The sequence below is a fragment of the Lissotriton vulgaris genome, chromosome 2_1, assembly GCF_964263255.1.
Source record: "Lissotriton vulgaris chromosome 2_1, aLisVul1.2, whole genome shotgun sequence".
In the NCBI taxonomy this organism is placed as follows: Eukaryota; Metazoa; Chordata; class Amphibia; order Caudata; family Salamandridae; genus Lissotriton; species Lissotriton vulgaris.
This window is the reverse complement of record NC_141687.1, coordinates 1,170,578,730-1,170,650,818: the sequence shown is the minus strand read 5'-3', so window position 1 is coordinate 1,170,650,818 and position 72,089 is coordinate 1,170,578,730.

The following is a 72,089-nucleotide window of genomic DNA, read 5'->3' as shown; positions in this document are numbered from 1 at the left end:
CCGCCCACCCGCCCGCCTCCAAATAAACCCTTCTGTTCTGCTTTCTCGCAGTGCGCGAAGCAGAAACATAAAATGGTATTAACCGCCATTTTATGTTTCTGCTTCTCGCACTACGAGAAAGCAGTGGAGCGACACTCCTCTGCCCTCCTGGAGGAGCCGCCCCTGCCCTCATCACCAGCAAATCGGACTATGGGAACACCTTCTACTATGTTTATGTCTTTGTTCTACCCTAGTGTTGAAAATCTCTTGCCCGATCTTCTGTGAAATCTTGACCATGCTCGGTCACCAGCTGGACCACCATCAGAAGACACAACCCATACCACCCAAAGTCGATGGAGTAGGGCCTGCCTCAGGTTCCTGACGAAGCTCTGAGATTCTGAGAATACCACAATCTGGCCATATTCTATACAAATACAACATTCCTTTCTAATACAAGGACAAAGTAGGTCGGACTTGCAATCAGGCCTAAAGCAGTCCAGGTGACCAGACTTGGCACAGCGTTTAGCGCTGAGTGGCTTCATGGCACCTGCAAACACTGCTACAGAGACAGTCTAGATGCAACCATTCCTGGAGGTGTATCACAACCAGGCGTGGTCCGGTCTATCAGTAAAACATCTCTTGTGCTGTGGCTTGTGAGTCATCCCCAGTGAATCCAGTTCTGATGCCTTTCCTGAAGTACTGTGTCTGAGTTCTTGGACCTCATTTTGAAGATTGTCTGCAGTTCAGAGGGCTAAACCTGGAGTGTGGTGCCCAGTTTTAAATTAAAGGCCACATCTAGTGTGGTATATCTGGTCATAGACAGGGGCATAGCTTCAGGGTGGGTTATATATGATAAATAGATGGTACAGGTGCCTTCAGTCGGGTATGGTGACGTGTCTGTCGTATTTCACCAGGAATGTTTTTACACACACAGACAAATACATCCATACACACTCTCCCTAGCTTTGTTTTAAAAGACTTTAAAAATATTGCTTATTTCACAAATTAACGTGCTTTCTCTCACTTAATACACCCCCCAATCCACATTCCTCTCCCTTTCCGCTGCCTCTTAAGCCCCTCTTGTCGCATAATGTATTTCAACATTATGTGCCAGCGTGCTTGTTGGGAAATCTTAAGCTCACACCCCCCAATCTTACTGACCAAGCTACGCTCTTGGTCAAAGAGCCCACATGCAGAGTCTTGTTCTAGTTCAAGAGGCCGAACTACGAGCACAGTAACCAACTCCTTATGGTGTATTTGTGGGTTTATGCCCAGTGTCAAAGTCGTAACTTGGAACATGATGCGCTATCCTCGAGGTAACATCGGAAGCGTGGCGACAATTTCCAATATCCACATCAACTATATTGTGTCCTGCTCGAGAGACCCCATATACACATTGTGTCCAAATCTGGAAGCCTGGTTTGGGTTATTCTGTCTTCAAAGCCTCAAGTGGAGCAGCGCCTTGAGACCCTCCCGGGTGAGTAGCGTGCTTTATAAATGCCGTGATTGATTGATTGATTGAGCACTGTGTGACTCCGAGACCTCATCTGAAGTATTCTGGATTCTTGTTTTAGGCCTAGAGGCCGCAGCAGAAGTACCATATTCAACTTTGGATGGTGCAGCTGCAGCAATGTGCACCACCAGCAATCTGAAGATGGAATTTGGAGTATTCTTACCTTTCACGGACGCCACATCTGAAGAACTGTCTCCATTTTAGGGGGCCAAATCTGCAGTACTGTGTCCAGTCTGAGAGGCTACAACTTGGGGTTCTGTGCCCGGTTTTGGAGACTTTTTGTGCACAGTGTTCAAGGCCACATGTGAAGCTTTGTGTCTAGTTATGAATGCCACCATCTGGAACACCATGTACGGTTTTCAAGGTCACCAGTTGGGCTACTCTATTCATTTTCGAGGCCACATTTACATTATTTTTTATTTTTTTTATCTTACAGAGTTTTATAAAGCACAAACTTGACCCGAATCGGGTATCAGAGCACCAGTCGCATTAAATGAGGACACATTCATTTTTTGCTAGGCATGGGGAGATGAAGTGATTGGCCCAGAATCACAGGATGTTCAGCGTCATTGCCGAGACTCGAACCCAGTTCCCCAGTTTCCAGGTCGACCGCCCTAGCCGTTAGGCCAACTCCTCTCCTTATTGTGTCCAGTCTTGGTGGCAACATCTCTAGAAACATGAAAGCAGACTGTAGAATGACAAGTCGAAGATCCAACCAGAAGTCTCAAAAAATTTAAAGTGTGTACTTCATAGGAAAGGAGGGATGAGCCAGTATCACATGCAGTTGCACTGTGAGGCGGGATGGAAGCTGCTTTAGGAGTACAAGCTTCTGGCTCATGAACCATGAAAGGAGGTCAAATGGGGTATTTTTTACACAAAGGTCTGGGAATAGCCAATAGTAGAGGGAGATACAAGAAAGTGAATGTTAAGTCAGACTCTTTTGTAAGGTGCACATTTCCTAATTAAGATGGCCTCCGCTATCACCAGTCTGGCACATTCCAACCCTGTGTTTGGGGACCTGTTTGCAGACAGCAGTGAGATTCTTGGCTGATCTCAGTAAGCAAGTCTTAATCATTGAAATGTCAGTGTGCTGCTGGAATTATGTGACTGTGTGAGTGCAGTGTTTTCAGCAGAATTATGGATTTAGCACACTTGCCACATAATTCCCCATCTGCCCTATCATTTGCAGATTTCCATAAACTGGTCACCAGTCGCTTGCTGTATTCAGATGTGAAACGTGCAGTCATGAGGTGAATATTTTGTCCAGGTAATATTGATGTGCCTTAAAATGGCAAAACAAAAAAAAATAATTAGACCACAGAACACACTGCATTTTTTTGCATAATTGGCTTTTTTGTGCAGCATGTAGGAGTCAACCGTTCTTCAAAATCTGGTCCTTCAATGCCGTAAAATTCCAGTGGTCCCAATTAGTGTTTGATGCCTCTGGCTCAAGGTTTTAATAAATCAGTTGGGTCCTGTCTGAATTGTTTGTCAAGCAAATAGTGTAACATGTAGCATATGAGTGAAGTAATTGGAGGTAGTGGGTGCTCTGGGTTAATTGTGGTACTTGCTTACCACGAGTATTTGGGATGGGTGTTAGTAATCATGTCCAATGCATTCGGTTGTAGATTTGTGCGGCCTGTTGAGCATGTGACTCGAGTGCTGTTTTGTCTCATGCTTTCAGTCTGAAGCAAGGTGGTTAATTGCGAGGTTTCTGCTTGGCAGTCTTTGCACATTGCATTGCTTACCTGGGTATACTGAGCGCTGAGCACTGAGGGCCTTATTTATGAAAAGTGACGCATCGCTGCGAGAACAGAGCAATGGGTCACTTTTAATTGCGCCCTCTTTGTGACACCAATGATGTGTCATATTTACAGTATGACGCATCACGTCACAAGGAGTTACAGATAGGTCAGTATTTCTGACGTATCTGCAGGCGCAAAAATTACACACAGCTGGAGTGTGTCACTGAAGCTCTAGCAATGGGTCATTACACATGGGCGAGTCCCATGTGAAATGTGCCGGCGTTTGTCTTACGCCTGCCATGAGGCAAGCATAAGATATTGATGCATTTGAGTCCTAGAAGTGGCACAGTGAAATCTCATAGATTTCACTGAATCTCTTCTATGACCCTTTCTTGCGTCGGAACGCCCCCCCCCCTGCATACATTATACATGGTGCAGGTATAATATGGCGCAGGGGTTTACAAAGTGACATATCTACCTAGATGCGCCACTTTGTAAATATGGTGCAACAAGGCACATTATTTACGCCGCTGGTGCGTCGCAAAAAGTGACTCACCGGCGGCGCAAAAGTGACGCAAGCAAAGGCTCATAAATAAGCCCCTAAATGTTTAAGTACATCAGCGGTAATTGCAAGCAGGAGGTCATTTGTTGATGAATTCAATTATGCATCTGATTAGTTAGTGTTACAAGAATTTAAATTCGTGTTTTGCAGATGCCATAATTGTATTGTATTGTATTGTAATTGCAGTTATATAGCGCTTACTACCGCTGACAAGGCGTGGAATCGCTTTTTCAGTGGGTAGCACGCTACTCCGGGACCCATAGAGGATTAGTGATGAATTAGTATAGTGAAACATGCAAGTACTTTTTAAGTGGTGGATATGTTAGTCAGTTATTTGGATTTAGAATGATAGCAGAAGGATAGAGGAGGACAAAGGTTTGCATTTATTTTTCACTTGTTGACGCATTCAGGAAGCCTATAAAGGATTAGTGGTGAATTAATATGGTGAAATATGAGGTAATTTCAGTGGTGGACATTAGTCTGTTACTTGGAGTGGAGAAGGATAGCGGAGGGATAAAAGGGGAAGAAAGATTTGCATTCATATAGCACTTGTTACCCCTGATGGGTGTTGAAGAGCTTTTCTGGCGAGTAGCACGCCACTCCGGAACCCATAGAGGATTAGGGTTGAAAATTAGTACAGTATAAATATGAAGTAATTTGAGTAGTAGATATGTTATTCAGTTATTTGGGCAGTATATTATTATAGTTGAATATGGAATTTGAGAAGTGAACATGTTAGTCTGTCAATTTTGATTGAAAAGGATAGTGAAGGAATAAAAAAGTGAAGGATATTTTTTATTTTATTTTCTTAGGTCTTAGCAGTAGGAAGAGGCTTTTGGATGAGTAAAAAGGAGTTTTGGACGGGAGGAGTCAGAGGGGAGAGTTTAGAAAGGTTTGTTTTAGGGGATCAGTGTAGTAAAAGGGTGTTAGATGATGCAAGGAGGGGTAGAGCAGGAGAGAGTCTAGAAAGGGTTATTTTGGCAATCATAGTAGTGGTATGGGGTTTGGGATAAACGAGAGAGTGCATGTAGAGGATATATTGATAAATGTGTAGGATGAGAGATAGGGTAGTACATTGGAAGGAGTAGTAGAAAGAGGTTTGAGATGAGTCAGAAGGTTGGGCTAGAAGATATATTGAGCGAAGTGTAGGCTGAGAAATAGGCTAGTGCATTGGAAATGCTAAATTAGAAGATCGTGATAAATATGTAGATCCATAAGTACATTGAAAGTATATAGATACATAAAGGAAGAAAGTATATTTAGATTAAATATATTGATAGAGGCACAGGATAAGAAATAGGGTTTGTGAACACAAAAATGGTGGCTGGGGTGCACTGTTTTAACGGATGTATGACGGTACAACGCGTACCGTCACAACGCATCCCTTTACACTGCATCCCTTACAACGCAAGTCATTACCACGACTTGCGTTGGGGGCACGGATTTCGAATAGTATAATTTACTATTCTAACACCAGTCCCCGTGGACCCTAGGGAAGGTGTTGGGATAGTAAATTTACTATTTTCAATCCTTTAGCGCCCTCCAGCGCAAGTCGTGGTAACGACTTGCGTTGTAACGGCCGCGTGGTAAAGGTACCGCGTGGTAAAAACTTTGTGGTAAAGGATGTTTACCGTTTTAATATACAAATCTTAGACCAGAGCAAAGGAGAAATTTGGAGGGAAAACAGATTTGTCACCAAGGAATGAGAGGGACAAACTACAGAGGTTGGACTGCAAATCCCACAATTCAACACGTTAAATGCAAGCAATCATGGGCAGGGAAACCACAAGTTTAAAACACAAAACAGGTGATAGCATATGCAATCACAGGCAGGTCAAAACTGCAATTTTAAACTGTAACAACCACATACAAAGACAATAATCACAGAAAGGGAAAATCGTTTTTTAAACAACTTTTGTTTTGGGAAGAGACATCACTAGTCTGTCTCCTTACCACTTCATGGACTCTGCTCACTGCAATCTGGGGCACAGGTAGGCTGCAATTCACAAGATGGAGGGGAATGATTTGGGGTGCACCCAGCAAGGCCTTAAGAGGCCTGGGCAGGTGTCAGAGGAGGGCTCAGACTTGCCTGGTAGCTGAATCGCCAATGGTCTGCAGGCCTCGGGGCTGGGCAGCTGCTTCTCCTGTTCAGAATCTCCTAGGAGACAGACAGGCTCAATCCACACTTTGGACTTCTGCAGGTAAAGGCTTCACTAACTCGAAATCTAACAATACTGGTTGAATAGAACTTTACTCCCCCTGCTGGCCAACAAACGAAGTACACAGGCCCCAGTAAATACAGTTTAAACCGCTCACAGAAGCACTCTCTGATGTAGAATATCCCTGCTGCTGGGATGGGGGGGGGGAGGTAGGAGGGCCGGCCTCACTGGCTTGTGAACACAAAATGGTGGCGGGGGGGCACTGTTTTAACACACAGGTCTTAGCACATAGTAAAGGAGAAATTTGGAGTGAAAACAGATTTGTCACCAAGGAATGAGAGGGACAAACTACAGAGAATGGACTGCAAATCCCACACTTCAAAACATTAATGCAAGCAATCATGGGCAGGGAAAACCACAAGTTTAAAACACAAAACGGGTGATAACATATGCAATCACAGGCAGGTCAAAACTGCCTGTGCCATTTTGAATCCGAGCCATGTGTTTATTGACTCTGTGCAGTGCTTAGCTTGAGAAAAAAAAGTGCTGGGGCCCTGGTCAGGCGGCCACTTCAGCTTGCACCACCCATTACCCCTGTCAGCACTGTCAATGACAGTACCAACACAACTACTAGCCACTACACTCCTAGTAGTGTGACAGTCCAGACTATTACAGTCGCCCAAAGCTAGAAGAATAACTTGGGCGACAGGTATTAGTCCTTTTTAATGTATATTGAATTAGTAACCAACTGTTGTTGTGCTCATGTCTGAATCAGACAAACAGCGCCACCATGTGACAGACTGTCATAAGTGCTGGTGTTGACAATCAAGTGCCGGAACCGAGCACCAGAAACTACCAGGTCAAATTAAGCCCCAACTCTGTCCCCAGTTGTTTGTGCTTTGAGTGTAAAAACATCAATGCAAGAGGAGGCATGGACCGCAGACCCCCGCAGCCACATGGTGGTTCTGGAGTAAAATAGCTCAACATGTGACCTGAGAAAGCAGGAGTAAAATGAAGGGAATTTACTTTTTACAGAAAGACCGGTGGATGCAGTGAACTGCCTCCAACCGGCGTGGACGCAAAAAGTGAAAAAAGAATTACAAGCATTTCAGCTCTGGCTTGCATTCTCAGTTCTGACCAAAGCATTGTTAACCTTTTTTCGCAATAAGAAGAGAAAACAAAAAAAGAATTACTTTCAGTATACAACGCATCTAGGAGATAAAGAATTTAAAGATTGATGATTGCAAGTACTTCTCTGCTGTAATTTAGTCCATCTTGTATTACCTCCTCATCCTTCTTCCTTGCCCCAGTTATTACCATTGAGCTTATCCCTACAAAGCTAAAACACACTCCACATACCAGTCTTCCCATCTCTCCACGATGGACCACTTCCTCTTCCTTTCATAGATTATAACCAGGGCCACTGGAATTATGTGATTGTGCAGCGGCATCGATTTTCACGTAATTGTAGATTTTCCGCATTTGCCACATAATCCATTGTCTGATGCCCGATCTGCAGATTTGAACAAAAATGTTTTTTTGTTTCTAGTTCAAGCAGTTCAAAACTTAGTAAAAACATAGCGAGGTCTGTTGCAGAGCAGTGAAAGGCCCTTTGCAAAGGTTGACTGGTCACCATTAATGTAGCTGATTGCTATATTTGGGTGTTAAACTGGTACTAATACCCAGACACTGTTAAGATTAAAAATGACAAAATAACAAAGAAGTACCATCACAAAATCTGCAGCATAATGCAGCACAATTTGCCTTTTCTTGCTGCATAATTTGACTCTCCCCTGCTGCATAATTCCAGTGGCCCTGATTATAAAAGTTGGCCCCTCTTATATCCTGTTTTTTTCCTTTCTGTCGAGCAGTGTCTCCAAGCAGTCAGGTAAGTTTGGTTTTCTTTATTTCTTCATTTATTTATTTATAAATTTTTATATAGCGCAAACAAGATCCCAAAGTATATCAGAGCGCTTTACAAAAATGATGGAAGGAAGGACATTAAACTGAAATTACATTATTTATATAAAGAGGGGATATTAATAAATACTCTTTTTCCCAAAAACTTTATTGTTGGGATTTTCCTTAGATATAAAAACACTTTAAACATCAAGGCATAGTGAGTTTAAGAAATGATGGTACTACATTGAAATCATACTTCCTATGAAGTATACAAAGTTACTGAATCAGGGAAGCATTCTTTAACCTTGCGGTTGTATGAAACAGGCGGATTGAGCTAAAGGGGTAAAGGGAAATAAGAGGGGATGGACCTGGTACATTCTGTATTATGTGGGGCAGAATGATTAGGGATTCAAGAGCATTTCGTATTTGCAACGTATTTGCTTACTGGGTAGCAATGGTCTTACAAATCTGGGAGGACGCATCCTGTCGTGAGAACTTTAATGGTGGTGAGGTAATGCCATTAGGAAAATGAATACAAATTATTAAATGCTCCTTACATAGGAATTTAATTGAATGCTACTCAGCTGGCCAGGGCAATTTCATCCTTGGAGTGGTGGACGAGGAAGCAGGAACGTGTGCCAAACAAACAGTGAAGTGATGCTACTACCTTTTGGGGGTATGGATAGGGAAACAGAGTTTTGCACCGCATTATTTCATTTACGTTCTATAATATTGTCTCCAAACAATGGGAGCGAATGTGGCCTAACGGGCTAGGTTGTTCGATCTCAAATGTGCAGAATTGGGTTTGAGTCTCAGCAATGACGCTCAACATCCTGTGATTCTGGGCAAATCACTTAATCTCCTCGTGCCTAACACAGATGAATGTGTCCTTGTGTAACGTAACTCGTGCTCATGTAAAAAGCTCTGATACCCGATACCTTTGGTTCAGATTCGCGCTATATAAAACTCTGAGAAAAAAATACCATTACACCTCGCTCCATGATATACAGATGACACGCTATGTGTAGCAGAATGTCAAAGAAAAGAGAATGGCATGTACCTCAAATCGAATGTCCCCGTTGTGGAGACGAAAGCTGTCACTTACAGCCAAGGTCCTACTCGGCCGGAGTATGGAGGTCCCCACGAGCGAACTTGAGGGGCTCCATGCTAATATCCTGCACCAGCGGATCACTATATGTGTAAACCCCATGCCCCTGCAGGCTCATATGATTATTGTGAAGTCCTGCGAAGCGACTCTGTCGGTGGCTGTTGGTGGCCGCGTAGCCGGCTTTCCAGTGGTGGCTCCCCTGCTAAGGCGGAGGAGCGTCGCCACACTGCTCTTGGAGCAGTGTTAAAGCAAAAATAAAATTTATTTCTGTTATTATCATTTTATTTTTTAGTATCAGCCAGGTTGGGCGGGGCGAGGCTGGGCTCCCGTGATGTCCGGGAGGAGGAGTGGTTGCTGCACTCCAAAGTGCATATGACTGCTTGGCCGGCACTCTCTGGCTGGCCATACAGTCCTGCACACTTTGCATGTTCCCCAAGAGGCTGCGTTACACAGCCTGGTGGGGAACATGCCCAGCCTTCCATTCCCCGTCTGAGCGCTGAGCCATAGCGCTCAGACCAATCACAACGCTGTATTGCAGCATTGTGATTGGCTTAGGGGAAGGAGCCTGTGTGCTTCCTGGTTCCGGCCACAGAGAGACGATGAGGGTCGACGTAGGAGAGATGACTGAGGACCCGAGATACAGCGAGGAGGTAAGTGATTTTTGAAAATGTTGTATCCCTGCCACCTCCTACCCCCACCCCTACACTCTGGTTCCCTTCCAGTTGCTACTGCAGCTTTCTCCATTCTCTCGGGACGTGCAAGGCTCGAGTCTGAGAGGTCAGCATTTCCGTTTGTTGCTGGGGGAGGAACGCATGCTGACATCAAGACACGTTTCCCAGCAACGACAAGAAGTGGGAAGTGGGGTTTCTCTGTTACCAGTTCAATGTTCCACAGAGTTTGTTGCTGCAATGGTACAGGGTGGAAAGTGCAAGGAGAAAGCACACAATCAGGAGAGCTCAGAGGAGAATACTTCAGTTCCATGTATACATGCCATTCAGAAGATGATTCAGATGGCAGTGTCATCAGCATATAAAGAGAAAGAGAGTGAGATAAGAAGAGGAAAACAAGCATTGGAAATGCAATAGGTCTCGCATTAGGAAAGTTTGAGCTATTGGTCTTATAAATGACATTTTTTAAATGTATTTGTTGTTTGTTAAAATAGCTAAATTAATATCTTTGTCATTTACAATGCCAATAGTTATAACTTTCGCAAATCTGACATCTATAGCATTTGTAATGCAACATGTTTTGTATTTACGTGACTTAGATGTATTGATATTACAAATAACAATGGCTTTTATTATTTTTTTTTATAATTGTTAAATCATTTATTTCATTTGTAATGGCAATAGCTTAAACTTTTGTAAATAACTTTTGTGAAGATTATAATCAGTGTTTTTTATTGTGACGAAAATCCAAGAACAGAAGTGAAATATTACCATCTTTTTGTGATTTGTAATAAAGCTTGAAAGCTTGAAAACAGCTTGCAACATTGAAAGAACATATTTGAACCAGTGATGCTGTGGTGGTGCTGAGTGATGCTGTTGTTGCGCTGAGTGATGCTGTGGTTGCGCTGAGTGATGCTGTGGTTTCGCTGAGTGATGCTGTGGTGGTGCTGAGTGATGCTGGGGTGGCACTGAGTGATGCTGGGGTGGCGCTGAGTGATAATGTGGTGGTGCTGAGTAATAATGTGGTGGTGCTGAGTGATGCTGGGGTAGCGCTGAGTGATGATGTGGTGATGCTGAGTGGTGCTGTGGTGGTGCTGAGTGATGATGTGGTGATGGTGAGTGGTGCTGAGTGATGCTGGGGTGGTGCTAAGTGATGCTGTGGTGTTGCTGAGTGATGCTGTGGTGGTGCTGAGTGGTGCTGTGGTGGTGCTGTGGTGGTTCTGTGGTGGCGCTGAGTGGTGCTGTGGTGGTGCTGAGTGGTGCTGTGTTGGTGCTGAGTTATACTGTGGTGGTGCTGAGTGGTGCTGTGGTGGTGCTGTGGTGGTTCTGTGGTGGCGCTGAGTGGTGCTGTGGTGGTGCTGAGTGGTGCTGTGGTAGTGCTGAGTGATGCTGTGGTGGTGCTGAGTGGTGCTGTGGTGGTGCTGAGTGATGCTGTGGTGGTGCTGAGTGATGCTGTGGTGGTGCTGAGTGGTGATGTGGTGGCGCTAAGTGATGCTGGAGTGGCGCTGAGTGATGCTGTGGTTGCGCTGAGTGATGCTGTGGTTGCGCTGAGTGATGCTGTGGTTGCGCTGAGTGATGCTGTGGTTGCACTGAGTGATGCTATGGTTGCGCTGAGTAATGCTGGGGTGGCACTGAGTGATGCTGGGGTGGTGCTGAGTGATAATGTGGTGGTGCTGAGTGATGCTGGGGTAGCGCTGAGTGATGATGTGTTGGTGCTGAGTGGTGCTGTGGTGGTGCTGAGTGATGCTGGGGTGATGCTGAGTGATGATGTGGTGATGGTGAGTGGTGCTGATTGATGCTGGGTGGTGCTGAGTGATGCTGTGGTGTTGCTGAGTGATGCTGTGGTGGTGCTGAGTGGTGCTGTGGTGGTGCTGAGTGGTGCTGTTGCGGTTTTATGGTGGCGCTGAGTGGTGCTGTGGTGTTGCTGAGTGGTGCTGTGGTGGTGCTGAGTGATGCTGTGGTGGTGCTGAGTGATGCTGTGGTGGTGCTGAGTGATGCTGTGGTGGTGCTGAGTGGTGCTGTGGTGGTGCTGAGTGTGAGATGGGGAGAGGGAGAAAAAGGAGAGGAGGGAGAGGGTAAAGAGAGGGAGAGAGGAGAGAGAGGGGGAGAGAGGAGAAAGAGAGGGGGAGAGAGGAGAGAGAGACGAGACGGGGAGAGAGGGGGAGGGAAGTGAGGGAAAGGGAGAGAGGGAAAGGGAGAGAGGGTAGAGGGAGAGAGGGAGGGTAAGAAGAGAGGGGGAGGACGAGATCAAAGGACGGAGGGGAGAGAGAGGAGAGCAGGCAGAGGGGGAGATGGGGAGAGGGAGAAAAAGGAAAGAAGGGGGGAAGGTAAAGAGAGGGAGAGAGGAGAGAGAGGGGGAGAGAGTAGAGAGGAGAGAGAGAGGGAGAGGGTGAGAGAAGAGAGAGGAGAAGAGAGGAGAGAGAGGCGGAGACGGGGAGAGAGGAGAGGGAAGAGAGGGAAAGGGAGAGGGGGAGAGGGAAGTGAGGGGGAGGCAACCGTGCGGTGCAGGTGAGTGTGACCTATTCCTAGGACACCAGCTGTAGCGTGTGCTCCCCGCCTGCCTCGCTGTTCTCCCCATTGTTGACCCCTGTGCCCTCCCGCCCCGCTCCCCGCGTCCTGCCTCCGTGAGGTTGGACATGCCCCCTTTTCTTTCTGTGCCCTCCCCGCTCCCGCCTCCCAGCTGCTCCTCCCTCCCTCGCACGTGGCCATAAATGGCGACTGTGCGGCGCAGGTGAGTGTGACCTATTCCTAGGCCACCAGCTGTAGCGTGTGCTCCCCGCCTGCCTCGCTGATCCTGCCTACTGCCGGCTGACCACACCCCCTGCCGTCGCTCGGCGTGGTCTCCTGCGGTCTGTGTGTACATAGCTATCTGTTGCCTGTTGCCTTTCTTAGGCATTTTTGCCCCTTTATTTCGCTATCTGTGTGCCCCCCTGTGCTGTAAACATTAGATTTCGCCTGCCTCCCTGTGCTGTTCTCCCCATTGTTGACCCCTGTGCCCTCCCTCCCCGCTCCCCGCTTCCCGCCTCCGTGAGGTTGGACACGCCCCCTTTTCTTTCTGTGCCCTCCCCGCTCCCGCCTCCCAGCTGCTACTCCCTACCTCCCTCGCACTTGGCCATAAATGGCGACCGTGCGGCGCAGGTGGGTGTGACCTATTCCTAGGCCACCAGCTGTAGCGTGTGCTCCCCGCCTGCCTCGCTGATCCTGCCTACTGCCGGCTGACCACGCCCCTGCCGTCGCTCGGCGTGGTCTCCTGCGGTCTGTGTGTACGTAGCTATCTGTTGCCTGTTGCCTTTCTTAGGCATTTTTGCCCCTTTATTTCGCTATCTGTGTGCCCCCCTGTGCTGTAAACATTAGATTTCGCCTGCCTCCCTGTGCTGTTCTCCCCATTGTTGACCCCTGTGCCCTCCCGCCCCGCTCCCCGCTTCCCGCCTCCGTGAGGTTGGACACGCCCCTCTTCTTTCTGTGCCCTCCCCGCTCCCGCCTCCCAGCTGCTCCGCCCTCCCTCACACTTCGCCATAAATGGCGACCGTGCGAACGCGCAGCATTTACGCGCAGCGGGCGCGCCGATTGTGCGCCGAAGGCGCGCCAAAGGTAAGCCCGTCCGCGCCTGGACCGCGCCCAGCACCCGGACCCCTGGCCCCCGCAGACCCCAGCCCACACGCCGGACCTACGACGCCACCGACCTCAACGCACTCAACACCGGCCGAAGTCCAGGATGCTGCCGAGCCACCCCGAGACGCACCCACGGACCCAGCTGCCACTCCTGCAAATTCTCCTGCATCCGGACCTGCACGGCACCCACACCCACCAAGTCGAGCACCAGCAGCAACCACCTGAAGTGCATCCTGCTCAACACCCGCTCCGTCCACAGACACGCCATCGAACTCTGGAACCTCCTCGACACCACATCTCCAGACGTCGCCTTCCTCACGGAAACCTGGATGAATGCCTCCTCAGCGCCCGACATCGCCATCCCGGACGGATACAAGATCACCCGGAGGGACCGCAGCAACCAGACGGGAGGAGGCATCGCCATCATCCACAGGAACACCATCCGCATCACTACCAACACCGACGACACCCTCAAAACCGCCGAACACCTGCACTTCCAGATCCACACCGACCCCAAGACCACCCCCAGAGGCACCCTCATCTACAGACCCCCGGGACCACGCACCCAATTCAGCGAAGACATCGCCGACTTCATCAGTCCGCACGCCCTCCCCTCCGCTGACTACATCCTCCTCGGGGACCTGAACTTCCACCTGGAGAAAAACAACGACCGCAACACCACCACCCTGCTGGACAACCTCGCCAACCTCGGTCTCAAGCAACTGGTGACCACCCCCACCCACTACGCCGGACACACACTCGACCCCGTCTTCTCATCCAACAAGGACATCGCCTTCAGCCACGCCACCGGACTCCACTGGACGGACCACAGCTGCGTACACTTCAGCTTCAGAAGGACCACGATCCACCATCACCAGCAACAGGTTGCACGCAGAAGCTGGAACAAGATCACAGCCGACCAGCTCGCCGCCTCCCTGAGCCAGAACCCTCCCACCATCGCAGCGAACCCCAGCCAGGCCGCCAACAACCTCACAAAGTGGATCAGCAACTGCGCAGACGACCTCGTCCCTCTGAGGACCCCGCCCAGTAGACCCGGCAGCAAGAAAGCCCCATGGTTCACCGACGAACTCAAGAGCTCCAAGAAGAACTGCCGAGCCCTCGAGAAAGCCTGGTGCAGAGACCCAACACCAGACAACATGACCACCCTCAAGCTCGCCACCCGAAAACACCAACTGATCCACGCCACCAAGAAAACTGCATTCAAGGATCGACTGGACAACAACGCACACAACAGCAAGGAACTCTTCAACATCGTTAAAGAGCTCTCCAACCCCAACGCCGGAAACAACGACATCACCCCATCACAAGACCTCTGCAACTCCCTCGCCTCCTACTTCCACAACAAGATCGCAGACATACACAACAGCTTCAGCGCACAACCGACGCACCCCACGACCGCACCTACGCCCCCCACCACCACCCTCCTCGCCTGGACCCCGATCAGCACCGAAGACACCATCCGCACAATGAACTCCATCCACTCCGGATCTCCAACCGACCCCTGCCCTCACCACGTCTTCAACAAGGCCGACTCTGTCATCGTACCCCATCTGCGGGATATCATCAACACCTCCTTCGACACCGCAACCTTCCCGGAGAGCTGGAAGCACGCCGAACTCAGCGCTCTATCAAAGAAACCTTCAGCGGACCCCACCGAACTCAAAAACTACCGCCCCATCTCGCTCCTCCCGTTTCCGGCCAAAGTCATCGAGAAGACCGTCAACAAGCAGCTGGCCGCCTTCCTCGAGACGAACGGATCCCTCGACCTCTCGCAGTCTGGCTTCCGGGCCAACCACAGCACCGAGACCGCCCTCATCGCAGCCACCGATGACATCCGAGCCATGCTCGACAACGGAGAAACAGCGGCCCTCATCCTCCTGGACCTCTCCGCGGCTTTCGACACTGTCTGCCACCGCACCCTAGTACAGCGCCTCTGCAACGTCAGAATCCAGGAGAAGGTACTGGAATGGATCATCTCCTTCCTCGCTGGAAGGACACAGAGAGTCCGCCTCCCCCCGTTCAGATCAGAAGCCACCGAGGTCATCTGCGGCGTTCCTCAAGGCTCCTCGCTCAGCCCCACCCTCTTCAATGTCTACATGAGCCCCCCCGCGGCCATCGCACGCCAACACAACCTCAACATCATCTCCTACGCCGTCGACACCCAGCCGATCCTCTCCCTCACCAACGACCCCGCCACCGCCAGAGCCAACCTGCACGAAGGGATGAAAGACGTAGCCGAGTGGATGATGAACAGCCGCCTGAAACTGAACTCAGACAAGACGGAAGTCCTCATCCTGGGCTCCTCACCCTCCGCCTGGGACGACTCCTGGTGGCCCCCCTCCCTGGGCAGCGCACCCAAACCAACAGACCATGCACGCAACCTGGGCTTCATCCTGGACTCCTCCCTCTCCATGACCAGACAAGTCAACGCCGTCTCCTCGTCATGCTTCAACATCCTGCGCATGCTACGTAAGATCTTCCGGTGGATCCCCACCGAGACCAGGAAGACGGTCACCCAGGCCCTCGTCACCAGCCGACTGGACTACGGCAACTCCCTCTACGCCGGAACCACTGCCAAACTCCAGAAGAGACTCCAGCGGATCCAGAATGCCTCAGCAAGACTCATCCTCGACATCCCCGACACAGCCACATCTCCGGACACCTGAGAGACCTGCACTGGCTCCCGGTCAACAAGAGAATCACCTTCCGGCTCCTCACCCACGCACACAAAGCCTTACACAACCAAGGCCCAGGATACCTCAACAGCCGCCTCAACTTCTACAAACCCACACGCCAGCTTTGATCGACCGGCCACGCCCTCGCGGCCGTCCCCTGCATCCGAAGAGCCACCACAGGAGGAAGGTCCTTCTCCTACCTGGCCGCCAAGACTTGGAACTCCCTCCCGACCCACCTCCGCCTGACCCAAGACCACCTCGCCTTCAGGAAACAGCTCAAGACCTGGCTGTTCGAGCAGTAGCGGACCCCCCTCCCCAAGCGCCTTGAGACCCTCCGGGTGAGTAGTGCGCTATATAAATGCATTGATTGATTGATTGATTGATTGAGGGAAAGGGAGAGAGGGAAAGGGAGAGAGGGTAGAGGGAGAGAGGGAGGGGAAGAAGAGAGGGGGAGGACGAGAGCGAAGAACGGAGGAGAGAGAGAGGGGAGGGGGAGAGAGAGGAGAGCAGGCAGAGGTCGATATGGACCTGGAGGAAACCGTACCACTTTATTTAGAAATCAAAAGGGAATCTGCCATTAGTGTGTGTAAACTATTTTTCTATTCACCCACAATTAAAACAACCAAGAGGAGGAACTCCTGAGAGTATCTGAGGACAATCTTAGTTTTGGGCACAGAAGCTGCCATCTTTTTCTTTGCAGACAACACCATCATCGTTTGAAGGATGATGATCAGACAGGAATACTTAAGGACTAACTAATAATGCTCTAAAATCCAAGATTTTCCCAATTAGCCCTAGAAACATTAAGGACATCAGATTTGTTGGAACCATTCACAAATGGGTTAGTTTATTGTCTGATTTGGTGGTTACCTGTAATGCAAACTTGAACTGACGGTATTATCGGTCCAAATAGCTACCAATCTGGCCATAGTGAATGGTGGTATACTGAAACCTTGCCAGAATGTAGGGTGCGGAATATGTACCTAAGCTCAAAATATTTGTTGCAAAGACAACTGCTGTAACATTAGATGTGGTGGGACACTCCCAAAACAGATAAAAGGTTTTTGCTCCGAATGTTGGGATCGCCTCAATCGAGCTCAAATTGTGTTGTCTAGCAGGAGGCTGGGGTCCACTTCCTGGACGACAGGATCAAATGTGCACCCCAAAGATTATGATTTTCAGTTTGGTATAAATCACAGTCCAAACTTACCACAACGGCCTTGGTGAAATGCCAAACACGGAAACTGCTTGTGGCATTCCTTGGATAAAATACGTATTGTAATTTGTAAAGATGGGGCTTGACGTAGTATGTAGCCATCTAAAAAAATATCTTCTTACACAAGAAGTAATTTGAAGACATGCTTTACTCCCTTGCCTAATAGGAACAGGCACTTAATCAGCTACAAAAACCAAGACAGCGGACATTACCGTTAAAAGCTGGATAAGAAGGCAGCCGTATTTGCACCGGGTCTTTAGAAAAAAAGGTTTATTGCTCCGATTTAGAGTGTACCTAGTAATTGAAAAGCTACGTTTTCCCAAGGACAGTGCTGAAGTGAAAAGCGGACTTCTGTGCCCATGTAATGTGGCCTCTGTACAGACATGCATGCATGTTTTTTCTGTGCTTTCTTGAAAGGACCTTGGAGCATGTTTATTAATTAGGCCAGATTACGAACAGTGGGTCACTTAATTTATGCGAGCCTTTATATTAAACCTACTGGTGCAGAAAAAAATAAAATGTAAACGCTCGGCAGGAAAGGCTTGCGGCCGCAAAATTAAAGTAAAAAAAAACGCGGTCGCGGGATCGGCTTCGGTTTGCATTTAGTTTTTCTGGTGGGGTAACAGAAGTAAAACAAGCAACAGGATGGGATGTGGTAAGCAGCAATGTAGAGCGAGATGGGGGCGATGGCCAGCAAACACATGCAATCTTATGTTGTGCTACAACTAAGTGAACAAGTCAGATGGGGTGGGGAGCGGGGGAGAAGGAGAGTGAGCAGCCTTTGATGAGCGAGTGGGGAGGGGGGAGGGGGGAGGAGAAACGAGAGACACAGCATGGGGGCCGTGAAAGTGAAAGCTCCGAAAGCCTTTGATTCAGCAGTGGGCGGTGAAGCTGCTGGCGAGGGGAGGTGCTGGCGGCTGGGGAGGGGGAGGAGAAATGCGAGTAAGGCTGTGTGCGGAGAGAGAGAGGCGAGCTACGTTTTCCCAAGGACAGTGCTGAAGTGAAAAGCGGACTTCTGTGCCCATGTAATGTGGCCTCTGTACAGACATGCATGCATGTTTTTTCTGTGCTTTCTTGAAAGGACCTTGGAGCACGTTTATTAATTAGGCCAGATTACGAACAGTGGGTCACTTAATTTATGCGAGCCTTTATAATAAACCTACTGGTGCAGAAAAAAATAAAATGTAAACGCTCGGCAGGAAAGGCTTGCGGCCGCGACATGAAAGTAAAAAAAATGCGGTCGCTGGATCGGCTTCGGTTTGCATTTAGTTTTTCTGGTGGGGTAACAGAAGTAAAACAAGCAACTGGATGGGATGTGGTAAGCAGATATGTTGAGCGAGATGGGGGCGATGGCCAGCAAACACATGCAATCTTATGTTGTGCTGCAACTAAGTGAACAAGTCGGATGGGGTGGAGGGCGGGGGAGAAGGAGAGTGAGCAGCCTTTGATGAGCGAGTGGGGAGAGGGGTAGGGGGAGGAGAAACGAGAGACACGGCCTGGCGGCCGTGAAAGTGAAAACTCCGAAAGCCTTTGATGCAGCAGTGGGCGGTGAAGCTGCTTGCGAGGGGAAGTGCTGGCGGCTGGGGAGGGGGAGGAGAAATGCGAGTAAGGCTGTGTGCGGGGAGAGAGAGGGGAGGTGCTGGCTGCACCAAGCTCGGGAACAGATGGCGATGGCTGCAGATTTGATGCTGTGCAAGCACATTTTAACTCATTGCGCTTGCGCATTGAGCTAAAAGCGCACATGCACTGCAACAAATCGCCAGTCTGGTTAAACTCTGGGAAAGCCCCTATACTCTCGCCAGCTCGAATGCGCAAGCGCATCGGCAGGCGAGACCTAAAAAAGCACTTGTGGAGGTAGTTGCCAATCACGATTGGGGGATAGAGGAGGAAGCTATAAGGGAGAGAAGTGTGCAAGGTTCAAAACTGAAGGAAGTCATGCACCAAATTAAGCAAAATATGTCCTTCACAAGAAAATGAAGACTTTTTTTACCAGTATCAGAAGAAGGAACAAGAGAATCTTCCTCTGCGTTCTTCTATATGTAGAGTAATGGAGACAGAGTCGGAAGAGATTAACAACATTTTACTTCCCAAGGTTCTCGTCACAGAGGTACCTAGTGAAAAATTTGGAGAGGAATTCGAGACTTCTGTAAAAGTCGATTCCTTAATGGCGGAAATGGCCTTCTTAGGTATTAATGTTTCTGAGGACGCTATGCCGTCAGATCCACTGGATAGGAGGGTCAATGTAGTGGCGAAACACACCTATGCAGTTGCTTATTTTACAATTAGGATAGCAACTTATTTGTCCTAAACTATCCAGTGAATTATACAGGACTTTCTGTCTTCGGCAGACCAAATGGAGCCGGGTTGTCCGATATATCCTAAACCCTAAATCCTAATACCCTTTGTTGCGTTCAGTCTTAGCAACAAGACACCAGTTGATATGGAACAGAAAGTGCTATTGTTGAAGATTTCCAGAATCAAAGATATTTGGTTCCCAATTGGAGGATATGAGAGCTTTTGGGCCGGCCTTTCAGGGGAAAGCAGGTCAGCCCTTTAAAGGGAGGGGACATGGCAGGGGAGTACCTCCCTCAGATAAACCCTGGTACCAGTGGCCTGGTTCAACAGTCCAATCTCTAGCAAAGTCCTGACTATAAGAAAAGGGGCTCCTTACCAGCTGGAGGGCAGACTGCTTACTTTCTGTATATCTGGAGGAGATCGGTCTTGGATCAGTGAGTCCTGGAGATAGTGGAGAAGCGGTTTCAGATTGTCAGCTCCTCCTACCAGCCCACTTTCTTTTGTGTGCCACTTTACCCTTCAAATCCAGAGAAAAGGCAAGCTCTGCAGGAAGGAATCCAGGAATGGCTCCTGAAAAGGGCAATTGTACAGGTTCCGGTACTTCAAAGAGGAACGGTAGTCTATGCCATTTTCATTTTGGTAAGAAGTCGTGAACGGATACATACTGCAAATGTAGTTCAAAGTGACAACACTGCAGTCAATTTTGATGTTCATCCATGAGGAGATTTTCTGGCACCACTGGATCCGTTCAATGCCTATTTCCATGTTTAGGTGCACCGCAGGTCACAAGAATTCCTGTGCTTTTGTCACAACAATCAGCACTACCATTTCCAGGTACTTCCGTTTGGCCTTTCATCCTCCCCAAGTGTATTTACTAAAGTGTTGAATCCTTTGGTGGGAGTTCTCCTTAGATGGGGCATCCACATTTTTCCCTACTTGGAGGACTAGCTGATCTCTTGTTCTGTTTTCTTAGGATCCTGTCTCAAGTTCATTTTCTGATCACACCTTGACCCACGATGAAACACAAATCCTGTCACGTGGACTCAGTTTTGTTCCCACAGAACGAACCAACTTCCTGGAACTGCAATCTAGTTTACTGGGGTTCTTCCGCCAAATAGGACTCAAACAATTCTTCATTGTTAGACTGACCACCTTGGCGTGGGCTCCCGAACCCTCTTCTCCCCTAAACACCCCCTGCAGGTCCCGTTCTGGAGCTAGAAGCCCCCAACTCCAACCTAGATTTCCCCGACCCCGGGGAAGCCACCACGACGCCCGAGTAGAGCCCTTCCCCCAGGACCCTGAGACCTTACCCCTATCAAGGACCCACAGCGCCCCCCAGCGTAGGATACACCCTGTCCCTGTCTGAGAAGCTCCCTGACTCCCTTCCCCCCAACACTGAGACCACCGGCCGATAGATCTCCCCGCCGGGCGATGGGCGACAAATGCCAAAGGAAGGGGGCGGAGGAGTGGAGTGAAACCTCCTGGCGCCCAGAGGCCGGCTCCAGCCCCCGCTGGTCGTCTGCTGTCCCTCACATCCAGGAGAGAAAAAGAAGGTGCCAGCTGGCCGGAAGAGGGAAACACCGGGGAGGAACCCCAAAGGCCTGACTGGCGAGTTGAAAGGACTTCAAAGGACTGGAAGCACTATAACTGGGGTTTTGGGTAACTAAGTGGGGTTCGTGTGGAATCAGGAGAAGCCTGCAGACGTGGTCGTGGCTCTGCCCCTTGGACCTGGTGAGCCCTGCGGACTCTGTCGCAGCTCTGCCCCTTTGACCTGGTGAGCCCTGCGGACCCTGTCATGGCTCGGAGCGTACCCCCAAGAGCCAGAGTGAAGAGCATACACCGGAGCGTACCATTAAGAGCCCGAGTGAGAAGCGTACCCCGGAGCATGCCCTCAAGAGCCAGAGTGAGGAGCGTACGCCGGAGCGTACCATCAAGAGCCTGAGTGAGAAGCGCACCTCAGAGCGAACCCTTAAGAGCCAGAGTGAAGAGCGTATGCCGGAGCGAACCATCAAGAGCCCGAGTGAGAAGCGTACCTCGGAGCGTACCCTCAAGAGCCAGAGTGAGAAGCGTACGCCTGAGCGTACCATCAAAAGCCAGAGTGAGAAGCGTACCTCCGAGCATACCCTCAAGAGCCAGAGTGAGGAGCGTACGCCGGAGCGTACCATCAAGAGCCCGATTGAGAAGCGTACGCCGGAGCGTACCCTCAAGAGCCAGAGTGAGGAGCGTACGCCGGAGCGTACCATCAAGAGCCCGAGTGAGAAGCGTACCTCGGAGCGTACCATCAAGAGCTCGAGTGAGAAGCGTACGCCGGAGCGTACCCTCAAGAGCCAGAGTGAGGAGAGTACGCCAGGGCGTACCATCAAGAGCCCGAGAGAGAAGCGTACCTCGGAGTGTACCATCAAGAGCCAGAGTGAGAAGTGTATGCCAGAGCTACCATCAAGAGCCAGAGTGAGGAGCGTACGCCGGAGCGTACCAGCAGGCGCAACCCGCATGAAGCGTACGCCGGAGCGTACCCAAAGGCGCATCGAATACGAGGCGTACCCCGTGTCGTACCATCGGGAGCGGAGAGTACAAAGTGCACTCCGAAGCACACCCGCCGGATCAGGGGGGTACGCCAGTACTGCCAGGACACAAGCGGACTCGAGGATTGAGAGTCCCACGGAGCAGCGGCCGCCCTAAAGCACAGACGCAAGCGGACTGGAGGACTGAGAGTCCCACGAAGCTGCGGCCGCCCTAAAGCACAGACACAAGAGGACTCGAGGATTGTGAGTCCCGCCTCGGATACACCATCTCATCCTTGCAGGGGCAATAAGATTCACAGCCTACAGACTTCCAGGACCCCCAACCCTACCCTCGAAGAAGATCGTGAGTAATTGAAGTGGTCACTAGAACTCCCTGTCCGAACTCTGCTCATACCCCCTCCGCCACCGGAGCGGTTTTGACTTCCCTATCCCGATACATGTGATTTCCCTGACCTATTGAATATTTTGAGAAATATATAAAGAACTTCTTAACCCCTAACTACCCGTGTGGTGTCCGTTTGTGGTATTGGGAGACCTCTTGTGTGTACAACTACAAATGCCTGAACCCCACATCTGAGGGTCCGACCCCGAACGCTAGGCACGTTCCTGGGAGAGGAGGTGTTGGAAGGGGGCGACCTCAGGGGTCAAGATTGCTCTCCTAACCACCCAAGACCCTCCTCTCCCACAATTCCTGCCGAGTCTTATCGAGGGAGGGTCCCCACCGGGGGGGACTGATCGTACACACTGTCGGCACACCACACTTACGAACGGACACCACACCGTGGATCTTTATCAAATATGAACTTTATCAAAGGAAAAAAGGTAGCAATATACAGCGATCTAGGGATCGTGAAAGTCTCGTAACACAAGGGAACGGGGAAGCGGGACAGTCTCAAGGGCCGTCCAGTACGTAGCGTACCCTGCGCACAGTTCTCAATCCTCGAACTGGTGGGTACGGAGGCTGGCGATAGTACTTGCTGTCCTACTCTCTTCGGTTCGAGGTAGTTGTGATGGTAGCGTCGATGGTCCAGCCGGACCAGAGGGCTCCTCAAGCCGCGACGAGGTCAGCAGGGCTCGATCCGGAGTGCACCGCAGTGCTCGTAGTTCAGGAGGAGCCGCGACAGCGTTAGCAGGGCTCAGGATGGTAGCAAGAGTCTCTTGTTCTCAAGAGTGGGCCGCGACGAGGTCAGCAGGACTCCGATGGTTCAAGTCTTTCTCTTCGAGAGGGAGCCGCGACAGCGTCAGCAGTGCTCAGTGGTTTCAGTCTTTCTCTTCAAGAGGGAGCTGCGACAGCATCAGCAGGGCTCGTGGTCCAGTTCCGTAGCTTCGAGGACGAGCCGCGACAACGTCAGCAGGGCTCAGTGGGTCAGAGTCTGTTCTCCTCAAGGTCAGCCGCGATCAGATCAGCAGGGCTTTCTTGTCCAGGATACAACTGCCGGCTGGATGTGAGGCAGGTTGTCTTATAGTTCAGGGGCCCTTTGATGCCTGGACCCTTATGAGCAGGGGGCCGGTGGTCCGAGGGCCAGTCGGCCGATTGTCTGGGCGGCTGGTTCTTTGATGCTTTGGGCCGTGCGTCCAGGGATTCCCAGACGCCCATCAAGGTTTGGAGCCAGCTCGCTAGGAGGCCAAAGGTGTGATCTAAACCAGCCCCCAGGGATAGTTCAGAGGTGTGAGGGGAACCAGTTTCTCGGGAGGAGGCCGGAGGTGTGATTGAAATCTTGGTTTCGGGTACTTGGCGGGTCCTTCACCCCCCGGGCGGGTCCGGGCGCGCCGGACGCGCACGCCTGTCTGCAGCCAGGGTCGGCCAAGAGCTGCCGAAAGGGAAGAAGGCGGCCGGCCGGCCGGTGTGGCCAAACATGGAGTCTGATGGTCACGTGCACGGGTGCAGGCACGCGGTCTGGAGATCGGCTCAGGTCCGGTATAGAGGGGTCGTGTACAGTTCTGGGCGGGCTGGGGTCAGGTCCACCAGTAGTTCTTGGGTTGCAGGGATCAGAGAGGACCACGCCATGAGGCCGGGTCCAACATGCGTCCCCTCCAGCTGAAAGACGAGGAGAACTACCCATCCTCTTGGGTGTTCTCTTCGCTGAGGCAGAAGAAGCGGGACAGGCCGTCGGCGTTGGCGTGGTCGGCACCAGGCCTGTGTTCAACAGTAAAATCCATCCCCTGGAGGGAGATAGACCAGCGTAGCAGTTTGGGGTTCTCTCCTCTCATCTGCATGAGCCACCGGAGAGGACGGTGGTCGGTCTGGACCAGGAAGTGGGTACCGAACAGGTAGGGCCTCAGCTTCTTCAAGGCCCAAACCACTGCGAAGGCCTCGCGCTCGATGGTGCTCCATCTTTGCTCTCGGGGTAGTAGCCTCCGGCTGATACAGGCTACTGGGCGATCAATCCCCTTGTCGTCCAACTGGGAGAGCTCGGCTCCAATGCCATGTTCGGAGGCGTCTGTCTGGACCACGAACTCTGGGGAATAATCGGGGGCCTGCAGTACTTGGGCGGTGCACATGGCATTTTTCAGTTCTTCAAACGCCTTCTGACAGGCGGGGGTCCAACTAACCTTCTTGGAGTTTGCCTTGGCTGTCAACTCTGTGAGGGGGCCTACAATACTCCCGTAGCCCTTGATGAATCTACGATAGTACCCTGTGAGTCCTAGGAAAGCCCGCACCTCGGTTTGGGTCGTGGGGGTTTCCCAGGCATTGATAGCGTCTTTTTTGGGTTGGAGGGGTGCTACGAGGCCGCTTCCGACCTGGTGCCCGAGGTATACCACGGAGCTCTGTCCTATCTGGCATTTGCTAGCTTTAATGGTGAGGCCTGCGCGGCGCAGGGCTTCCAATACCTCCCAGAGGTGTTGCAGGTGCTCGGGCCATTGGGCACTGAACACGGCAATGTTGTCGAGGTATGCCGCGCTGAAACTTTCCAACCCTGCCAGGACCTGGTTGACCAGTCTCTGGAAGGTGGCGGGGCGTTTTTCATGCCGAAGGGCATTACTCTGAAGTGGAAGTGGCCATCCGGAGTGGAGAAAGCGGATCTTTCTTGGGCCCTCTCCGTGAGGCCGATCTGCCAGTAGCCACTGGTGAGATCGAAGGTACTGAGGTATTGAGCCGACCCTAGGCGGTCAATGAGTTCGTCGGCTCGGGGGATGGGGTGTGCGTCGGTTCGGGTGACTGCATTGAGTCCGCGGTAGTCTACGCAGAACCGCAGCTCAGGAACAGTGCCGGGGGCGGCGGCCTTCGGAACCAGGACCACGGGGCTAGCCCATGGGCTGTCGGAGGCTTCTACCACTCCTAGGGCCAACATCTTGTCAACTTCGGCCTTGATGCAGGCACGAACTCGGTCAGGGACCCGGTAGGCTCTGTGCCATACCGGAGAGCTGTCCCCGGTGCCCACGTCGTGGATGCACCAATTGGTGATGCCGGGGGTGAGGGAGAAGAGGTCCGAGAACTGTCCCAACAACCGACGACAGTCTTCACGCTGCACAGGGGTGAGGGAGGAGAGACTCACTCCCTCTACGGAGCCATCTTGGTCCTTCGCACCAGGAGATCCGGTAGAGGGTCCGTTTCCTCTTCCTCTCCATCGTCAATGGCAAGGAGTAATCCCAACTTGGTACGCACAAAGTGGGGTTTGAGACGGTTCACGTGGAGAACCTTCAAGGCATTCCTGGCCGATTGCGTATCGACGAGGTATGTGACCTGGCTCTTGCGCTCTATAACTTTAAAGGGTCCGGTCCACTTGTCCCGAAGGGCACAAGGTTCCACCGGGGACATGACCCAAACCTGTTGGCCGGGCTGAAACTCAACCAGAGTGACATTCTGGTCGTACCAGCGTTTCATCTCTTCTTGGCTGGCCTTCAGGTTGGCCTCGACCAGCTCGCGAAACCGTAGCGTCTGGTTCCGGAGGGCCAGGACGTAGGAGAACACATCGGGGGTGTGCTTGGGGGGGCTGTCTCCCAGCCTTCCTTGACCAGGCTGAGGGGACCCCGGACGGGGTGCCCGTAGAGCAGCTTGAAGGGGCTGAACCCCAAGGACTTCTGGGGAACTTCTCGGTATGCAAACAGGAGGCAGGGCAGGAGAATGTCCCACTTGTGTCGCAGGGGCTCCTCGAGACCCATGATCATTCCTTTCAGGGTGCGGTTGAACCGCTCAACCAGGCCGTTACCCTGAGGGTGGTATGGGGTGGTGAACTTGTACGTCACCCCACACTGTTGCCAAAGGGACTTCATGTACCGGGAAATAAAGTTTGTGCCTCGGTCGCTCACCACTTCCCGCGGGAATCCCACCCGGGAGAAGATCCCCATGAGGGCCCGGCCCACGACAGGGGCCGTCACCGTCCGGAGGGGAATGGCTTCGGGGTATCGGGTGGCGTGATCTACCAAGACAAGAATGAACCGGTGACCTAAGGAGGTCCGGGGGTCCAGGGGTCCGACAATGTCGATTCCCACCCTCTCAAAGGGGATACTGACAACTGGGAAGGGTTGGAGGGGAGCCTTGCGCTTTCCTCCGCTTTTGCCGCTAGCCTGGCACGTGGGGCAGGACTTATAGTGGGTTTCCACATCGGCACGCATACAAGGCCAGTAGAAATGGGTCACTAGTGTCCCGCCAGGGGCACATCATGGGCCAGGTTGAGGAGGAGGCCGCGGAAACGTAGGGGTACCACCAGCACTCGTGCTGACCCTAGTTCGGCGATCTTCTGTTCACTGTAGAGTAGGCCGTTTTCCCAGTAAAGGTAGTGGGAGCCGGACTGGTCTCCGGCGGCCTGGGCCGCGGCCTGTTGCCGGGGCCCCTCAAGGGCAGGGCAGGAGGTCTGCTCCTGGCAGTACTCTTCTCGGGATGGTCCTCCCTCCTGGCGCCACTGGGCCAGCTCGGGGAGATTGGTCAGGGTTGAGATCGGGTCGACGGAGGGTCCGTGGGGACCGCCGTCGGACTCGCTTTCTTCGCTGGAGGGCCGGTTGGGGACCGTGGGTCGCTCGCCTTCCTCCGGGGCATCAGGGGCTGTACTGGGGACCTCGGACTCTTCGTCCCCGGGGTTGGTCATTCTGGCTGTCATGGCTCGGTGCTCACACAGGCCCAGTGGGGCAGACCCAACATCTCTAGATGGGTTCTCCTTTCTACATCTTTCCACTTTGAGCTCTCTAGGTCATTCCCCAGGAGGCAGTCCACGGGCATGTCCGTGCGGACCGCTACCCGTAGGTCGCCCGAGACTCCCTCCCACTCAAACGGAACCTGGGCTATTTTGCATGTGTGGACGGAGTTGTCGGCTGCTATCACTCTGCAGGAGGCGTGAGGGATGATCAGGGACTCAGGGACTAGCGTGTATCTGACTGACGTGATGCTGGCTACTGTGTCTCTAAGGGCTCCTATGCTGCGCCAGTTAACCTTAACTGTCTGGCGATACTTTTCTGTGTTGTCGGGCAGGTAGTCTCCCGGAACCATCTCGCTATTACCCAGGGAGACTAAGATCATGGCTGCGGGCTCCCACTCCCCCTGCTCTTCTACCTCTTCCTCTTCTAGGGCTACCGAGGATATCTGCCTGGTGGAGGAGCCAGTGGGAGTGGATTTCTGGAACATGGGGAACCGGGGATCACTGGCATAGTGCCCTGGCTGCTGACACTTAAAACACGCTGTGCTGGGGCGGGGCCCCGGTGTACCCACGATCGGGCCGTTCTCGTCAAGGGAGGAGAACGGGGTGTCTGGTTTCTGGGGGGGCTACGCTGGGGCCCTGACTGAGATCCTTGCTGTTTACCTCGACCTCCCCCACCCCTCTAGCAGGAAGATCCTTGGTCGTTCCGTGGGTAGTCTCCCCAGGGCCCCTTCTGGACTCGGGTGGCCACCTAGCGATCGGCTTCGACAGCCAGTTTACGTGGATTGGCGAGCTTGCTGTCCAGGAGATGCTGCCTCAGCTCCACAAAGCAATTCGTGGACAGGTGCTCGTAAGCGATGAGGTCAACCAGGCCTTCGAAGGTGGTCACATTGCTGCCCTTGATCCACCCATCTAAGGCCCGGGTGTAGTAGTTTACATAGTCCACCCATGTGGTGCCAGGGATCTTTTTGCACTCCCTAAACCGCTGGCGATACATCTCGGGCGTGAGCCCGTAGCGGAATAGGAGGGCGTCTTTCATGTGGGTGTAGGCGTTCATGTGCTCGGTCGGCAGGTCCAGCAGGGTGTCTCTTCCCTCGCTGAGGAAGCGGCTCCACAGGCCGGCCCCCCAGTCCTTCTCGGGGACTCGGTGGGTGGACATGGCGACATTGTAGGCCTTGAACCACTGCTGGATGTCGTCTCCTTTGTAAAATTCCTTCACGACGTCTTTGGGGATGTGGACCTTCGTTTCCTGAGGGATCACCGGTTCCCCGAGTCCCGGTGGTCTGGTTGCATCTGTTCTGGCTTTTAACTCTAGTTCTTTGAGGCCGCGCTCGTGCTCGAGCTGGAGTTTCCGGCCCTCATGCTCCCTCTGCAGCTTCTTCTCTTCCAGCTCCCCTTGGAGCTGTAACTGCTCGACTGCCAACTTCTTCTCGGCAAGTTTGAGTTCTCCCTCCATCTTGAGGCGTGTTAGCTCTAGTTCATGGCTTCGGTCACGTTCTCGGTCGGCCATCTCTTCCGACGACCGATCCCTCCCAGTTGCTGGGCTCCGGGTTTGTTGCTGGTTTCTCTCACCGGTCGGTGTACTGGGTTCGGTCTGTGGTCTCCCTTCCCTATTGTCTCCGGGCGGGGGAAGGGATGACCCGGACTCCACCCAAGCCGTTAGCGCTTTTTGGAAATCCTCCTTGGTATTTAGTCCGGTACTAGCGATACTCAGTTCTTTGCAGAACTGCTTGAGCTCTCTATGGGTGTAGCCTCCCAACAGGTCTTTATCGAATGGCGTCTTCTCACTGGATTCTGCGGACAACATTGTTGCTCTTTCTTTCTAATTCGCCGCTGCGTGTGGGTTCAGGTAGTGTGTCAGTGGTACGATCTTCAGACGTAGGTTCGTATCGCGTCGCTGCCCCCAATGTTGGAAGGGGGCGACCTCAGGGGTCAAGATTGCTCTCCTAACCACCCGAGACCCTCCTCTCCCACAATTCCTGCCGAGTCTTATCGAGGGAGGGTCCCCACCGGGGGGGACTGATCGTACACACTGTCGGTGCACCACACTTACGAACGGACACCACACCGTGGATCTTTATCAAATATGAACTTTATCAAAGGTAAAAAGGTAGCAATATACAGCGATCGAGGGATCGTGAAAGTCTCGTAACACAAGGGAACGGGGAAGCGGGTCCTTCACCCCCCGGGCGGGTCCGGGCGCGCCGGACGCGCACGCCTGTCTGCAGCCAGTGTCGGCCAAGAGCTGCCGAAAGGGAAGAAGGCGGCCGGCTGGCCGGTGTGGCCAAACATGGAGTCTGATGGTCACGTGCACGGGTGCAGGCACGCGGTCTGGAGATCGGCTCAGGTCCGGTGTAGAGGGGTCGTGTACAGTTCTGGGCGGGCTGGGGTCAGGTCCACCAGTAGTTCTTGGGTTGCGGGGATCAGAGAGGACCACGCCACAAGGCCGGGTCCAACAGGGGGTCCCTGTGTAGACAGTACGATTGAACGCTGCCACTCAGGGGCCGGCCCCCTTCCAACATTCATCAATGAACCAGAACCTATTGAGCCTGTTACACAACGGTTCCAACCAGCTTCCACTTTTAACCCTCCCTCTGCTACCATGCCCCCAGACATCCTGGCCTTCGAACGTTTGGTGATGCAGGACATTGCAGATCTCAAAACACAATTGCAATATATACCTTACAATATCCCTCGTTTAGAGAAACAAGCCTTGTTAACTCTAAAAAAACAATCCCAACATCATAATAAAACCCGGTGACAAGGGGGGAGGCATAGTGGTCATGGGAATTGACAAGTATGATCAGGAGATCAAACGCCAGCTTAACAACGCTAACCATTACCGCCCCCTGACTAAAGACCCTCTGCTTGATATTAGGAATAAGATTCAATATGTCACTGAACAAGCCAAAGCCATCAACATCATATCACAAAAGGAATATCTCTTTCTCAACAATTCACACCCTCGGACACCAGTATTGTATATACTCCCGAAGATCCATAGGGACAACATCAACCCGTCAGGCCGCCCCATCGTTTCCGGTTGCGGGTCCATTTTGGAATCGCTCTGCAAATATATTGATGCCATCATCAAGGAGTTTGTCCCCATTACAGACACATTCATCCGGGATACCACAGATCTGATCAACACCATTGAGGACAGACCCTTTAACACAGAGAAAGACCTGAAGGTTGGACGGAACATAGAATCATTATACACTAACATTCCAGACCACGAAGGCCTTGAAGTGATCAAATCCCTTCTTCTAACCAGACCCAGACCCACCTTGATCCCCACCGATTTCATCATGGACCTTCTACGGATCCCCCTTGAGAATAACTACTTTCTGTACCAGGAGACATTTTACCTACAAGTCAAAGGGGTCTCCATGGGCGCTTATTTTGCCCCGAATTTTGCCATTCTTTCTGTACATCACGTGGAGAAAACACACATCCTCCACACCAACAACCCCTTCTGGAACAACATCTATCTCTGGCGTCGCTATATAGACGACATCCTTCTTCTCTGGTACGGAACAAGAGTTACTCTGAATCCTTTCATTGATTGGCTTAACTAATCCCAAAACCATCTGAAATTCACCAGTGACTGCAAAGACAACAATCTACCTTTCCTGGATGTAATCATACACGCAGAAGATGGGAAATTAGGCACATGCTTATTTCGCAAACCTACAGAGAGAAACACCCTCCTACAATACTCGAGCTACCACCCACGAGGATTGAGAGATGGCCTACCCTACGGCCAATTCTTACGGATCAGAAGAAATTGTAAGTGGCGCAAAGATTACTTTCGAGAATTCGATATTCTCATCAACAAACTTATCACTAGAGGATATCCGAAACGCCTTGTCTCAAGAGCTCGCAAAAGAGCATGGTACTGCCACAGAGAACATCTCCTGACTCCCCAACCTAAAAAACCTATGAAAAGAATCCCGTTTGTATCCAAGTTCAGCCCATGCAGTAATCAAGTCTCTAAGATCATAAAGAAAAACTGGACAATACTACGCCCTTTCAAGCCTTTCAAAGAACAACCACTCTTCTCATACCAACGGGGAGACAACCTAGCTTTACACCTGGTACATGCCATCACATGACCCGTGGAATCTATGGACAAACACACCATCACTGCGTCTTGGGGGCTCCCGCCAGTGATTGGACATTACAAATGCCAAAATTGCTGTGTTTGTGACCTCACCACAAACACCAAAGAATTTAACTACAACAACAGAACATACAAACTGAGAAACCACACTAACTGTAGATCACAAAACGTTGTCTACACAATCCAATGTCCCTGCAATTTGATCTATGTAGGTCAGACTACCCAGATGGTCAAGAACAGAATTATCCAGCACAAGAGCCGCATCAATTACAAAGTCATCTCTGCCCCACTAGTCTCACACTATTTGAAGAACCATCAAGACACAGACTTCATCTGGCAGGTTATAGAACAATTGCAAGTGTTGAGGGTAGAATAATCTATCCTCGAGGCTGAGCGCAAAATCAACTTTGAAACAACGAGGTTTCTTATCCGAGATCCATGAATTTTTATTTGCACACTTTGAACATTTCAAATATGGATTAAGACGTCAAGAAAAAGTTTAATCCTTTTTTTAACCTAAACCTTTAAGAAATGCTTCTTTTAATGGAAAAACAAGGTTTTTAAATTCCAATGTAATTAATTTGTTGTACTTTTTCTAATGAACTTGTGTATATCTTTTACTATGAAGCTTTTATGATAATCTTTATCGAAATAAAGCCTTTTGACTTTGATTTTGATTAAGACGTCGTGTGTCAAAAGAACTTCCTTGCGTACATAATTATATCATTTTCCATTCACCCAATGCATTTCGGGTCATGCTAGACGTGCTAGAGGTAAAAGTATAGTATCTGCCACCAAGTGAATTGGACCGATCGGTGCGCAATTACAAAACAGGACTGGATAAAAATTTGCAAGAAAGTCCAAACGAACATACTATACTTTTACCTCTAGCACGTCTTTTCCTTCATCAGTTCATTTCACCCCGCCAAATCTTCCGATTCACCTTGTGAACACTTGGCATTTTTAGATTGCATGTCACTGCATAGCTCGCTCGGTATGTCTTAGTTTATCGTTACTTGTATATAGAATAGGAGTGACTAATATGGTCCTGTTTGTTCCCTTGTTTCAGACCCCTGACGAAGGGTCACTTTTGCATGACCCGAAATGCATTGGGTAAATGGAAAATGATATGTCATCACCAACACTATTACATAAGAATATAATTATGTACGCAAGGAAGTTCTTTTGACACACAACGTCTTAATCCATATTTGAAATGTTCAAAGTGTGCAAATAAAAATTCATGGATCTCGGATAAGAAACCTCGTTGTTTCAAAGTTGATTTTGCGCCTGACAAAGACGGCCTGTTCCTTGACTCCTATCGTCCACTATCCCTCATAAATATGGATGCTAAAATTTATGCTAAGGTCATCGCGGACAAACTACAGCCGTTATTACCAATCATCGCACTCCCTGGCCAGTCGGGGTTTATTCCTGGCCGCGCCACCTCACACAATCTTAGAACCATCTTCTCTATTCTGCATTATCTACACCCCTCTGTTCAGGCTGCGGTGGTGTTCCTTGACGCCACCAAAGCATTCGACTCCTTGGAGTGGCCTTACTTGTTCAGGATTCTGGGCAGGATGGGATTTAGCCGAAACTTTATAACTCTCATCAGACTACTGTATTATACGCCCAGGGCTCGGGTGAGTGTGAATGGTCTCATATCTCAGCCCTTCGCCATCTCTAGAGGAACCAGACAGCGATGCCCGCTGTCTCCTCTCCTTTTTGCCATTGCGATGGAGCCGCTAGCGGCCAGGGTTCCCCAGCACCACACGGCGAGGGGGATTGGATTTAGCTCGCGTAGTCTGTTGATATCCTTATATGCGGACGACGGCACGCTGTACGTCATTAACCCCACAGATAATATGAACCCATTGCTCCGCGAATTCGTGCGTTTTGAGGGTCTGGCGGGAGTATCCATAAATTGGTCCAAATCCGTTGCATTTCCCCTAACCGACGCAACCAGTCAGCCACCCTCGGACTATCCCCTGCGTTGGGAAACTGACGCTGTTAAATACCTGGGCATATGGATCAGTCGCGACGTACAGGAATTGTGGTCCCTTAACTTTGGCAGAGCGGTTGACTGGCTGGAGGGGAGAGTAGAGGCCTGGAACAAGCTTCCTCTCTCCCTGGTGGCGAGGATAGCACTGGCAAAAATGGTGGTTCTCCCTAAATTTTTATACCTGTTCGTCAATATCCCACTGCCCATGACAGCGCACTATCACACACGCGTCCGGTCCCTACTTCTGAATCTGGTGTGGGCCGGAGGACAGGCGAGAACTTCTTGGGCCCTGCTGACGCTCCCATTACGACAAGGTGGCCTTGGGGCACCCGATCTGAAATTGTACTCGCTCTGCGCGCAGGCGCAATTTTTGCATTTCTGGGTCTTTCCCACTCCTTACCAACCGCATGTTGCGGTGGAGCTGGCCGCTGTGGCCCCGTCTCCGCTACGCGTGGCACTGTACGGCAAAGTCTCGCGTCCTTCGAAAGATGTGGACACAGTAGAAATGATTCACTGGTCCTGGTGTGAATTACGTAATAGAGCGAAACTTCCTCTGCTTTATGCGCCGGCAATCCCACTATGAGGCAACCCGATGCTACCTTGCTTAAGTGCTAGGGGCGACGCCCTCAGCATCCGTGGGCGACGTTTGACTACCTTTGCGGACATATATCCCAATGGGTCCTTCGGTGAGCTGGGTGCTTGCGACGAAGGCCAATCTGAATCCTTCTCGGACGCGCTTCTGTATCACTCCCTCAGGGAATCATGTAAGAAGGTATGGCCCCAGTTCCGCGAGGAGCCGCCGCAACTTGCTGCTCTCCAAAATTTACTCTCGAGACCCTCCCCCAAAAAACTGGTGTCTAGATTATACAACTGCATGCAAGAGCAGGCCCCGATAACTGTGCCTACGGCCAGGCAGGCTTGGAATGCTGACCTGGACGACCCCCTGTCTGATGAGATGTGGGAATACTGCTGTAAACAACTCACAGCGTTGTCTCCGAATTATCGGCTACGGTTAGTACATTTTAAGTTCTTGCACCGGTACTACCGCACGCCAATACTGCTACATCGCATGGGCATCCGGACCGATACATCATGCTGGAAGTGTGGCGGGGTGGATGCGTCCTTCCTCCATGTGGCGTGGAGCTGCCCTAGACTTGCAGAGTACTGGTCGAACATCTTCACTGCCATTAACCAAATCTTGCAAAGAACTGATACGCCTTCCCCGCTTCTGGGCTTGTTGGGATATGTCCGTGACACGGAACCTTGTGATAGGAAACTGCATGCGTTGCTACTCCTCTACGCCAAACGACAAGTGGCGATACACTGGGGTCGCAGGGCCTTGCCTACGCTTAAAGCGTGGGTTTCGGATGTGACATATGGTAATGCACAGCTCACACACTACTGGGAAACGATGCCCACTGCTTCCAGACCCAACGACATTTGGGAACCCTTCCTACAGTGGACTAGAGAACATGCGGATACTGTCGCTTCCGCGGACTCACCTAACATGGGAGTTTCTGACGATATGGGGTAAAGTCCTGAGACCGTGCACTTGGCCCCTCTGGCCAGGTGGTTCCTGCTTGGCAGCTCTGCTTAGTGGCTGCGAAACGGTCTACGACTGCCTTCCTTCGAGAATCTATGGGTTCGTCCGACTTGGCACTATGTCCCCCTCCTTGACCATGCGACCCAAGGTTTTGCTCGACTCCCCCCCCCCCCTTTTCTCCACGGGAGATGCCTGGGAGCCGTCCCGCCACTGCCCCTGTCGCCGGTTGCCATCATTGTACAGTTGCCCAGCCCGAGTGCGCACGACCCTGTGTATGCGTGGTGTGATGTATGTTTGATTCTTCAGCTCTGCACCACAGTTCATCATTTTTTTCCTTTTTCTTTGGCTGTTGTGGAGGGGTGGGAGAAAAAGGTGCCCGTAGACATGTTTATTCAGGCTACCGTTTCACCAGGCTGCGGTCTGTTGCACTCCACAGGGTGGCGAGACAGCACCGTGAGTTTGGGGTCAATTTGGAGATCTACGGCACCCAAAAATGTGAGACCATTTACCTTGCTATTGTTGCACTGGTTATGTACATGCCCTCAACTGTATTACATGTCTATCCTAGTGCCACATCACTCGATTTGTTGTAAGATTCCTCCTGATTTAATTGTTCTCTGTGTGGCATTCATCGATATAGCGGCCTGCCTCCGGGTTGTTGGCGTGAAGCAGTGTAACCTCTATTTTTGTACAATAAATGTCTTACACCAAAAAAAAAAAAAAAAGTGGAACACGCTTAAAAACCTGAGTCAAGACAAAAGCCTTACTTTTCAAAAAGCAGATAAGGGCGGCGCTCTTAAAGTCATTGTGAGAAGTTGGCCCGATATGCAGTGTTCACTATTCTAGTGACCACTATGCATCGGTCCAAACGACCCTTATGGTAATTGGTTGTAAGTCAACCTTAGACCAGCTATCCTAGTAGCGTGGATACGAGCAGTCTTCGGGCTAAACTCTAGAGGGCGTGTTAAGCCAGCTGTTATACCATCGCATACCCCTTGAACACCAAGTGAAAGGACACCACACAAGTGTTATGAAAATAAACAGTATATTTATTAGAACCACAACAGCCCTGTACTCTTTATGAGGACAGGGTACTAAGCACAGAACAAAACTCTTAGGAAAATACTTCAAGTGCACAATCAATACAAGTGCCCGAGGGCACGGAAAGTTTAGTGGTCTCTGGCGGACCCGATAAGGCAAGTCGGAAGCGAGGGACTCAGGACCCTTAAGTAAGGAGGCTATGCGGGCACCGAAATGCCGGAGTTACCTAGCCACAAGGGCTGCGGCTGCACAAGTCTTACAGGCGTTGGGGGTCTTCGCTGACGAGCCAGGAGCCGGAAGGAAGGAGTTGCTGGCCGGCGACCAGTGATGAATAGTTCGTAGAGATCCAAGCCTGGATCAGAGATCGATGATACCTGAAAGCAGAGGGGACCAAGTTCGTACTACTAGCCAGTAGTCAGAGGGTACCAGGGAGGCACCGGATGGCCATCACCTCGACTATGTGAGTGGGCGACGCTAGGCTCTGCAGTCTCACGGACCAGGAGGCGTTGTCGGCGACCAGGATGGAGGTGCGAGCTGTCCCACGAAGGTTGATGCTGTCGGCGTCGCTGGGCCCAGGATTGGGGCAACAAGCCTTGGCAGAGTTCAGGGCCACGTGGTGGGCCTAAAATGGCGACTTGAGTGGACCAGGAGGGTCCGGGTGCTCCTCTCGTAAAAGGGAGCAAGGGCCGGTCTGGAGCAACCAGACCAGCAGCGTTGATTGTCGGATGTCGTCAAGGAGATCACAAGCCAGCGGCTAGTGATCGGACAACGTGCTGAGCGGCGAGCAGAAGGGCCCCACGCAGATCGTGGAGATGCTGGGAGGCTGCACTTCGGTGCTGGAGCTGCTCAGGATCGGGGCTTCTCGGACCCCAGAGCACTCACCAGAGGATTCCTTCGGTGGTCGTACTGGATTAAGAAAGCGTGCAGGTTTTGATGATGGCCGGTCCCTCGAGGTCTCGTCGCACCCACAGATCTCAGCTGAGCTGACGATGTGGGTAGAGGTCAGAGGTGCCAGGGAAGCCGGTTCTCGTCGAGCTGGGTCGTCGGATTCCTGAGGAAGGACTTGCAGCAAACCGCAGAGTTCTTAGATGGTGCCTGCGGATGCAGGGTGACTACTCCTTAGCCACAAGGGAGAAATCTTGAGAAGAGTCTTGAATGTCCTTTCGTAGAAAGTAGTTCTTGATTCAAAGATGATCTAATTTGGAAGGGTCCCTGCTCCGGCCTTTATCCTAAAGAAAGGGGTGGGTACATGACTAGGTCCTGCCCTAGGGGTGGGACCAGGAAGGGGGGTAGTTACACCCCTCTCCCCCTGCTGGACTTTCCCCAGGTCAGGGGCTGCGCGCCCCTGGAACTGGTTCTAGCCGGCAGATGCGTAGTGAGCACCGGGGTGCCACTCCGCAGTCACCTTCTCGCAAAGCCCTACCTACCCAGAATACACAAACCCTGTCTGGGACGGTGCGAACACCGCCCTTGACAGGAAACCCTTTGTCCAAGCTCTCCTCGCTGGAAGGACTCCCAGCAACAGGAGGTCAGACCCGTGTCTGTGGTGGCAGCGTCCATTTTGTGGAGCTGAGGCTTCGTTTAACTTTAACCGGGGTTCACAGTTACGTACATGTCGTGTCCCTCTAGAAGGGCGGAATGCTAACCTCGTCGCCAGAATTGGTGAGGGGGCAGCATCCCGATTCGTATGACACCTTACTCGACATGTCTTGATAACGCGATACCGAAGTTACCGATATGATATGCGTTAGCATGGAACAGCCATTGGGTCTTGGTTCCGCAAACTGCAACCGGGCTCGGCTCGTGCCAGAGCCCAATTCACACGGTTCCATGCACTCTGCCTTCAGGATTGTCAAGGCCTGCCATAGGAGTGACTGATAGGAACTCGGGTGCCCATTTTAAGGTTAGGTATAGGGATACTATACCTACAGCAACGGGCGAGTACGCCACGTTCCCCCAGCTGTCGTGCAGCCAGTTGTGTCAGATTTAGATGGCCATCCAAGGGTGGCATAATACATGCTTCAGCCCCTGGTAGGCCCTGGTTACACCGATGCCCTGAGTTACAGGGTCTGACAGGGTGGCCCAGTTCCAATTGGGTTATGCACCTAAGGTACACACATCAATTTAGTGAGAGAACAGCTAGGCTGTGGGTCTGATTGGCAGGCCCACAGCCCGAGAAAGTCGTAAACCAGTGAAACAAAAGCAAAAAGTCCGGGTGATCATAGGATTGCAGACCCTACTCTCCTACATGACCCCCCCCCCAAACGTTGGGACAATAAGCTAACCTTGACCAGGTGAGTCTTCTTGTTCTAAGTGGAAATACCTGGAGATCCCATCTGCATTGCCATGATCAGTGCCAGGTCTATGCTCCACTGTGAAGTCCATCCCCTGTAGGGAAATGGACCACCTAAGCAGTTTGGGGTTTTCACCTTTCATCTGATTTAGCCATAGGAGGGGCTTATGGTCGGTCTGAATCTTGAAATGAGTGCCAAACAAGTATGGCCTCAGTTTCTTCAGGGCCCACACCACAGCGAAGGCCTCCCTCTCTATAGCTGACCAATTTTTCTCTCTGGGGGTCGGCCGTCTGCTTATAAAAGCAATGGGCTGGTCATTACCATCAAAATTCAGTTGACATAGAACAGCTCCCACACCCAACTCAGAAACATCTGTTTGGACAATGAATGGTTTGGAGTAGTCTGGACTCTTGAGGATAGGCGCCGTGCACATGGCCTGTTTTAGGTCATCGAATGCTTTTTGACAGCTCGCTGTCCACTGAACCTTTTTTGGCATTTTCTTACTCGTCAGTTCATTGAGCGGAGTCACAATCGATCCGTAATTCCTGACGAACTTCCGGTAGTAACCAGTCAGGCCCAAGAAAGCTCGAACCTGAGTCTGGGTGGTTGGAGGAGCCCAGTCCCTGATTGACTGTATCTTGCTCTCCAGTGGTTGAACTTGGCCTCCACCGACAAGGTGGCCCAAGTATACTACCTGTGTCTGCCCTATCTGGCACTTGGTTGCCTTGATAGTGAGACCTGCTGCTTGCAGAGCCTCTAACACTTTCCGCAGGTGGACCAGGTGATCCTCCCAGGTGGAGCTAAAGACAGCGATATCGTCAAGATACGCCGCACAGAAGTCATCCAGCCCAGTGAGAACGTGATTCACCAACCGTTGGAAGGTGGCAGGTGCATTTTTCAAACCAAAGGGCATTACCACGAACTGATAATGCCCACCAGGGGTAGAAAATGCGGTCTTAGGCTTGGCGTCCTCAGCTAACCTGATTTGCCAATACCCAGCTGTCAGGTCAAACGTACTTAAGTAGTTGGCCGAAGCCAATCTATCGATAAGCTCGTCTGCCCTTGGTATTGGGTGGGCATCAGTCTTAGTGACTGCATTGAGACCCCTGTAGTCTACGCAGAACCTCATCTCTTTCTTACCGCCCGGGGTGTGAGGTTTCGGCACTAGAACTACGGGACTAGCCCAAGGGCTATCCGAGGGTTCAATGACTCCCAGCTCCAACATTTTCTGCACTTCACTCTTGATGCAGTCTCTAACGTGATCAGGCTGCCTGTAGATTTTACTCTTGACGGGCAAGCTGTCACCAGTGTCAACCTCATGGGTGCACCAATTGGTCTGACTGGGTGTTAGAGAGAACATATGCCGGAAGGATTGAAGAACTTGTTTACAATCCTCCTGTTGATGTTCGGAGAGGCTGCCACAAAAGACAACACCATCTACCGATCCATCGTCAGGATTCTGAGTGAGCAGGTCGGGGAGAGGGTCACTCTCCTCCTCCTGTCCCTCATCTATGGCCATGAGCAAACTCATGTCCTTCCTGTCGACATATGCTTTGAGCCTGTTGACATGGAGCACTCTGTGGGGGCTCCGGGGAGTTCCAAGGTCTACCAGGTAGGTGACCTCTCCCTTTTTCTCCAGGATGGTGTAGGGCCCGGACCATTTGTCCTTGAGTGCTGCTGGGGCCACTGGTTCCAACACCCACACCTTCTGTCCGGGCTGGTAAACAGTCAAGACAGCCTTTTGGTCATGCCAAGTTTTTTGGAGTTCTTGGCTGGCCTTAAGGTTTTCGGATGCCTTCTCCATGTATTCAGCCATCCGCGAGCGGAGGCCAAGCACATAGTCCACTATGCTGGTTGCAGGCTTTTTGAGAGGTCTCTCCCATCCTTCCTTCACCAAACACAGGGGTCCTCTTACAGGATGCCCGTACAAAAGTTCAAAAGGGCTGTAGCCAACCCCCTTCTGTGGGACTTCTCTGTAAGCGAATAAAAGGCAGGGGATCAGGACGTCCCATCTAAGCCGAAGCTTTTCAGGTAGTCCGTGAATCATCCCTTTTAGGGTCCTGTTGAATCTCTCAACAAGCCCATTGCATTGTGGGTGATAGGGTGTAGTGAACTTGTAGTTAACACCACATTCCTTCCACATAGCAGTTAAGTAGCTCGACATGAAGTTTGCCCCTCTGTCGGAGACGACCTCCTTAGGGAAGCCCACTCTGGAGAATACTCCATCTAGGGCTCTTGCCACCACAGGGGCTGTAGTGGTCCTAAGGGGAATAGCTTCAGGATACCTGGTGGCATGATCCACTACCACCAGTATAAACTTGTGCCCTGATGCTGTTGGTGGTTCCATGGGACCGACGATGTCAATCCCCACCCGTTCAAAGGGCACCCCCACCACAGGCATTGGTATAAGGGGGGCCTTTGTCGTGCCACCTGACTTACCACTGGCTTGGCAAGTGACACAGGAGCGGCAAAACTCCTTGGTGTCTTCGTTCATGTGAGGCCAGTGAAAGTGCGAGACAAGCCTGTCCCACGTCTTCGTCTGGCCTAAGTGTCCTGCTAAGGGAATCTCGTGGGCCAAGGTAAGGAGGAAACCACGCTGAGACAAGGGGTTAACCAGCCTCCTGGTCATGCCAGGCTTGGGGTCTCTTGCCTCAGTGTACAGGAGTCCATCTTCCCAGTATACCTTGTGGGTACCTGTGGCGTTCCCAGCAGCCTCAGAAGCAGCCTGCTGTCTGAGGGCTTCTCGTGTGGGTCCCCCTGAGCCCAGAAACTCAACTTGATCAAGTTCGAGTTCTTTAGGTTCAGTTTCCCGCAATTCCTGGAGGTCAGCCTCCTCTGAGACTTGATCCTCGACCTGGGGCAAGGGGGAAGGCGAGGCCTTAACCCGACTGCTCTTCTTCTTGGGAGGTGTCTGGTCCGTTGTTCAGGATCCAGCACCTGTTCAGTGGGGCATCGTCTGACCTGTGACCTGGTCACAGCAAACACGTGTGCTGGCAAGCCTAACATCTCCATGTGAGTCCGTTGCTCCACTTCTGACCATTGCGATGACTCCAAATCATTGCCCAACAAACAATCCACTGGGAGGTCTGAACTAACAACAACCTTTTTCTGGCCATTTACCCCTCCCCAGGAGAAAGCAACAATCGCCATACTATGACTGGTAGTGACGTTGCTGGCATTGGTCACCAGGAAATCTGTACCTGGCATGATCTGTCCAGGGTCCACAAAGTTAGGCGTCACCATGGTGACGTTGGCACAAGTGACCCTGTAGGCCTGAGCCATTCTTCCATTTATTAAAGGCGTCTGTCGGTATTTTCCCAAAGTATTGGGACTGACATCAGGGGATATATCCACATCCCCTGTACAGACAAGGACAGCCTGAGTGAGTGTACCAACTAAGTTGTCACACCCCTCAGAACCCAAGGTTAACCCAACTAGTCCCTTGGGAGGCGCACTACTACTGCTGGCTGTACTAGGGGGCACAGGTGCCTTAGGGGCTGCAGTAGCAGGAGTCTGCCCTCCTTTCTTGGTGCACTCACTAAACCAGTGAGTTTTACTTTTACAGTATTGGCACCACCTTTTCGATTGGCCTTCTTGATTCTTCTTTTTCTGGGAAGCCTGACCCCCCCCTCTTTGGGTTGTTGGGGACCTGTCGAAGACTTCTGGTCATTTTGTTCTCCTTTCGAATCTTTACCCTTCTGGTCTGCTTTCTTCTGACCACCCTGGTTCTGGCCCTGGTTTTGCTTAACCCTTGTTCTGACCCATCTGTCTGCCTTCTTTCCCAATTCTTGGGGAGAGGTCAGATCCGAGTCGACAAGGTGCTGATGCAACAACTGGTTCTGACAATTGTTTAAAATCTGTTCTCGCATGATCAAATTATACAATCCTGTGTAATCAGTAACCTTACTGCCCAGCAACCAGCCCTCCAAAGCCTTAGTGGCACAATCAACGAAATCAGACCAGTCCTGAGACTGAGTTTTCTGGGTATCCCTGAACAGCAACCTGTACTGCTCAGTGGTTAGGCCGAACCCATCAATCAGTGTGTTCTTCAGGACCTGGTAATTGTTAGCGTCCTCTACTCTAGTAGTGAGGAGCTTATCTCTACCTTTACCTTCAAAGGAGAGCCACAAGATAGCTGCCCACTGACTCTGGGGGATGCACTGTACAGTGCAGGCCCGCTCCAAAGCAGTAATCCATTTGTGGATGTCGTCCCCTTGCTTAAAGGGGGGCACTATCTTATTCAGGTGCTTAGTGTCTAAACTCCTGGGTTCCCGTGGGGGAATGCTGCCACCAGTGGGAATTGTCCCACTCAATTCTTGCTCTCGAGCAAAGGCGAGTCTTTCTTTGGCTAGGGCAAGTTCTTCCCTCTCGATCCGCAGATTGACTTCCCGCTCCTTTGCTTCGTACACTCTCCTCTGAGGGGATGTCATCCCTCTTCGAGCAGAGCCTCGAGAGCCATTGGTTCGAACGGATCTATTAGAGCCTCTCGACAGAGACCTAACTCGTCCGTTCCCAATGTTAAGCTGGCCCGAGAGAGGCTCCAGGGGTCTCCTGGTACCATTCTCGTGCCGGCTTAAGTTGTCCTGGGTTAGCTGGCTAACTATGACTGGACCTTTGTCTGCCTCGTCCCCAGATGTCTCTGGCTGCTCGTCCTCCTCTTCACCTTCTGCGGAGAGATGGATAAGGTCAGGGTCACCTGTGGTTCCCTCGAGGGGGGCATATCCACTTCTGGATGAGAAGGGTCGGTGTTACCCGCCCTCCTGGCATCATAAGCCTCCAAGAGACCAATCAGAACCGGAATGGTAGGGTTTGCACCCTGTTTTAGCTTCCGAGATGTACAGATCTGTCGCATCTCATGGAAGCTAAGTGCAGCATATCTGGAGGTGACCTGTTGAAGGTCGACTGACACAAGGGGAGACCCAGAGTTTCCTCCTTTGTCTGACATGCTGCTTCTAGTGTGGTGTAAGTGATGCACCTACCTACACTATATGTTTACCTACTGATCCCTTGCTAAGAGTTGTAGCCAAGGTGTGCTAAGCCTTGCGGAGCTACAACAGCTGGTTCAGTAGAACTCAGAGTATTCTAAGCTAAGTTATATGTACCTGGAGTACTTATGCGATCTTTCACAAGATATTCTTAGGATACGCGTGGTAAAACAACAGCAAGCTCAAATCCCAACCGCTGCTCACCAATGTGAGAAGTTGGCCCGATATGCAGTGTTCACTATTCTAGCGACCACTATGCATCGGTCCAAACGACCCTTATGGTGATTGGTTGTAAGTCAACCTTAGACCAGCTATCCTAGTAGCGTGGATACGAGCAGTCTTCGGGCTAAACTCTAGAGGGCGTGTTAAGCCAGCTGTTATACCATCGCATACCCCTTGAACACCAAGTGAAAGGACACCACACAAGTGTTATGAAAATAAACAGTATATTTATTAGAATCACAACAGCTCTGTACTCTTTATGAGGACAGGGTACTAAGCACAGAACAAAACTCTTAGGAAAATACTTCAAGTGCACAATCAATACAAGTGCCCGAGGGCACGGAAAGTTTAGTGGTCTCGGGCGGACCCGATAAGGCAAGTCGGAAGCGAGGGACTCAGGACCCTTAAGTAAGGAGGCTATGCGGGCACTGAAATGCCGGAGTTACCTAGCCACAAGGGCTGCGGCTGCACAAGTCTTACAGGCGTTGGGGGTCTTCGCTGACGAGCCAGGAGCCGGAAGGAAGGAGTTGCTGGCCGGCGACCAGTGATGAATAGTTCGTAGAGATCCAAGCCTGGATCAGAGATCGATGATACCTGAAAGCAGAGGGGACCAAGTTCGTACTACTAGCCAGTAGTCAGAGGGTACCAGGAAGGCACCGGATGGCCGTCACCTCGACTAGGTGAGTGGGCGACGCTAGGCTCTGCAGTCTCACGGACCAGGAGGCGTTGTCGGCGACCAGGATGGAGGTGCGAGCTGTCCCACGAAGGTTGATGCTGTCGGCGTCGCTGGGCCCAGGATTGGGGCAACAAGCCTTGGCAGATTTCAGGGCCACGTGGTGGGCCTAAAATGGCGTCTTGAGTGGACCAGGAGGGTCCGGGGTGCTCCTCTCGTAAAAGTGAGCAAGGGCCGGTCTGGAGCAACCAGACCAGCAGCGTTGGTTGTCGGATGTCGTCAAGGAGATCACAAGCCAGCGGCTAGTGATCGGACAACGTGCTGAGCGGCGAGCAGAAGGGCCCCACGCAGATCGTGGAGATGCTGGGAGGCTGCACTTCGGTGCTGGAGCTGCTCAGGATCGGGGCTTCTCGGACCCCAGAGCACTCACCAGAGGATTCCTTCGGTGGTCGTGCTGGATTAAGAAAGCGTGCAGGTTTTGATGATGGCCGGTCCCTCGAGGTCTCGTTGCACCCACAGATCTCAGCTGAGCTGATGATGTGGGTAGAGGTCAGAGGTGCCAGGGAAGCCGGTTCTCGTCGAGCTGGGTCGTCGGATTCCTGAGGAAGGACTTGCAGCAAACCGCAGAGTTCTTAGATGGTGCCTGCGGATGCAGGGTGACTACTCCTTAGCCACAAGGGAGAAATCTTGAGAAGAGTCTCGAATGTCCTTTCGTAGAAAGTAGTTCTTGATTCAAAGATGATCTAATTTGGAAGGGTCCCCGCTCCGGCCTTTATCCTAAAGAAAGGGGTGGGTACATGACTAGGTCCTGCCCTAGGGGTGGGACCAGGAAGGGGGGTAGTTACACCCCTCTCCCCCTGCTGGACTTTCCCCAGGTCAGGGGCTGCGCACCCCTGGAACTGGTTCTAGCCGGCAGATGCGTAGTGAGCACCGGGGTGCCACTCCGCAGTCACCTTCTCGCAAAGCCCTACCTACCCAGAATACACAAACCCTGTCTGGGACGGTGCGAACACCGCCCTTGACAGGAAACCCTTTGTCCAAGCTCTCCTCGCTGGAAGGACTCCCAGCAACAGGAGGTCAGACTCGTGTCTGTGGTGGCAGCGTCCATTTTGTGGAGCTGAGGCTTCGTTTAACTTTAACCGGGGTTCACAGTTACGTACATGTCGTGTCCCTCTAGAAGGGCGGAATGCTAACCTCGTCGCCAGAATTGGTGAGGGGGCAGCATCCCGATTCGTATGACACCTTACTCGACATGTCTTGATAACGCGATACCGAAGTTACCGATATGATATGCGTTATCATGGAACAGCCATTGGGTCTTGGTTCCGCAAGCTGCAACCGGGCTCGGCTCGTGCCAGAGCCCAATTCACACGGTTCCATGCACTCTGCCTTCAGGATTGTCAAGGCCTGCCATAGGATTGACTGATAGGAACTCGGGTGCCCATTTTAAGGTTAGGTATAGGGATACTATACCTACAGCAACGGGCGAGTACGCCACGTTGCCCCAGCTGTCGTGCAGCCAGTTGTGTCAGATTTAGATGGCCATCCAGGGGTGGCATACTACATGCTTCAGCCCCTGGTAGGCCCTGGGTACACCGATGCCCTGAGTTACAGGGTTCGACAGGGTGGCCCAGTTCCAATTGGGTTATGCACCTAAGGTACACACATCAATTTAGTGAGAGAACAGCTAGGCTGTGGGTCTGATTGGCAGGCCCACAGCCCGAGAAAGTCGTAAACCAATGAAACAAAAGCAAAAAGTCCGGGTGATCATAGGATTGCAGACCCTACTCTCCTACAGTCATGGACGCTGAATTTTACACCAGGAGTGCCAACAACCACGTGGATAATCACGACATTTATCTACCATTGGAAGGAGATCCCACACGAGAATACCAACAGGTCTTGCAACAAATATTGGATCATGCATTGGCGATGAAGTGGATTAGTCAAAAAACATATGCATTTTTCAATTTGAAATACCCCAGAAGACCGCAACTATATATGTTGCCCAAGATCCACAAGGACCCCACCAATCTTCCATTTAGACCCATCGTCTCGGCGTGTGGGTCCATCTCGTAACCTATCGGCAAATTTATCGACAAATTCTTACAACCTCTTGTCCAAACCAGTGAGACATACATCAAGGACACTACGGCCTTTTTAAACATGTTGAAAACCGTAGGTTTATAACAAGGGGATACATACTGGTTATGCACCATCGACGTTATTGCGTTGTATACATCCATCCCTCATAAGGAGGGCATTGAAGCACTGGAATGGTGTTTATTGAACAGCGACCTTGAAGAGTATCAAAAAGTTTTGATTTTGGAACTAATGCAATTCGCATTATATCATAGTTACTTTGAATGGAAAGGCCAATTTTTCAACCAATCCAACGGTACTTCAATGGGTTTTGGGGGGGCCCCCTCATACGCGAACATTTTCATGCACAAATTCGAGACAGATCACATCTTAAGCAATCGAAATTGGACTTAAGGATTAATCATGTTCAAACGCTACATTGATGATATCTTTTTAATTTGGCGAGGATCAAAAGAACAACTGGAAAGGAACATTGTGACACTAAATTCTCATAATGCAAGGATCAAGTTCACCCACACCATCTCCAATGAATCTATAGCATTTTTGGACGTACAAGTAATGTTGGCCAACAATGATATCAGAACCAAAGTTTTTCATAAACCTACTGACAGAAATGCGAGTCTTTTATTTCAAAGCTTCCATCCAGATCCATTAAAAAAACATCTTCGCACTTCACAATACATCAGACTTAAAAGGATCACGTCAAGCGGAGATGATTTGCAACTTTCTCTTAAGCTACAAACAGGGAAGTATGAAAAGAGAGGTTATCCTCCAGACATCTTGCAAAGTGCTTTGGAAAAAGTTCAAAAAATCGACAGAGAAATCTTATTAGAACCCAAAGTCAAAAGTGCAGAGCAGAAAACAGTCTGAGTGATGAAATATTCAACCGAATCCAGCAAAATCAAACGCATTGTCAACATTGGCACTTAATCCAAACTGAACCCGATTTGAACAATCTATACTGTGTTAAAGTAACATTCGCATTCCAAAGATCTAAAAACTTAAAAGAGCTACTCAACATACCAAAAAAGGAGAAACAAAAATGGAAAGGGATGTCAAAATGCTTAAACTGCATCCACTGTAACAACGTGATCACTCGTAAAATCTTCATGCATCCTACCAAAGGTTATCCCATTGAACTGTACCATTCCAGCACTTGTGACACCTCTAATTGTATCTATTCCATCAAATGCCCATGTGGCAAAATATATGTCGGACAAACTGACCGTAAAATTAAAGTCCGCATCACGGAACACAAAAGCAATATCAGATTTGCTAATCTGAAATCTTCCTTAGCCTGTCATTGGAAAGAAGCTGGTCACCAAATTTCTCAATTAAAATTCATGGTTCTCGAGACTATCTCGCAACGCCAAGACATGGATCCGGTGAAACAAAGATTAAGAGCGGAGTTTTACTGGATTAAAAAATTTAACTCTAACCATCCGATTGGTTTGAATGATCGGGTTGAACATTCGTGCTTTTTATGATCCATTATGTATGCAGCATTGACTTTTGAATAACACTGATCCCTGTGACACATCTAAGCTTATATCTCCATCAGTAATGTAATCTGTTTGGGTTCAAATCGTTCACTATTGTGTATTCCTGCCCTTGTGTATGTTTTAGCATATGGGTTTTATTGTTTATGCCACACTCGTTTTCGTAGCACATTACGGTTCTTTATTGTCCTGTTCACACATTGTCAGTATCTCGGTGCGTTCCGCACTTCCTTGTTGTGATGCTCCTATACTCCTGTCACATGGTGGGGGCTGTTACCGGCACCTGTTTTTCTATTGGTTCTTGACGCGATCACATGACCGTTGATCAACCTATGATAGGCTTGGTTACAGCAGGGTCTGTATCTGATTGAATTGTTTGAGACGCGGCGGCGTCCGGTTGCTCGTAAGTGTTTGTGTGTTGTGTTTGTCGATTTCATTCATCTCATAATTTCTTGTTGCACTGGTTTGGTTCGTTTGGACTTTCTAGCACATTTTTATCCAGTCCGGTTTAGTAATCGCGCACCGATCGGTCCAATTCAATGGTGGCAGATACTATACTTTTACCTCTAGCACGTTTTTTCCTTCATCAGTTCATTTCACCCCGCCAAATCTTCTGATTCACCTTGTGAACACTTGGCATTTTTAGATTGCATGTCACTGCATAGCTCGCTCGGTATGTCTTAGTTTATCGTTACTTGTATATAGAATAGGAGTGACTAATATGGTCCTGTTTGTTCCCTTGTTTCAGACCCCTGACGAAGGGTCACTTTTGCATGACCCGAAATGCATTGGGTGAATGGAAAATGATATGTCATCACCAACACTGTTACATAAGAATATAATTATGTACGCAAGGAAGTTCTTTTGACACACAACATCTTAATCCATATTTGAAATGTTCAAAGTGTGCAAATAAAAATTCATGGATCTCGGATAAGAAACCTCGTTGTTTCAAAGTTGATTTTGCGCTCAGCCTCGAGGATAGATTATTCTACCCTCAACACTTGCAATTACATTGAAAGGCATGACCTGACTTTGTGCGACGACCAGAGCGCAGTTTTCATATATGTATACTCAACACAAAAAATTGTTCAATCACGAGTGCACAGGGATAACACACTTTCTCAGGTTATAGAACAAGTCACACTACCAACAAGAGGCGGAGACATCAAAACCCTCTCCGAGTGTAAATGGATAACCTTATGTGACTCAGTGAATCAGGGCCTCAACAACATAGATGAGTGGAAGAGCACCATTTCCATCTAACCTGATCTAGATCTCATAGACACCTTCCACCTTACATTGTTATTTCCTATTCTGAATGCCATTCATTCATGATATCTCTTACTGTGCCCTCCCCAACTATACATGTCCACTGTTTCTCCCTTTATATACATGCCTCTTGACTACATATCCATCTATTCTAATGTATTGAGGTACCATACATGCCTATTCCTGTCCTTATATCAGTATGTATACATACATGTCTTTTGTCTCTTCCCTCCTCTTGTTTTGCTTATAGCCACTGGTCCGTTCATGCAACTTAGATACAGTATTTACATTGTATGTTCCCTGTACTAGTGTAATTACATGCCCCTTATTGTGCCTATGACCATTTATCATTACATGGTCACGCTATCTTAAATGTCCATGACTCAGTTTTAATCTACTAGGGATAGTGATACATCATAACTTCTGGATTGAATTACCAGTTGAATTATATGTTAGTGGCTCCCCATCGTAAATTATCGAAATTGTGTTTGATTTATGACCTATTATCACTATATGGTCACGCTATCTTAAGTGTCCATGACTCCGTTTTAATCCACTAGTGACAGTGATATATTGTAATACCTTTTGCACAATCGCAATTAATTACCAATTGAACTGTTTTCCATTGTTCACTGCTTCATGTGCAATTCATTGACATTGTATTGTATTGTACTTCCTTCCTTTCCTTACATCAACAGTACCGAAGTCTCGCTTGGCTGACCTATCCTTTCTGACTATGCTGCATATACCTCATGACCCTGTGCTCATCACACTGCGTCCGTCGATGCGTTGCCATGCCACGGCCATTGCTCCTCCCTTCCAGGTGTCTCACCCTATCCGGCCTTCCCGTCACATGAGACCCACCCCTTTTCCTACCCAAGTGACGCGGCCACTCCCCCACCAAAAGGTTTTCACTTCCCGAGTCCGAGTCGTCTCCTTGACTACGCTCCAACCGGATCGTATCGTACCCGTCCTCGCTGCTTCATCAGCCAGAGGTATGCCTACGTCCCCTCCCTGGCCCCACGCCAACTCTTTGCAAATTTTCCGTCCCCGCAACTGACCCCCTTTTCCTTCTGTGTAGATTGATTCTCCTAATTCCGATCATTTCCCGGATCGGACTCGCCTTCGCTGCCCACGGAACACCAGCCACAGCCCTGTACTACTCTGCGTCCAGGTCAGTCACTGCTTAATCATGTTCTTGTCTCGTTCCGATCCCGTTACCTTCTATTACCAACAACCGATTTCCTCCAATTGCAGGCCAGCACTTATCGCCCTGACGGGCTCCAGTTTTGTTCTCCCCCCCCCCCCGGAATACCACAGACTGATTCAAGTTCCTACAGGTATACCTTCCCATTCCCCTTGGTTTGTGCTCGTTCTGTGACTCGCGCTGGGCACACGCGCAGCACCCTTTCCCCCTTGCCTCTGGCTAATTCCATTGTTTAGCGATCCCCGACAGTTCGCCCACCGCCGCCATGATACATTATCTTACGCGCGCTTCTACCTGACACAGCCAATTGCCCCTTAATGCCTCTACCTCCATACTGTACTTAAATACAGTTTTTATGCAGCCTCCAGCGCTCCCCTTGTCCCGTTGTTATCATGGGTCTGAATATTGTAAAGACCGCCTGACAGGCCCCATACTTTGGCTCCGTCATACGTGCACCTATGCACAGTCAATTGTTTTCCTTTTCACCTGCGATTTCCTTTATCCATTACTACACCTTGCGCCCAGGGGATACTCAATAGATCCCTTGACAGGCTCTACTCTGACCTCACATTTTAGAGCTGCTCCCCTTCCGCGCTCCACCACACCACCTTCTCCTGAACGCTCGCATTTTCCCTCGCCTTCCTCCACCCCTCACCATCTTTCTCCTCCCTTGTACAGCACCGTTGCCCCTACAACCCAGTCCTGAAGATGATCCCAAATAATGAGGATCGAAATGTTGTCGACCACTCAGCGCAATAAGGGGCGCAGCCCACAATGTGGTTCATCCTTACTACAGTCAACCCAACTCAGAACTCAAGCTTTACGATTCATCTGGAGCCACATTGTTTTTCATTCTCTCACTGTATATATCCAAGCACCATTCACTATGCGCCGTTTATGCTGATCACAACTGTCACTTGCGTCGTCACCCTGTTTATCACTTGCACATCTTGAGCACAAAGTACAATTTGGGTTATGTTGCTATTTGTCTACCTACAGTGCTGCTACAACTGTAAATTGCCTAATCACTTCTATTTAATACATGATGCCATGAGCACATTTGAAATACTTATTGAGTCTCCTTATTTCTGTTCTGATAATGCTTTTTGCATATCTATTTTAATTGTCTTTCAATAATACCAGTTGGGATACTATATGTTTATTCCAAGTTCATTTGCAGGCATGGCTATTGAAGGAATTCATTTATTAGCCAAAGGGTGTGCAAAGTCATTCAACATGTTTATTCCTAAACCAAAGGAAATCTTGCCTCGATCCAACTTAGAATTTGGTTTTCATGGAGAACCCTTAAAGTTAGACTTGGGAAGCATGTTTTAGCCTGTGGAGAGAAGGCACAAGCTCAGATCACAGATCATGACTTTAATGGCAAGCAGTTATTCCTCCAGTAAGACAGGGGTTGAGTGTGCAAGCCATCAGCTTGATGATTCTACCATGGGCGCATTTGATAAACCATGCATTAGCCCCATTGGGATCCAATGTCACAGAACTTCAAACTCAGGGTGTAAGATGTACTTCTATTTTGGGATTTCCTGGGATGGTGGCTGAAAGAAGAGAACTTGAGAGCGAGGGTCATCCTTTTCACATAGTACCATAAAAAATAAGGACAACACGTCATCAAGCTAGGATGGGGTATTTCATTGGAAGGGTTGGCAGTGCAGGGGAAATGCCCCACTGCAAGTAGTCAGTTCCTCGAATTGGAGGGAACTGAGGGCTGTTCTGTTTGCCCTGAGAGAGTTTCTACTCCTCTTGTACAATCACCATGTCCAGATACGAACAGACAACATGGTAAAATGAAATGAAATGAAATGAAAAGACCATTTATATAGCGCGGTGGCTACCCTTAGGCGTCCTAGCGCTGCAGAAGTCACGCTTATAACAGAGCCGATGGGAGCTACGCTGGTTTGTTAAAGGGCAGGGTTTTTAGGAGTTTGCGGAAGGTGAGTAGTTTGGGTTCCGATCTGAGTGAGAGAGGGAGGGCATTCCAGAGCTTGGCGGGATTATGGGAGAATGAGCGGCCTCCAGACCTAGCTTTCTTGAACCTGGGTATTACGGCAAGAAAGAAGGACCCAGACCTGAGCTGTCTGGTGAGATGGTAGGCGGTTATCAGGGGGCGATTGATAATGGGGCCTGTTTCCCAGAAGAATCGATGTGCGATGCACATTGCCTTGAATTCTATCCTTGCCCTCACTGTGAGCCAGTGAAGGTCCTTCAGTCTGGATATGATAGAAACTCGTCGGGGAATTTGACGAAGGGTTCTAGCAGCACAGTTCTGAATTATCTGCAATTTGTTTAGGGTGGCCTGGGGAGCCCCAAGATTTAGGGTATTCCCAAAGTCCAAGCGGGACAAAATTAGACCTTGGACCATTATCCGTCTGGCATGAAAAGGTAGCAGGGGGAGGATTTTGCGCAGGAGTCTTAGAAGGCCAAAGCAGGTGGCTGATAGTTTGGTCGCCTGGTGGTTAAAGTCAAGTGACTTGTCCAGCCAGATGGCCAAGCATTTGATCGAGTCTTTGGGTGCGGGGACGGTCCCAGGCAGGGGGGCCAGAGTGGGTCAATGTTCCCAAGGAGCATGAGCTCTGTTTTATCCCCATTCAATTTGAGGCAGGAGGATGTCATCCATTCGGTGACTGCTTCCAGGCAGTTTTTCAGGCCGTGGGGTGAGTTAGGGGGGGGGGGTTTAGAGCCACCACTAGCTGAGTATTGTCCGCATAAGTGACGATTTTTACTCCGAAGGGGCGGACGATCTCGGCTAGTGGGCTCATGTAAACATTGAATAGGGTAGGGCTTAGAGAGGAGCCCTGCGGGACACCACAATTCAGGGGCTTGCTGGGGCAGGTACATTCACTCTTGAATACCTGGAATGAGCGGTTGGAGCGAAAAGACCTAAACCAGGTAATTACCATTCCTGAGATTTCCTTCCCGCTAAGTCGGTGCAGTGGGATGTTGTGGTTTACAGTGTCAAAGGCGGCACTCAGGTCAAGGAGAATGATGGCTGCCGAACCTCCATTATCCAGGATCCTCCTGGCCTCCTCTGTCACTGTGACCAGAGTGGTTTCAGTCCCATGGAGGAGGCAGAATCCCATCTGGGAAGGGTCTAAAAGTGTATTGGACTCTAGAAAGTTTGTTTGCACCGTGTTGGCATGCTTTTCGAGGAGCTTGCTTAGCCAGGGCAGTAGGGATATAGGTCGGTAGTTAGAAGGGTTGTTTTGATCTAAGTTTGATTTCTTTAAGAGGGCTTTGACCATGGCTTGCTTCCAAGGGAGTGGGACAGTACCGTTGGAAAGGGAGGTATTGAGTAGTTCAAGAATGGTGGGTAAAATGTGATGGATGACTGAGAGAAGGGTACGCGGGGTGCGGGGTCCTTTGGTGAGCCGGACTTTACCTGATACATGATCGACTCTAGGTTGTCGGGATCTAGAGGAGGGAAATGGTCAAGTGTGGCTGGGGATGGAGGCCCGGGCTCTGAGGAGTTTCTGGGCGGGGTGACAGGGTGGTAAAAAGAGGTGTTAATCATTTCGATTTTGTGGAGAAAAAACTCTGCTAGGTTGTCGCAGTGAGTTTGGACGTTCACAAAATCTTTGGGCTCCTCAGGTAATTGAAGGAGGGATTTTGCTATGCGGTATATTTCTTTGAGTTTTGAGGCTGCTTTGGTGATTTTTTCCTCAAAGAAGGATGCCTGCGCAAGTTTAATGCTGGCCTTGTAGGAATCGATCGCAGCTCTGTAGGCCATTTTCTTAGAGGGAGAGTAATCTAGGCGCCATTTCCTCTCCATCTTTTTGCAGATCCGTTTCGATTCCCAGTGGTCTGCCGAGTACCAAGGGGCGGTCGTATTGCAGCGTTTGGGTTCAGTGGTTTTGATGGGGAGCACCAGATCGAGTGAGTTGGTGATCCACTTGAGAATGGGTTATGTGAGCCATGAGGGGGGTGTGAGGAAGTGGCCGTTTTAGAGGACAATCGTACCTTGCCATGGACTAAAAGTGGACTGCAACACCCACGATCCTTTACTGTCTCTCCTCAGGAAGACGGGAACGCTGAGTACCGTAACCTGGAAGAGGAGGAGGAACTACACGGATGCGGTACGGCAGAACGAATGACAGAACGCCATAAAGAGGCAAGGGCGGAGACAACGGTCGTCCACGCCGAAGACGGAGAAAGGAGTACAGAGAAGGAGACCGAAGACGCGGGACCCGAGGAGACCCAGTTCAGCCCCGAACAGGACGTCGAAGACGACAGCTGGTGCGAGGACTGGTGGTGTCCGGTGGATGCTGGAGAGCGGCCGTGACTCTAGGAAGAGTTACGGCAGGGTTGGTGAGTAATACCGACTCGAGGGAATTGTATCGGGAAGCGGGAGGAAAGAGACACTGGGAGGGAGATTGAGCGTTCATGACCGTTGTTTGTTAAGGGTGTTGTGCAATAGTGTAAAAAGCCAAACCACGAGTATTCACACGGGGTATTTTAAAGTGCATGGCGTTACGTTTAATCTTGACGGCATTTACTTCTATCGGCACTGTACACTATTGTCGAATCACGCCCTGACTCTATGAAGGATCTTACGTATGAGCACTCACTACCTTCCTAGGCACTATAAAGCTTCCGCAAATATCCTGAACTTCCCCTATCCTGTTTTCTCCCACTTTCCCTTCCCCTACACGTTACCCCGTTCATTTTTACAGACCCTAGTCACGAAAGGTGTGGTGACGGTATTGCTGCTATACCAGGAACTTTATTTAGAGTTCTCACGATACCCTCCTTTATTTCCCTTCTCTTCTGAGCCACCGGGGCAAGCCACCACGTCCTGAAGATCTGACGAAAACCACCCGGGCCCTTTCATTGCCTGACACCTCCCCGGAGACCTCAGAGGAAGAAAAAGACGACAAGTTTGAAGACTACCTACCAACTCCCGTTACCTCATCCGTTGTATTCAATAAACCTGTTACCTTTAAACCACCACTACCGCCTCCACGCCTGTTTATCAGACCCGCCCTCTTACAAGTGGTGTCAGAAGTGGGATCTGAAGGCAAGATGGAGGCCGCCATGGCAAAGATGGCCGAAAATCAGGAACACCTGGGAAAAATCATGGAACGATTTCTAAATGTTGTGGAAGAAGACCGGGAAAAGATCCAAAAAGTTATTTCGGGTCAGGAACAAACACATGAGGCTGCTATGGGCAAACTTACTGAAGTACTAGGACAACAAAAAGGCCCTACCACCCTGCCTTCTGTAGTGCTACAAAGATATGTAGCAGGAGAAGACCCTGATTTTTTCTTTAATAATTTTGAGAGAATGGCCACCGCAGCCTCCTGGCCGGCGGAAAAATGGGGACAATACTTAGGACCTTTGTTATCGGGTGACTTACAAGCTGCATACCAGGCAGCAACTCTACAAGGTGCAGTACCTTATGCTTACATTAAGAAGTGTATCTTGGAAAGATTAGGTATAGATGAAGAAACATATAGGGTGAAGTTGAGGCAAATGAAAGAAGGGCCTCAAGAAACCCCACGTGCTCTGTATTTCCGAGTAAAGGATATGACGGATCGGTGGCTTAAACCTGCTACTACAAATAAGGACGGAATCATGGCCAAGATCTATCTAGAACAATATCTGACATCACTACACCCCCCAATTCAAAGATGGGTGCGACAACAGGCTAACCTCACCCTAGAAACCGCTGTTGAAATAGCAAGTGCTTATCATAGAGCTTTAGACTTCCAAAAAGGAAAAGACGAGACTGCAGGGAAAACAGGAAGCCATACTGGAATCAGACATCCCCGGCCTCCTATGCAAAAGAAACCTGAAACCCTGACTTTCATTCCAAGTCCTCCCCCTTTGAGTGCTCCATTCCCTATACGTCCACCAACTACAGGTCCACAATGTTTTCAGTGCGGAGGAATGGGTCATATAGCGAGATTTTGTCCACAGAAGGAAGAACCTATGGAGATAGGAATGGTTCGCAATTACTACTGCTCCCCTAAAGAAAGAAAATCACCCCCTTACAGATGTACCCTGTCAGTAAATGGACAACCTTTAACTGCTTTTGCTGATACGGGGTGCTTACAGAGCGTAGTCAGACCTCAGGATTTGGGGAATACGCTAGGACCCATAGATGGAATGGTGGCTATTAAATGTGTTCACGGCGACACGAAACCCTACCCCACTGCTCAAGTACAAATTCAACATTCTCAGGATGATGGTACTCCCATGACTGTGGGGCTTATACCACGTTTACCGCAACAAATAATCCTAGGGAATGATTATCCCAAGTTGACCGAATTACTACAAAACGCTCCTAGGTCCGAAGACAACTGGTTATCCACTGCACCTTTCTCCACCGATACGGGGAAGGAATGGCCCCCGTCTAAAGAACGGAAGAGTAGAAGGCAAAGATGGGCGGAGAAAGGGAAAGTTCCCGTAGTCATGCCGATTATCCCTGAAGAGAATCCCTGGGAGACAGACAGGAATTTTCATGCTGCTCAGAGAGAGGATCCCATACTCCAAGAAGCATGGAATAAAGCTCATGACAGTGAAGAGCCACATCACGTATGTCCATACTTCTTTGTTAAAGGGGGCCTACTATATAGGAAAGGGGGTCCCAGTCAAAAAGCTCAGTTGTTAGTCCCCAAACTGTTTCAAGATAAAGTGTTGTATCTAGCACATAGTCATTTATCGGGGGGACATTTTGGCGCAGAGAAAACGGAGAAAACCATTCTAGAACGGTTTTATTGGCCAGGAATATACCAACAGGTGAAACAATACTGTAGGGAGTGCCCAATTTGTCAAAAACATAGTCGATACCAACCTCCCAGAGTACCTTTGCATCCCCTTCCTGTTATTGATGAGCCATTTAGTCGAGTAGGCATGGATATAATAGGACCCTTGTTGCCTTCACGCAGTGGTTGTCGTTATGTATTGGTGCTTGTGAATTATGCTACTCAATTTCCAGAAGCAGTACCCCTTCGACGACCAGATACTGCTAATATATCAAAAGCTATGATTGGAATCTTTGCTAGGGTGGGATTTCCAAAGAGATTCTAACAGATCGGGGAACTCCTTTTGTTTCTAAAATGATGAGAGACATTTGTACTCAGTTGGGTATGAAACAAATTAAAATAGCAGCCTATCACCCCCAAACAGATGGCTTGGTGGAAAGATACAACGCCACCATTAAGACCACGCTGAAAAAGTTACTGGCGTTAGAAGCCCGAAAGTGGGAGGATATGCTTCCATTAGCACTCTTTGCCATTAGATGTAAGGAACAGAGAAGTACCGGTTACTCTCCTTTTGAGCTGTTGTACGGACACAAACCCCGTACTTTACTTGACATGGCTCAAGAACAATGGGAAAAGGAGCCTGACAATACAAAGCCCCTTCCGGAGTATGTCTCAAACTTAAAAACACATTTGAGACAAATTCGAGATATTGTCCGCACCAATCAGGAGAATGCACAGAGTGACCAAAAGGGGCAATACGATAAAGGGACTAAGACTAGGTCTTTTCAGATAGGGGATCTTGTGTTACTCATGATGGCTACCTCAGATCAAAAGCTGTTGGGACAATGGCAAGGACCTTATAAAGTCATTGCACAGGTCACTCCTGTTACCTATCGCATTGAAACTGATGCCAACAAACATATAACCCAAATCTATCACATTAATTTGCTTAAAAAGTGGGAAGGACCCGCACCGACAACAGTACATGTGATAGAGTCCTCAACTCCCTTGTTTCAACAGAGTATTGATGCTGAGCTACCAAACCCTCAGAAAGAAGAGTTGATACAGAAATTGCAAACTCTGTCCCATGTCTTTTACACACAACCAGGGAGGGTTACTTTGATTGAACATGTCATAAAAACTCCACCGGGGAAAAGAGTTAAGTTACGACCCTATCGTATACCTGAAGCACGTCGACAGGTGATACAGGAAGAAATACAAAACATGTTACAAATGGATATTATTGAACCTTCCAGGAGCAAATGGAATTCGCCCATTGTACTGGTGCCAAACCTGATGGGTCAGTCAGATTTTGCATAGAATTCCGTGAAGTGAATAAGATTTCTGACTTTGATACTTACCCCCTCCCTCGGGTAGACGAAATGGTAGAGAGAATAGGGAGAGCCAAGTATATTAGCACCTTAGATCTATGTAAGGGCTACTGGCAAATACCTCTCAGAAAGGAAGATAGGGAAAATACTGCATTTTCCACCCCAGATGGATTATATCAATTCAAGGTAATGCCGTTTGGTTTACACGGGGCACCAGCAACTTTTCAGAGAGCCATGAATATAGTGTTGAGGCCCCATACCAACTATGCTGGGGCCTATATTGACGACATTGTGATACACAGTGATAACTGGGAACAACATCTGTCACATCTATCTCAAGTGGTCCAAACTCTAGGGTCATATGGATTGAGAATAAATCCTGCTAAAAGTCATTTGGCTGCACAGACAGTAAAATATCTAGGTTATTTACTAGGAGAAGGAGTGATAAGACCACAAAAATCAAAACTGACAGCCATTTCACCAATGCCACTCCCCAGAAATAAAAAAGATTTGAGAGCCTTTTTAGGGTTGTTAGGGTATTATAGAAGATTCATCCCTAATTTCTCTCAGCTGGCTGCTCCGCTAACGGATCTGCTACAGAAAAACAGTCAAACGGAAAAAATCCTGGAAGTCCCCCCGGCTGAGGTAGTAAGAGCTTTTAACACTTTGAAACATTCTCTAACGTCAGATACTGTTCTGATCAGTCCTGATTATACCCGACCATTCATTCTGCAGACAGACGCGTCAGACCAAGGTCTGGGAGCAGTTCTATCACAAAAAACTCAACATGGGGAGAAACCGATCTTATATATCAGTCGCAAATTATTCCCACGAGAAAAAAAACTATGCGACTATTGAAAAAGAGGCCTTGGCCATCAAGTGGGCCATCGAATCCTTGAGGTATTATCTGGAAGGGAGGGAGTTTACACTCTTTACTGATCATGCCCCTGTAGAATGGCTAGCCAGAAATAAAGGCCATAACGAACGGGTACTTAGATAGTTTCTCTCTCTACAACCATACAGATTTCAAACCAAACACAGAAAAGGAAAGGAACAAGGCAATGCTGACTACTTATCTCGATATCCCCAAAGTACAGACTCTAGTAGAAGGACAGAAAGGGAAAGGGGATGTGAGGAAGTGGCCGTTTTAGAGGACAATCGTACCTTGCCATGGACTAAAAGTGGACTGCAACACCCACGATCCATTACTGTCTCTCCTCAGGAAGACGGGAATGCTGAGTACCGTAACCCGGAAGAGGAGGAGGAACTAACCGGATGCGGTACGGCAGAACGAATGACAGAACGCCATAAAGAGGCAAGGGCGGAGACAACGGTCGTCCACGCCGAAGACGGAGAAAGGAGTACAGAGAAGGAGACCGAAGACGCGGGACCCGAGGAGACTCAGTTCAGCCCCGAACAGGACGTCGAAGACGACAGCTGATGCGAGGACTGGTGGTGTCCGGTGGATGCTGGAGAGCGGCCGTGACTCTAGGAAGAGTTACGGCAGGGCCGGTGAGTAATACCGACTCGAGGGAATTGTATCGGGAAGCGGGAGGAAAGAGACACTGGGAGGGAGATTGAGCGTTCATGACCGTTGTTTGTTAAGGGCGTTGTGCAATAGTGTAAAAAGCCAAACCACGAGTATTCACACAGGGTATTTTAAAGTGCATGGCGTTACGTTTAATCTTGACGGCATTTACTTCTATCGGCACTGTACACTATTGTCGAATCACGCCCTGACTCTATGAAGGATCTTACGTATGAGCACTCACTACCTTCCTAGGCACTATAAAGCTTCCGCAAATATCCTGAACTTCCCCTATCCTGTTTTCTCCCACTTTCCCTTCCCCCACACGTTACCCCGTTCATTTTTCCAGACCCTAGTCACGAAAGGTGTGGTGACGGTATTGCTGCTATACCAGGAACTTTATTTAGAGTTCTCACGATACCCTCCTTTATTTCCCTTCTCTTATGAGCCACCGGGGCAAGCCACCACGTCCTGAAGATCTGACGAAAACCACCGGGCCCTTTCATCGCCTGACACCTCCCCGGAGACCTCAGAGGAAGAAGAAGACGACAAGTTTGAAGACTACCTACCAACTCCCGTTACCTCATCCGTTGTATTCAATAAACCTGTTACCTTTAAACCACCACTACCGCCTCCACGCCTGTTTATCAGACCCGCCCTCTTACAGGGGGGTTGCAAAGGTCAGAGCCTGAATATGCTGGCACAGGGACTACAACCTGGGCAGAGGCCAACCTCAAATCTATCTCCGCAGTCTACCTCCCAGGGAAGGAGAAATGGTCAGCAGACAAGTTGAGCACGGTGTTTCCGCCAAAGTGTATGTTGCCTTTGATGAAGTAAGTACTTCTATAATTGCAGAGGAACTTTGGGTGACTGAGGGTAGATTTGTTTGCCCAGAGGGAGGACATTCTTCTTTTGTATTTTTGCACGATTATTCCTTGCCCAGCGACATGCAAGATAGACGCCCTTTCATTCAGGCGACCCTCAGGTCTGCTTTAAGCGTTCTCTGCAATCTCAATGATACCCAAAGTATTTCTCAGGATCAAGAAGGACAGAGCCTTGGTTCTGTTAGTGATTCTAGGTTTGGGAAAGGCGTGCCTGGTACCCTCGCCTATTACAATTAGCGGTTCAACCACAAAGGACAATTCCATGGGAACCGTATACCTTTTCAGGCTCCCTTTTCAATTGGGTATTCTGATGCAGATCATCTACAGGCATGGCTAATGAAAGGATGAATTTATTAACCAAAGGCTGTTCTTCAGAAGTTATGGAAATGCTACGGCAATCTAGATGTCCATCCCCTTCAGTCGAGATTCAGTAGTAGAAGTGGGCACTTGTAAGGGCACTGCTCTCCAGATGTCACAGGTAGATGGTGTAGGTCCCCCGCTGAAGTTCTTTGACTTCCCTCAAACCTCCAGCAGAACAAGAGGACCGCGGTTGGGCCCTGGGAGAGCACACTTCTAGGCACCATACTTCAGCAGGTCCCCTGCCTTGGCTAGCATCTATTCGCACAGTTATCCTCCATGTGCACAACAGAGTTCTCTAACAATGTGCACCATGCTGTCCCGGTTCTCCGGTCCCATATCCCCACAAGCGTATTGCAACCTTCACTGAAGGATGGCAACCGTAGTTATACTGTCAGGTGTCTTTGAGGTTCGGGTGGTTTAGGGGTTTTCCCTTTGAACCACAGATGTCTCCCCTAAATTGTAAGCCTGTCTGCCAAGGGGCTGTGGAATGCAGAGCTTAGTCTTTAGTGGCGCCATTATCTGGCCCTCGGGGGCATTTCCGACATTGGAAAACATTTGACAAATGATGTTTGGACAGAGGTTATGTCTGTGATTCAGTTGAGCCTATCAGGGTGTTGAATTTTCTTATGGATGGCTTTCAGTCAGGTCTCACAACCTCTACTCTTTGAGCCCAGTGGGCAGCAGTGAGGGCATTTAGGAGTCCCCAACTGGAAGACATAGTCATAGAACCATTGGTTGCGAGAATGTTGAAAAGATTTGCTCTGGAAAAACCAAAGGTGCAATGTCATTTCCCCTCGTTGGATTTGCCATTAATTTTGAGGGAGCTACAGAGCCCTCCATTGAGCCTTTAGAAGGTGTGGAACTAAAATTTCTCACTCTGAGTTTGGCATTTTTGGTGGTGATTTCCTCAGCCAGGATGTTGGAACCGGCAGTGTCTGGTTGCCTTAAGGGATGCTCCCAGCCATGCAGAACTCCATCTCTGGTCAAGGGCAGGTGATTACACTCACTGTATATTCTGTGCTCACCCTTGGGAAGCTTGGCTCTTAGCAGTGAGGCTCACTACAGAGGCAAAGTATAAAGCAAAGGCACAGAAGCCACTCACGATAAATACACTGAGTATCACAAATAAGACTTCACACAGGATGTATGTAATAACATTTATATTTAACACACATATTCAATCATGATAACATGACCATCGTATAATTTTGTGAATAAAAAAAACATTTGGAAATATTGCTAGCAGTACTAGGCCCACACATATTGTTATGAAATCACTACTGTGCACACTGTGGACAATTCTTAATATACACCTCCTCCCCACCAATTGAGAGAGAGCACCCTTATGCGGTGCTCAGTAGCAATATGATACACATACACGAAAATAGTACCCTATTTAACAGCAACAAGAGCCGGGAAAACCCAAGGTATTGTGCTTTTGGCATCAATCAATGTATAATGCGGCCCCACCGGCTAGTGTCGTAAATCACAGGTGGTCCACACACAATCACTTCCACTCATCAAACTCACTCCGCACCACAACACAGTGCAACAGGTATCAGCCAGTCCATACCACACGCTCTTACACATACATACTTACTCAGCACACTAATGCGGTGCCACTGGTAACCCTCTAGGTCTCTGTGGCCCAAGCCTCCCTCCACACTCTAGTTCACCCCAATTGTCCTATACCCCGGATGGCAGATAACTAACCCTGCCACCCGGACAGTAGGAACCACACAGCCAAAGTCACACTCTCTGGGTCTTTGGGAACCAGGTGGGAATATGTAACAGTTTTAATTAGGAGGTAGATGTAAACAAGGGAGGATAGCAGCTACTCAGGAAGTCCACCCACAGGTCTCAAAACACAAAGGAGTCTCGCAGTCTCTTGGCCAGCTTCAGAACTGCCTTGGAAGCATTTCTTCAACCCAGTCAATCTCTCTCGCTACTACCTGGCACCACCACGTCTTCAGGAGGGGTCAGGTGTAGAGAGGGTAGTTGGTCCCCAGCGAAGAGGGTCCACAAGAGAACAACAGCGGGTAGCCTCTCGATAGGAAGAGGTGGCTCAGTCCGTACACGATGATCCAGGTCCGTGCCCAGGCAATCAGGGTCCAGCAATCGGTATGCGTTGGGAGGAGTCACACAAAGCACTTCAGATTACATACACGATGAGCTGAAAATTCCGCGCAGTCCCTGAAAAGGAGGCACAATGACCGGTGCACTTTGAGATGAATTGCACCTGGCGATTCCGGTCAGACACAGCAAAGAGATGCAATTCTGTACCTCCCTGGAAAAGGAGACACAACGTCCAGGGCACAATGATGAAGATGCACCAGACCGGTCACACACACAGGCACAAGTTCAGCAGAGCCACATGAGGTAGAATGAGGCTCTACTCCGGGTACACCCCCACCTCCGAGGGTCGCACCCTGTGAATTGAACGCCGCACGCAATGAGCATTCTGTCAGCATGTCGCACGATAGAGATGCAGCACAACTGAAGAAACTGGTTATTCGGGGTCACACAACCGGTGAATCCGCTCAGCACCAACTAGCCGATTATGAGTGTCGGGTCCGCGCAGTAAAATAACCACTCATCTTAGATGCGGGCACGATTTCTGAGGCTCAGCACTAGACAATAGGTCTCCAGACACAAGTCTTAGTTCCACACTCGCACCAAGCTACCAGTCGAGATTCAGTAGTAGAAGTGGGCACTTGTAAGGGCACTGTTCTCCAGATGTCACAGGTCGATGGTGTAGGTACCCCGCTGAAGTTCATTGACTTCCCTCAAACCTCCAGCAGAACAAGAGGACCGCGGTTGGGCCCTGGGAGAGCACACTTCTAGGCACCATACTTCAGCAGGTCCCCTGCCTAGGCTAGCCTCTATTCGCACAGTTATCCTCCACGTGCACAACAGAGTTCTCTAACAATGTGCACCATGCAGTCCCGGTTCTCCGGTCCCAAATCCCCACAAGCGTATCGCAACCTTCACTGAAGGATGGCAACCGTAGTTATACTGTCAGGTGTCTTTGAGGTTCGGGTGGTTTAGGGATTTTCCCTTTGAACCACAGATGTCTCCCCTAAATTGTAAGCCTGTCTGCCATGGGGCTGTGGAATGCAGATCTTAGTCTTTAGTGGCGCCATTATCTGGCCCTCGGAGGCTAAGTGTCACAACCTCTATCTTCAATCTATCCTATTCGGCCCTCAAATGGCAGAGATCTGCCATTCTCGTGGGATGCCCTTATTTTATCACTGTTGATTGGGGAATTCACACATGTGCTCATCTTGACCCCTGGTGTCCACTGGAGCCAGACACCATGGTTCCAGAGACTCTTGGAGCATAGAAATGTCCATATTCTATAAATGGCATTTCTAAGTGAGTCATGCCAAAACCACCTTTACCAATGGAAAGAGTTTGGCACTAGGAGTCAATTGATATGAAATGTCATGAGACTACTCCACTGCAATACAATATTGCAGTCCAAAGTAATGTCAAGCACTTCCCTATTGGAAGAGCAGGCCTCACCGGTCGTGAAAATACACATGGGTGTTCCTCACTGCCTGGGCACATGCACACTATTATGCACACCGATCTGGGATGGAAGAGACACATAGTTCCCATCACAAGTGGTGCAAGCGTGCCCGCACCAGTCTGCACAGCAGATCGGACATTAGTTTAACTAATACGTGTGTCTGTGCGCACGCACAAGCCTGCATTGCCAGACAGCACACGCAGTCACGGGCACCACATGTGTGCATGCGTACTCACAGCAGCCTACAATGGCACGCTTTCTATGAGTCTGCAATGACAGATCAGCCCATGTTTCAGAATATGGAATCAGCACCACTTCCCAGCAAGGATAGGAAATGCGCACACTTTCATGCAGCAAGGACAGGCCGGGCACATGGTTTATCCAGGCCCTAGAACCATCCGTGCAAGTGCGTGCACTCCACCCTGCTTGGACCAGCCAGCACCGGCGGCCTCTCCGTTAAGGCAGAAGAGCGTTGTCTCCCTGCTCTGTGAGCAGTTCAAAAAGGAAAAATAACATTATAATAACACAATGTTATAACGTTCAGCTTACTAAATTTGAAGCTTTTGTTTGGTTGAATGAATATAGGTATACCAAAATTAAAAAGTATATTTAAAAATGTGTTTATTTTCAGAGGCCATAATTTCCAAAATCTATTTAAACCTGATATCTGAAGGATAAATAATGCAGCCTTGAGAGCCTTATTACTAATATTATTACATTGGCACCAGGGGGCATTGCTGTTATGTATTGCCCTTGTAGAGGCATTCAAAACTGAGTACGCATTTTTTACATTACGGCTGGAAATCCTGCACTGAGGTGATCACAGCTGGTAACCTTGCATATGGTGTTCACTAATGAAATCTTGTATAATGTGTACAAAACTAATATTATTAATATCTCAGGATGATTTTCATTTATCATAAGTAGCTATTGTACGAAAACGTTGGAAACCCCGTTCTATAGTAATGGCCATTTTCTGTCCCAGGATCTGCTTTGAGCCCTCAATTGCTGCCAATATTTCCACGCCCTGCGGTGGGGACACATTTCCACCTTCAACCGGTGCCGCACCGGCCCACAGGGATCCTGGGAAATGGTCCATGCGTAGCTGCTGCGGCTTCAGGGCGGCCTTTCCACGCTCCATGCTAAGTACACTGGTATCTGGGCCGCTCGAAAGTGAACTGTTCTACCTAGGCGTCTGGGCTGAACGTCATTCCAAGCACAGTTACACAGTCACAGGGGGGACCTATTTCCAGTGCCCAACCATGCCTCATCACACCATAACCACGATGGGGGGTTGAGAGGTCTATGCCGGGCCCCGGGGGAAGCAGAGTCACAGACTAGTCTTCCCCGGGGTCTTTCGCGCAAGGCGGGCCAGGCTGGGGTCAAGGGGAGGGATTTGGGGGTGGGTATAACAATGCAGGGGAGAAAGGTGACCTCCTCTGCCTGCATTCTGGCACTGTCTGGAGGGTTTCAGTTGAAGAAAGGCCACTCTACAGTTCTACTAGGTTTCTGGAGCTGGGTAGGCTGAGCGCTGCCAGTTTAGGACAGTTTGAAGGGGTGGTGGTACAGTACTTGGGAGGGGTGGGGGAGTCCCTTGCGGGCGCACCCATCCCTGGGGGGGGGGGGGGGGAGTGAATGATGGGGGATGGAGGCATGAGTGTAAGCCTGCTGATACAGGGGAGGATGCTGGAAGAGAAGCGAAGAAATGGATGAAGAACGGAACGGGGCATGGAGTGGAATGAGAGGTGAGTTCAGAGTGGGTGAAGGGAGTGAATGGGTGAAGAGTTTGATGTTTGGGGTTTGTTATTGGTTATTGTTTATTGATATGTTGTGTAGCCTGGTCCTAATAAATGGCCTTTTACGCTTAACCATCAGCGTGGACTCTTTATTGCACGCCCCAGCTGCAGGTGATTCTTCAGGGCCGCACTCTGGAGTCGCTGTCAGCTGCACATCACAGATCTGCCCGGGGAGTCCCCACTCGACCAGGCCGCGTCCTCTGCACGGCCTGCACTCTTTCTTTGAAGGCCTTGCCTCAAGCGCCTGATGAAACCCTCACCTCTGATCAGGCCATGCAGTCCACTGTATTGCAGCTCAATACGCTCCAGTGGCAGAAGGGCCCACAGTTCCTGCAGCCATCAGCAGTCAACCAGTCTTCAGTACCTTGTGGGTGGGCGCGGAGGGAGGAAAAGGTCCTCAGCCGGTCCCCCTCGGCCAGGCCTCTGCGCGCTGTATCTGATGGCCAGTCGCAGGGGCTTCTGCCTAAGCATGGGTGAATTTTGCGGATCTCGCGTTCGCGAATTTTGCGGATTTGCGGATTCGCAATCCGCAAAATCCGCGAATTCCCGCGAATTTGCGGATTTTTTTTTTTTTTTGGGTTCGCCCGTGTTTCTGCCAGTTCGCGAGGGTTTTTACAATTTCGCAATTTGCGAACTTACCTGTCGGGTCGCAAGTTTTGCGAACTTGTTGTTTCTACATGTCCAGCCTGTTTGGGACACTCTTCTTCATCACTGCCACTCTCTGTCACCACTGCCACTCTCTGACTACTCATGCCACCCTCTGGCCCACCCATGCCACCCTCTGTTTCATCACCACACCCTCTGGTTGTCCAGTGTACATTATTTTCGGCAAGGCAAAGCACACCTTCCCTGCCTCAAGTGACCTGAATTAATTTGGGGCTGATTAATGTGTCACAGAATATTTTTTTAGCTGGCACCTGCTTCCTTAGTGCGCCCTGATTAGTGATCTTTTGCACTTGCTAAGTGCTTTCATTGTTGCAAAATTAGTTACAACACCTGCCCTGCCCCAACTGACAATAATGAATTAGGGGCTAATTAATGTGTCACTGAAAGAATTTAAAGTTCCAGCCTGGCACCTGCTTGTCTGCTCCTTTAGCTGTAAATCAGGACCTTTGTGGCATACAGTTAAGGTCAGAGCAGGGTCACACAAAATAGTTGCAAGCAGGCAACCGAATTCTGGAGGGCCCCCTCAGGAAGCACTACAAAGAATCGTTACAAATCATGAGGTTGACCTTTTGCACCTGCTCATTGCTTTTGCTTTTGCTGAAATCGTTTTTCGTTTTTTTTCGCGCTATTCGCGGGGCGCGGCGTCGTGCGAAACCGACCGCGGAAGCCGCCAATTCGTGCGAATGAGCATTTTATTTTTTTTGCGGCTTGTTGTTTCGCGAGTTTTTTTGCAGTATTCGCGAGCCGCTTGCAGCGCAACACGCGAATTTACCCCAAGGTCGAGTACGGGCGCGGCCATTTTGTTTCCGTGACGTATTTCCGTTTCCGCCCGCTATGTATAATCTCGCGCAGTAAGCGCATTGCGAGTAGAGGTTCGCACGAGATCGCGCGGGAAATCTACAGGTTCGCACGAGATCGCGAGGAAAATCTCGCGCGAACTTTCTTTCGCGCTCGTGAACGGGCGCCGGCCATCTTGTTTTTCATTCATTTCCTGTGTCTGAGCATGGTGTTTAATCCTCTTGGTATCTTTGCCATCCTTTGCTTGTTTTCAGTTTTTTTTTTACGATTTTGCTTCTTATCTATCCCTCTCTTTTCCTAGCTGTATATTTTTGTCTTTTCTGCTATTTTTCTTTACTTTTAAACTACTTTTTTAAACTCTTTTCTTTTCTTCTTCCCTATCCTATTCTTTCTTAATTTTCTACTTCTTCCTACCTTACCTGCCCAGACCATGGTCAAGCCAGGCGCCGTGAAGCTGCCCAGGCACTTGAGGGCCGCAGCGGCGGCGGGGAGTAGTGCTGGACCCAGTGGCAGGACAGCATGCGGGAGATTGAGGGGGGAGCAGGTGACGCGACGGGAGATATTCAGCCCGGAGGAAGTGGGCGCGCTGGTCTACTTCGTCCAGCGCCGCCTGCCCAGGACCATCGCAGGAGGCGGCAGGATCGCGGCCGGCGGCTACAACATGCGGGAGCGCCGGAAGCGGTGGGAGAAGGTGTGCTGGGCCATATCCCACCTCTACGGGGTCCAGCGCACCTACAGCCAGGTCACCCATCGCTGGACGGACCTCCTGGACCGCGAGCGCGACCTGCTGGACCAGCTCGGCTTGGAGATCCCCGGGCTTGGTGAGTAGTAGTAGCCATTTAATCACTCACTACTATGATGTTTTCTCCTGCTCTGTGTTGTTGTATTGCAAATATTTGTTTTTTACATGGAGCAAGCCAATAATGCCGCTGATGACGATTGCATTGTAGTTAAATTATATTTCAAAATCTTCTGTGCATTTCAGGTGCACTGCTCTCCTTCTCAGTGGCGTTGCTACTATGCTTATTTGTTTTCTATTTCGTGGTCTCATTGGCCTGAGTAACTATTATGTATGAGTGTACTTTACAGAACTGCGTAATGCTAGACACTAGGGGGCAGATTACATTTACAAGCCCCTTGCGCCACGTTTACGTTGCCTTGCGTGACGCAACAGCGGCGTAAACGTGCCGCATCCCTGCGAGTCATTTACAGCATGACGCATCTAGGGAGATGCGTCACGTTATAAAGCCATGGGCCTGCACCACAATGGGTGCGTTCCTAGTACGCAGGGTGGGCGGTCCAGCGGCTGTGCGCCTCGCAAAATTGCCTGCGTGAAATGTACAAGATTTAACGCAGGCACTTCTGCGACGCTGCTACGTCAATTCAATTCCTTATGTCTGCTCGAAGCAGGCGAAAGGACTGACACAGCATGTTAAGTATTGGGTGGCCCTGAGCATTACTGGAGTTGCATTGCGTTGGCGACGTGACTCCAGCGATGCGCCGCTCTTACGTGACGAGATGCGTCACGCAAGTGCCTACCCTTGCGCCAGGGCCCGCCGCATTGTAAATGAGGCACATCTGCCGTGTCGCAAGGGTAGTTTTGCGTGACGCATTTGATCTGGCGCATCTCTGGAGATGCGCCAGAACGCGTAAGTAAGTATGCCCCTAAGGGGCAGAATTGCAATTACCGTCGCATCCCTGCAAAGTAGCAGGGATGCGCCATTAATTGTGCGGCCCGCTACCACCACCAAACATGGTGCGCCGTATTTGCAATGCGGCGCACCATGGGCCCAAAACGTCACCGAAGCTTTACTGCTGGAGTTGCGTCGCAACGATGGCGCAGCTCCATCAATGCTCTGGGGTACCCTATCTCCCCAATGCTGGGTCAAGCCGTACGTCTGCTTCAAGCAGGTGCAGGGTTTGTGTGACGCATCATTGTCCTAAAGGTGACTGATTGATATTTTGTAGATTTCCCTCAGCCACTATTAGGATGTGTTCCAGCGCAGGAATGCCCTCCCTTGCGCCGGAACGCCCCCTGATGGCGCAGGGCTTTATAACGGGATGCATCTCCCAAATGCGTCACGTTGTTATAATATTATACGCCGCACCATGGCGCCCTCTTTTGTTTAGCTGCTGCGTCACAAAAGTCACGCAAGAACGGCGCAAAAGAGCCGCAAGGGCTTAAATCTGCCCCTTCCTTTGTAACCCTGACAATAAGAAAAATAGTGGCGGTGGATTGATAGTTTGACTATTTAAATGACTGGTAATGTAGCAGGCAACTGTTAGTGTTGTCACTGATCTGACTGAAATCACAATGGAGTTTGTCTGTCACTTTGCGTCTTGCCTGCGGACTGCTGCCTGCCAGTCCTAGGTGAACGTTTCAGTACTTTGTTTAGTGAGTTACGTGACTTTCGAAGTCACAGGTCCGCAAATAAATGAAAAGTAACCATAATCAATATAATTTCGCGGAAATATTTTGTTATTGTTCTTTTGAAATGTTTGATTTGGTTGATATTGACAAGCAACAATCATCCATGTTTTCTGTTCTTTCTTTCATGTTGTACGTCAGCTCCCCCCAGGGGCGAGAGGAGGACACAGGAGCAGCAGGCGGCGGATGCTGTTCAACAGGGCCAGGATCGGGCAGGCGAGGGCTCCTCTGCTGGCCCCAGTAAGTTTTCATTTTAGACTAGTACCTATTTTTCCTAGCGTTCCTCATTTGACTTTTTTCAAAATTGTCTTTGCTCTTCTTGTAGACTGTATCTAAATTCTTATCCTGCCTCTACTATGACTCCCTGTGGTATTACTAGATTATTCTTATTAGTCTGTCTGTGTAGCTAACTAAGATTGCACGGTTGGCGAAACTCCCATGATTCTAGTCAGCAATAGCTCTATCAACTTAGTGCAGTCCTCTGGGATTGTCCATAATGTCTTTTGAAGTGTTCTATCTGGACTCATGCTTGCAAAAATTGCAAAACCTTTCGCTCAGTCACTCTAGTCTGGACCAAAAAACACAGATTGTATTTAAGTTTAAAAGCTTTATTAAAAGTAAACACATTTATTAAAATCAAGTCATAATAAAACTAAACGTTTAACTGATAATGGAAAAGTGGTTAGTGCTGACGATTAATTGAAGACATTTCTTGTGGTCGAGCCGAGCTCTCACCTGGTTTCAACTTGATCTTGTTGTTAGAAGTCCATCTTCTGTCTGTGTGGAGAAAAATGGTGCGTGTTAAAAAAACAGCCTTCATCAGTTGTGCCAAAAAGTGCAGCAAGACAACCTTCCCTGGAAAAAGGGACATTTTTTTTTTAACTTTAACGTAGACAGTCACAAATTACATTGTTTTCACATGTCTTCATTCCTAGACCAAATACTAGTGACTAGTGAGTGCTTTATTCTAACATTCTTAAATGTACTTTGTAGGTGGAACATCTGGTGGCGGGGCCAGTGTGGAGGTGGTGGTGCTCGACACGGAGGCGTAGGGCGATTCTTCAGGGGAGGAGGCGGCGGCTGTGAGAGTTGAGACGGTGGTGGTGGCGGCCAGAGGTAAGCTCTTATATATTCCTTACTTATTGAGATTGAAGACTAGCTGGGAAGGCAAGAATATGAGATGCATGGCTGGGTGAATGATGAAGCAATGATGGGTGGAAGGACAACAGCCTGGGTGGGTGACACAGAAACTGTATGTGTCCATATACCTGGATCATGCTACTATCTGACTCTTAGATAGCATATGTGTATCTAGAGCAGGGGTACTCCTAGTACGGCCCGCGGGCCGGTGGTGGCCCGGCAAGCCTTCCTTGGCGGTGCGCAGACCTTGCAGACAATCACTGCTCCCCCGGCCCCCACAGAGCAGAGGCTTTTTTGTATTTCACCTGTTAGCGCCCCTGCATCTCCACTCTGACAATCACTGCTCCCCCGGCCCCCACAGAGCAGAGTGGAGATGCAAGGCCACAAAGAGGTGAAATAGAACAAAGCCTCTGCTCTGTGGGGCCGGGCAAGCAGTCATTGTCAGGGTGGAGAAGCAGGGGCGCTAAAACAAACAAAGCCTCAATAATATGTTAATGGTCTTTTAAAGACCTGTTAAGTACTTTGGTGTTGTTGTCTGTGTGTGCGCGTTGAGGAAGCGGTCTCAACCCGGGCTGAAGGCTGACACAGATAGACACACACACAGTGAGATGACAGAGGGGGAGGGAGAGGGAGGGCAGGAGGGAGAGAGAGATGGAGGGAGGGCAGGAGGGAGAGCAGGAGGGAGAGAGATGTATGTAAATGCTGGGTCTGGTGGCTCAGTGGATGAGGGCATCTGCTGCAGGGACCTGTGTGCAACCTCATGGTCACAAGTTATCGTTTTGCTTTAGCCCCGCCCCCTCTGACTCCGCCCCCACCAGTGCGGCCCTCGGCCCCAAACTACACTGTAAATGTAGCCCCTGAGAGAAAGTTTGTGAGTACCCATGA